This window comes from Amyelois transitella, chromosome W, assembly GCF_032362555.1.
Source record: "Amyelois transitella isolate CPQ chromosome W, ilAmyTran1.1, whole genome shotgun sequence".
NCBI classification, from domain to species: domain Eukaryota; kingdom Metazoa; phylum Arthropoda; class Insecta; order Lepidoptera; family Pyralidae; genus Amyelois; species Amyelois transitella.
The window spans coordinates 6805925-6878013 of record NC_083536.1 but is presented as its reverse complement, the minus strand read 5'-3'; the positions used below and the strand labels follow the sequence as shown (position 1 = coordinate 6878013).

At 34.9% G+C, this 72089-nt stretch overlaps 5 protein-coding genes across 5 annotated transcripts; 2 read left to right on the top strand and 3 right to left on the bottom strand.

Moving 5' to 3' along the window:
* Positions 1–18228: 18228 nt before the first annotated feature.
* On the bottom strand, positions 18229–19028 carry LOC132904120 (uncharacterized). Its single transcript, XM_060954042.1, has 3 exons — positions 18817–19028; positions 18483–18654; positions 18229–18372 (listed from the first exon to the last, which is right to left on the bottom strand). Exons 1-3 carry the CDS (start codon positions 19026–19028, stop codon positions 18229–18231), a joined length of 528 nt encoding a protein of 175 aa, XP_060810025.1.
* A 2041-nt stretch (positions 19029–21069) lies between these two features.
* LOC132904290 (uncharacterized) lies at positions 21070–22165 on the top strand. Its single transcript, XM_060954222.1, has 2 exons — positions 21070–21688; positions 22073–22165. Exons 1-2 carry the CDS (start codon positions 21121–21123, stop codon positions 22114–22116), a joined length of 612 nt encoding a protein of 203 aa, XP_060810205.1. The 5' UTR covers positions 21070–21120; the 3' UTR covers positions 22117–22165.
* A 9823-nt stretch (positions 22166–31988) lies between these two features.
* On the bottom strand, positions 31989–32788 carry LOC132904119 (uncharacterized). Its single transcript, XM_060954041.1, has 3 exons — positions 32577–32788; positions 32243–32414; positions 31989–32132 (listed from the first exon to the last, which is right to left on the bottom strand). The coding sequence occupies exons 1-3, from the start codon at positions 32786–32788 to the stop codon at positions 31989–31991; spliced, it is 528 nt and encodes a 175-aa protein (XP_060810024.1).
* A 2041-nt stretch (positions 32789–34829) lies between these two features.
* On the top strand, positions 34830–35924 carry LOC132904295 (uncharacterized). Its single transcript, XM_060954225.1, has 2 exons — positions 34830–35448; positions 35833–35924. The coding sequence occupies exons 1-2, from the start codon at positions 34881–34883 to the stop codon at positions 35874–35876; spliced, it is 612 nt and encodes a 203-aa protein (XP_060810208.1). The 5' UTR covers positions 34830–34880; the 3' UTR covers positions 35877–35924.
* An 11243-nt stretch (positions 35925–47167) lies between these two features.
* On the bottom strand, positions 47168–55418 carry LOC132904118 (uncharacterized). The gene is made up of 3 exons (XM_060954040.1): positions 54909–55418; positions 52244–52611; positions 47168–47196 (listed from the first exon to the last, which is right to left on the bottom strand). The coding sequence occupies exons 1-3, from the start codon at positions 55214–55216 to the stop codon at positions 47168–47170; spliced, it is 705 nt and encodes a 234-aa protein (XP_060810023.1). The 5' UTR covers positions 55217–55418.
* Between the last annotated feature and the right edge of the window lie 16671 nt (positions 55419–72089).

Here is a 72089-nt window from a genome sequence, read left to right as displayed (position 1 = left end):
CAATTAGTACAGTATGCATGAATGTTTTTAAACGTTGTTTGCATTTTATTCAGCAATTTCTAAACATAGCAGTTATATTTTAGCTCAACGAGATAATCTTACGGCGATAACGCAATCGGTTATGTGCAAATTAAAACCGATGGAGAATTATGTACAGTGAAAAGTCGAGTTACTCCAGAGAACAAAGTACGAAAAGAAGGTTATCGTGTTACAGCTGTAATAAATGAAGCACAAAGCTTAGTTCTGTCCTGCCAATGTGAAGATTGTGCAGCTTCTGCAGGTAAAGTATTACGATATTAATGAATAATTAAACTGTTCAAAAAGAAGATTATTGTAAATGCTATGAGGTATGGATTGTCATGACTAAAACTTTATCATATACAGGTGGGTGCAAGCATGCTGCTGCACTATTGCTATGGTTGCACAGAAGGTCTGTGCAGCCTCCAATTACGTCCGTCACATGCTATTGGAAGAAGTCGAAATTATCTACATGTGCTTCTGGAAAATCTTTCATAAAAGCCAAAGAAATGGGTCAAGTTTCAGTCAATCACAGTTTCTCTCAAGTAAGCAGCTTTTTTATTTAAAGAGATTGAAAAGAAGTTAAATGTGTGTTACAATAATAACTGCATATTTTTAGGTGGATATTTTAAAAGAATTTGTAGATGCTGTCAATAAAAAAGATTGTCGGGGAAGTATTCTCCGCTACTTTCAAGAAGACAAGCATTCATAAGGTGTGTTCAAGCTTGATTGGAAAGTTGGACTCGCCAGAATCATTTCTTGAAGCATTATCAAAGCAAATGACCACTGATAATATAAATATGGTATTTTCCACCACCAAACATCAAAGTGATTCACCAATGTGGTTTGAGTTGAGGTAAGTAGTAAGACTTCTAGCTTAGTTTTGTTTATTGTATTTATAACTAAAATACCATGAATAAAAAAAATATTTTGACTAAATAAACTCATTATCATACTCACATAACATAAACTTGATTGGCATATTAGCTGTATATAAGTTTATTTTTCTATTTTACAGGTACGGCAGAATTACTGGCTCAACTCTTTATGAAGCCGCTCACTGTAGAACTATAAATGGTTCCCTTCTGAACGCAATTATGGGAGAACATACAAAATTTACTTCCATTGCGATGAGTAGAGGGAAAATACTAGAAAAAAAAGTTATCAAAGTAGTAAGCAAGAAAGAAAAGGTAAGTTCGGTGGTTTTTGTTTGTTTGAATATTTTGAATAAAAGAAATTTGTAATGTTTGGTTCAAGGCTTTTGTAGTACATAATTAATATTTTTGTTTCTGCAATTCAGATTGAAATTGAAGAAGCTGGACTACTTCTTAATGCCGAGTATCCTATTTTTGGAGCAACACCTGACGGGCTTACTGAAAATTATACAGTAGAAGTCAAATTTCCTTCAACCGAATCTGCCATACTTTCCTATGTGAAAGAATAAAATAACACCAAAATGTTGTGTGCCATATGATAACAGCATTGTATCTGTAATGAATACTGCAAAGAAATTCTGGATAGATGCTGTATTTCCGAAATTAAAAGATATATATAATATATAAGCACATTTTTTTGTTTTTCAAATATTTCATAAATTTATTAAATAAAACTATGCTTCGAAAATATTGTTTTTTATTCAATTTTAATTAAAGGTGATTCACAAGTGGACAACAAATGATTATACTATAGTCTAATTGGGGTATTAGAAAATGATCTACACAGGCATTTGGAAACTTTGTTGAAGTAGATGGACACATGCACAAAACATGAGTCAACACGACTTTTTATTCGATTTTTTTCGGTATTATTGTGATCACTTGATGTGTATGGATATTCCATTTTAAATTATTACAAAAAACTTAGTGGAAAGCTTCGATCAACTATAAACAACTAGATAAACAGTTCCGAGCAAAATAAAACAAAATATCGTCCTCACCTCAATGCGTAATTATTATTACGCATATTACTTCGACTATTTGACAAAGTCCTATGTCCAAAAACAAGTGTATTGAAAATTGAACCTTAAATGTTTTATAATAAGGCACGCAATCCTTAATAAACGTAGTTTGGTGTGACATGGTATTAACTCAATGTTTCATTTAGAACAAAGAGGCTAGTGGAGTGGCTTTGTTATTTTAAAATGTTTACCTTCACACACTTTAACATTTTGATACGAAATGCGTTGCAATAAAAATTATCTATTGGATGTTAGAAGGAGTTTGTTTGGGTGTATGAGTGTTTGAATGTCTGTGATTATGTGTCGATTTGGATGTAAGTAGTTTATTTTTTACTTTAAATGTAGTTCTTATGTTTTTTGTCGACTTCTGTGGCCTAATGATCATCTTGCCTGACTGCCAAGTCGGAGGTCTCGGGTTCGATCCCGATTAAAAAACTCTTCACCTCGGTATCTCGCTAAAATAGAAATCCATTCATTCCTTATTATGGCGTTCTGCGGAAAACTGAAATACACGTAAATTGTGTGTTATTCTGTAAGGTTTTACTTGCGACTTCGTTGGCATGTGATTAGAATTTACTAGATAGTCGTGTAATTGATGTTGTATCACCCCCTTAACAAATTTTACTTAATCGTTTTAACAGGTACCATTTTCAGATAACATTTCATATTTCCATTCACCTCATTAAATAATTAATCAACCGAACTAGTATCAAAATAAAAAATCATAAAAAATAAAACAAAGCGACAACTTTATGTTCCTAGGCGAGCATCATGAAGCGCGGCGACAAAACTATATTTGTTTCGTTTACTCTTTTATATTTGTTGACCGCAAGAAAGAGATAGGCGCGGATAGTGCTAAATGCCGAGTACCGTTAAGTTTTAAATATTTAATAAAATGATTTGATAGAAAATCAACAGCTAACTTATACTATTAAGTGCGATTACTTTAAAACTGAATTGTACTTAAATGAAATAGGAAACGCTATCCTTTTTGAGCGCAATTCTTGGACAATTTTTACACTTTTTAACAGAGCACTTTGTTATTGTGCGACGTTGTCACTCGTGGACGGACGAAACGAGACTAGCCGAGAACTTTACTCACTTGAGCGTTGAGTAGAGTTTTGCCGCGGACACTTTTTTAGTCATTGCATTCGAATGCAATGATGACCCTCGTGACATAGTGGTTAACAAGTCTGCCCGTAACTTGAGGTCTCGGGTTCGATCACAACTGAATTAAGATATACATTTAAGTATCTGGATCTGGGATTTATATATTCTGCTTACATTAGGATTCGATTCTATCTTCAAACCAAATGTTGGAGAATTTTAAAAAATAAATTGATAGTTGACTCTAGTAGATGTTTATTGGGAATTCTGGGACACTTTTGTGTCCCAGAATTCCCAATAAACAAAATTCGATTCATTCTAAACACAAAACATTAGTCGAATGCACTCACCTGACTCCATTATAAAATTGATAAGAATCACCCGCGAGCTCGTGGAAAGATCACACACCGAACACACTTTTTACACATAACTGTTCACCGGTTGGAAGCACCGTGGTTAGTAAGTTCCTGCGAGCCCTTGGTAAGATCACGCACCGATAACACTTCCTAATTCCTAACTGATAACTGATCGGTTGAAAGCACCGTGGTAAGTAACTTTCTGCGAGCCCGTGGTAAGATCACGCACCGACCACACTTCCTAATTCCTAACTGATGATCGGTTGAAAGAACCATGGTAAGTAACTTTCTGCGAGCCCGTGGTAAGATCACGCACCGACCATACTTCCTAATTCCTAACTGATGATTGGCTGGAAGAAACCGTGGTAAGTAAACTTCCTGCGAGCCCATGGTAAGATCACGCACCAACCACACTTCCTAATTCCTAACTGATGATTGGCTGGAAGAAACCGTGGTAAGTAAACTTCCTGCGAGCCCGTGGTAAGATCACGCACCAACCATACTTCCTAATTCCTAACTGATGATTGGCTGGAAGAAACCGTGGTAAGTAAACTTCCTGCGAGCCCGTGGTAAGATCACGCACCAACCATACTTCCTAAGTTCACTTTGTTTAACAATAATAGCAGAAACTTTAAATTATAAATAAACAGACCGACATTATATTATAATCTTAATAAATTATCACACACAACACAACATCACAACTTAGTTCTTAGCAACAAAATGGTCTAATGTACGAACGAGTGAAATACGCAAAGTAAGCAGATACACAGTAATTAAGGGTGTTTACACACTTACTAAGTAAACACTTTTATATCAATTGTAATTTGTTTGAAAGACAAAACCACCTTCAGGTATGTACTCATAGGTATATGTACTAGAATTTGGGCTACATTCCAGCTTTCTTATGGTTACGTACTATTGCTATATCAAGCACCGTGTTAGTTAAGTCTACGTTATCAATATTATTATTAGAGAATAACATGAATCCCTATTGAAACTTGTAGATGTAATTGGACAACCGCTACCTACTTAAGGATTTCATAGGTATGTATGTAACACAGAATATCAATACCATACTTTGAGTTTATAAGTAAATTAAGTGTGTAGTCGTCCTAATAACAATATGCAAACATGCAAATGCAATATAATAAAAATTATGTTTAAGCATTAGCGGATGTGCTTTGTAGAATGACGATGATCGAATATCAAAGTAAGTTTTGTAACAAAATACATAATTTGTTTATACCGATCTCTCATCCGCCGTGTGGTTCCTGGCACCAATGAAAAATAGGACCTCTCCATCTCTTTCCCATGGATGTCACAAGAGGCGAGAAAGAAATAGGCTTCAGCGTGGTCTGTCAGCCTTTCAAGGTTGTTGGCTCTGTCTACCCCGTCAGGAATGTAGACGTGATTATATGGATGGATGGACTATTTCTCATTAGAGCGTGTTCCTGGTTGCATCCTCAAGGGTATGGCTTGGGAGCCCGGGGTCCGCTACATTTTGTTTATACCAATATTAAATGTTTCTCAAAGCTTTCAACGCATACATTTTACATTAAAACCTTATTCATGAATTTCTTCATTTTAATCTAATTAATATTGATTTTGAATGGGGTATGGTAATCATTATAAATCCTATGTCTCCATCGTTCTCATAAATTATATAATCTATATTTTGAAAAAATTGTGGGCTCTGTCTACCCCAAAAGAGATATGGGCGTGATTATACATAATTATGTATGTATATCCTATATAAATCGGTTGAATAGTTTATGCGATAAAAATATTTTCTATTCATAACAAACAATATTATCTTTGATGACTTGCTTTAGGAAAGAATTAGGCTAATAAGTTAGAATTCTCTTTGTATATGATGGGCTATCAACTTGCCACTATTTGAATCTCAATTCTATCATAACTTTTACAGTTAAATGTGACCTACAGTCTTTTCAAAACTGTTAGCTCTGTCTACCCCTGATTAATGGTTACTAACATAGTTTATCCATTGTCAAAGACAACGACCAGGGTTGAAGACTTTTTTATGTTCAACCCACAATGTCTCTCCTAATGGATGTCGTAAAAGGCGACTAAGGGATAGGCTTACAAACTTGGGATTCTTTTTTAGGCGATGGGCTAGCAACCTGTCACTATTTGAATCTCAATTCTATCATTAAGCCAAATAGTTGAACGTGGCCATTCAGTCTTTTCAAGACTGTTGGCTCTGTCTATCCCGCAAGGGATATAGACGTGACCATATGTATGTATGTGTATGTACCTACAATGTCTCATACAAGAAGAACAACATCCAATGACCTCCCCCTTAATCACCTCTTACAATGCCTGCAGGCAGATATTGGGTGGTGTTATTCTACTCTGTCAGCACCACACGATTCCTGATATAAAATATTATTCTTGTACAGTAAATTATGTAGTCATCATATTCGAATGCAATGATGACCCTCGTGACATAGTGGTTAACAAGTCTGACCGTAACTTTTGGTCTCGGGTTCGATCACAACTGAATTAAGATATAATTTTTTTTTTCACATTTAAGTTTCTGGATTTGGAATTTATATATTCTGCTTACATTATGATTCGATTTTATCTTCAAACCAAATGTTGGAGATAAGTATTTTAAAAAATAGATTGATAGTTGACTCTGTTATCATCTTTATTTAGTACTTGAATTATAAAAATTAAAATATTAATACATGTATCAGTTTGAACTACGTATTTTTATTTAATGTAAACCTAACTTTTTTATCAAGTATTAAAAAAATATATACCTTCACCGTTAGTTGTTAAGGTTCACATTAGTCTAAGATATTGATTATCAATAATTAAATTCAGAATCAACCTACGCTTGACCAATTTTTTTGATGAGCAAGTGATATTTTCTGTTTAAATAGTCAGGCAATGAAGAAAATTAAATTATTCATTGTGAGCGAACGATTATGACACAAAACATTTTGTGAAAGCCAAAATCGCGCTGCGCATGCATTTTTGCTTGTAATATTAGTTGTGCAGCGCGCAAACTGTATGACATTTTGTACCATCTAGCGCAAAGTCTACACCACAGGATGTTGATTCCTATAAATATAAGTATTTAAACAATGGTAAGTTGTTTTATATATTTAATTGTTTATTATAGATATAAGATTGATTTGATGTTATTCTAAACTTGTGTTTTTTTACAGACGCCGCAATACGTAGATGATGTGACTGCGAATTCAGATAATGAAACATTTATTCCAGATTCTTTTGAACATGCTCAACGTCTATCAGATGGATTGAGTGAGGAATTATTTAAAATACAAGCTTTCGAAAAATCAAAATCAAAGCAAAGCATGAACAGAAGGTACCTGAAAATTTATTTCCTTATTATTGATTTAAATAAGAAGGGATAAACCATACAGATTGAGCTAGCCCCATAGTAAGTGGTAAACTTGTGTCGCAGGATAAGTACTAACCTAACGATACTATAATTTTTAATAAATCCCACCCAGGTCAACCTGAAAAACACTATTTTTCCATGTTCCAGCCTGGTCGGGGATCAAACCCGTTTTATTAGAATTATTGTTATGTGTATTTTTATTTTTTGTTACAGACAACAGGATGCGATAGATCTTTCCAGATAGTGAAATACATTCAGTCAGAAAAGTATCGGGAATGGATTATTTATTTATGGTTCCAAATTCAAATTTTTGTTTTTTTTTGTTGTTGTTAGATTGGCACAACTGTTTTCCATTTTGGCGCGGAGTTTGAGTTGCATCTGTTGTTTACATTAAATACAGTGCTATTTTTAGTTATATCATATCTAGTGTGTATTGCTAATTTCATAATGGATAAAAACATCGAACAAAGAGTTTGTCTTAAATTTTGCAATGCCAATGGAATATCGTGTTCGGAGTCACTGAAAATGTTACAGAAGGCTTACGGTGAATCGACTTTATCAAAAACTCGTGCTTATGAGTGGTACAAAGCGTTCAAAAGCGGTCGAGATGTGATGGAAGATTTGCCTCGCTCTGGTAGGCCATCAACGTCTGCAACTGAAGTTAACATCGCAAAAGTGAAGGAAATAGTGACTGAAAATCCTCATTCAACTTTGAGAGAGATAGCCACCGAACTTTCTGTATCTCACGAGTCGATCCGTACCATTTTAACTAATAATTTGGGTATGAAACATGTTGCCGCTCGGCTAGTCCCAAAAGACCTGAATTTTTTTCAAAAACTCAATCGCATGAGAGTCGCTGAGGACATGCTAGAACGAGTCAATTCCGACCCAACATTCATGAAACGCATTGTTACTGGTGACGAGACGTGGGTTTACGAGTTTGACATGCAAACTAGTCAACAAGCTTCGGAGTGGCGCCTTCCAACTGAACCGAAACCGAAAAAACCACGCCAAAGTCGTTCAAAAGTCAAAGTCATGTTGACTGTTTTCTTTGACTATCGCGGTGTTGTGCACTCGGAATTCTTGCCGGAAGGTCAAACGGTAAATAAGGAATACCAGTGGTAAGTAAACTTCCTGCGAGCCCGTGGTAAGATCACGCACCAACCATACTTCCTAAGTTCACTTTGTTTAACAATAATAGCAGAAACTTTAAATTATAAATAAACAGACCGACATTATATTATAATTATAATAAAAATATATTTGTATCAGTATAATAATGTCTTTCACTGTGTCAATAACAGGCAGAGGAGAATTTTTAACAACTAACTGTTCCCCTACATTACAACTGAATGGAGAGTACGAATGTGGGCTTTTGTATTTTTCTACATTTAATTCTATACCTAACATAGACGCAAAAAATAACAAATTTTACTATGGAAAAGATGAAGTTATTGAAATTCCTGAAGGATCGTATGAGTTTCAAGATATTTGTGATTATCTGAAAAGTAATATAAAGAATGCAGCGTTGAAATTGAGTTGTAATAATAATACGTTAAAAACAAGAATTTTTTGTTCCAAAGATTACACTTTAATAAAAATAATTCAATCGGAAAAATATTAGGATTTAATAGAGAATCAATCAAAGCTAATATACTTAAGTGCAGAATCTCAGCATCCTGTCAGCATTTTAGCTACAACTATCGTACGCATCGAATGTGATGTTATCAGCGGATCATTTGTAAACGGAAAAGCAAGCCATATTATTTATGAATTTGTGCCTAACGTACCCCCTGGTTACAGAATTATTGAAATACCTAAGAATTTAATTTACTTTCCTGTCAATCAGAGCTCAATAAATTCACTCAATATAAGGTTGTTAGACGCAGAAAACAAGCAAATTAACTTACGCGGTGAAGAAGTACAGTTGTATTTGCACTTTAAACCAAAATGTTAAATTTTCATAAAAACACCTTCACTCCTATAAAAAGACTCAGTCCTAAAGGATCACCTCACAAAGAAACATCGCTGCGAATTAAAAAAAAACTAACAAAGAAAAATAATGACTTTTTAAGGCTACTAGGTTTGTTAATATGAACATTTTAAATATATGCCAACCAGCGTCTTACGACAATAGCATAGAAAGTTTTGAATATCATTCGTATAAGCCTTATGTATCAAGTTTTAACAAAAATGATGAAATACGGATACCGATTAATCAACAAGACTTGTATGTGTTGCCTGCACTCAGCTGTTTGTATATTGAGGGCAGAGTCGATGTGTATAAACAAAATAACGCTAGCAAAGAAAAAGTACCGAGTGTGCATTTCGTAAACAACCCTGTACTATTTCTATTTCAAGATATAAGATATGAACTAAATGGGATAGAAATAGATAAGGTTAAAAATGCAGGTATTACCACAACAATTAAATCTTATCTATCATTGAATGAAAATGAATCCAAAAGCGCAAAAGTTTGGGGTTGGTCTCCTTCAGGCATTACCACCGATGGAGGATTTTCTGTGTATATACCGTTAAATAAAATATTAGGTTTTGCAGAAGATTATGAAAAAATCATAATGAACTGTAAACATGAATTAGTACTATTGAGAAGTAATACAAATCTCAATTCCTTATTACTAAGTTCTGGAGAAATTGTCGAAGATATAATTATAAATAAAATAGTTTGGCGAGTTCCTCATGTTCGAGTGTCGGACCGTGAAAGAATCAATTTACTTAAACATTTAGAAAAAGATCGAGCGATAACCTTAGCGTTTCGTAACTGGGATTTGTATGAGTACCCATTGTTACCCAAAACCAGGAAAAATACTTGGTCCATTAAAACTTCATCACAGTTGGAGAAACCAAGATTTGTTATTATTGCTTTACAAACAAACCGTAAAAGTAATGCAACAATGTCGATGGCAGAGTTCGACCATTGTCATATTCGAGACGTAAGAGTATTTCTAAATTCTTCATATTATCCGTATGAAGGTTTAAATATTAGTTTCTCAGACAACAGATATTCATTAATATATGAACAATACGCAAGATTTCATCAGTCTTATCATAGTCGCCGAGCGGAACCGTTGATGGGATTAAAAGAATTTAGAGACATAGCTCCGTTATTTGTTATAGACTGTTCACGACAGCATGAAATGTTAAAGGGATCAATTGATGTGAGAGTTGAATTCGAATCTGACCAAGACATACCCGATCAAACGGCTGCATATTGTCTGATACTGAACGATTGCATATTTGAATACAAGCCATTGAGCAATATTGTAAAGAAGTTATCATGAATGCTAATACAATAATCATAGATTTACAAGGGTTTAAGGATTTGAAAAATAATTTTATTGTTAAGGAATTTTCGATTGCAACTATGGAATACACACAAACTTTCTTGGTTAAAGCACCTTATTCTTTTAAAACTCTTTCTGATGAAGAAAAAAAGCGAGTTCGATGGTTAGAAAATAATCGAGGACTACATTGGTATGAAGGGTTTATCGATAATCGAGAATTCCGGCGAGTTATAATTCCATATTTAAAAAGTAAAAATGTCTTAGTTAAAGGAAATGAGAAGATTGTATGGATTCAAGAGTTATGCAACGATTGTGAAATTATAGAACTGGGTGAAAAGGGTTGTCCTAAATTACTTAAATTATATGAGGATTATTGTGAGGAGAATAATCAGGTGTTAAATTGTGTTCATCATAAAAAAACGTGTGCTTTGAGAAATGCACTCTGTTTAAAAAAGTGGTGTCAAGACAATTTTGTGTTTAATTCTTTATTTCAATTATAATAACATTTTTAGAATAATAAAAATATTTACTGTAAAAAATATACTGTGTTCTTATTATTATTATTTAGGTTATGGTTCCTAATTAAACTATAAAATAAAGGCACATATCTTTTAAATTTTACGTTTATTGATACTAGGCAAATAACACAAATCTGTAAAAAAATAACACAATGACATAAAAACTGATAAAGGAAATTACATTAATTGTACAAACATTTTAATATATAATTTTTAAACCAATTAGTATAACTATAGTTACAATTTTTTTTAATATTTCTAATATTTTTTTCAGTCTGGTCCATAATTTCATCACCAACATCTTTTACCACATATTGAGAGCTCAATAAGACCCTATCGTCCTGAAGACAGTCACTTATTAATTGATTACACTCTAAGTCAAGCACTTAAATCTTGATCAGTCTAAGACCTTTGTGGGGAGCACTTTTTATCACAAACGATTGATTAGGAACATGTGATTTGACAATCTTTTTGGAAAAATCTACCTTATTGCGACCCCCCTTTAACTTCATTTTCCGTTTATGAGTACTTAATTTTGATTGTTCGGTGGGACGACTCTGTATCTTGAAAAGTTCTTCGGAGAATCCAAACGAATCTCGAAGACATTGAAATGACTCTGGTATTAATACTACTCTGTCAAGAAAGTAGCAGGAAAAGATCAATAATACACAAACTGTTTGTTATTCATCCAAATTTATTTTATCACCTTCAAAATATGCTCCTTTAGAAACGATACACTTACGCCAACGAATAATCCAATCATCAAAACATTTTTTAAACGCTGTTTCCGGAATTGAGGTCAGTTCTCGCCGCGAATTCTCTTTTATGTCTTCTACCGATTGAAAACGGGTGCCACGAAGTGGTAATTTGAGTTTAGGAAAAAGAAAAAAGTCGGCTGGAGCCATATCTGGTGAATATGGTGGTTGCTCGATGGTATTTGTTGAGTGTTTGGTTAAAAATTCGTTTACAATGATGGCCTTGTGCGAAGGTGCATTATCATGGTGCAAAATCCAAGAATTTTCTTTCCACAAATCTGGCCTTTTTCGTCGGATTTGCTCTCTTAAACGCCGCATAACACTCAAATAATATTCCTTATTTACCGTTTGACCTTCCGGCAAGAATTCCGAGTGCACAACACCGCGATAGTCAAAGAAAACAGTCAACATGACTTTGACTTTTGAACGACTTTGGCGTGGTTTTTTCGGTTTCGGTTCAGTTGGAAGGCGCCACTCCGAAGCTTGTTGACTAGTTTGCATGTCAAACTCGTAAACCCACGTCTCGTCACCAGTAACAATGCGTTTCATGAATGTTGGGTCGGAATTGACTCGTTCTAGCATGTCCTCAGCGACTCTCATGCGATTGAGTTTTTGAAAAAAATTCAGGTCTTTTGGGACTAGCCGAGCGGCAACATGTTTCATACCCAAATTATTAGTTAAAATGGTACGGATCGACTCGTGAGATACAGAAAGTTCGGTGGCTATCTCTCTCAAAGTTGAATGAGGATTTTCAGTCACTATTTCCTTCACTTTTGCGATGTTAACTTCAGTTGCAGACGTTGATGGCCTACCAGAGCGAGGCAAATCTTCCATCACATCTCGACCGCTTTTGAACGCTTTGTACCACTCATAAGCACGAGTTTTTGATAAAGTCGATTCACCGTAAGCCTTCTGTAACATTTTCAGTGACTCCGAACACGATATTCCATTGGCATTGCAAAATTTAAGACAAACTCTTTGTTCGATGTTTTTATCCATTATGAAATTAGCAATACACACTAGATATGATATAACTAAAAATAGCACTGTATTTAATGTAAACAACAGATGCAACTCAAACTCCGCGCCAAAATGGAAAACAGTTGTGCCAATCTAACAACAACAAAAAAAAACAAAAATTTGAATTTGGAACCATAAATAAATAATCCATTCCCGATACTTTTCTGACTGAATGTATTTCACTATCTGGAAAGATCTATCGCATCCTGTTGTCTGTAACAAAAAATAAAAATACACATAACAATAATTCTAATAAAACGGGTTTGATCCCCGACCAGGCTGGAACATGGAAAAATAGTGTTTTTCAGGTTGACCTGGGTGGGATTTATTAAAAATTATAGTATCGTTAGGTTAGTACTTATCCTGCGACACAAGTTTACCACTTACTATGGGGCTAGCTCAATCTGTATGGTTTATCCCTTCTTATTTAAATCAATAATAAGGAAATAAATTTTCAGGTACCTTCTGTTCATGCTTTGCTTTGATTTTGATTTTTCGAAAGCTTGTATTTTAAATAATTCCTCACTCAATCCATCTGATAGACGTTGAGCATGTTCAAAAGAATCTGGAATAAATGTTTCATTATCTGAATTCGCAGTCACATCATCTACGTATTGCGGCGTCTGTAAAAAAACACAAGTTTAGAATAACATCAAATCAATCTTATATCTATAATAAACAATTAAATATATAAAACAACTTACCATTGTTTAAATACTTATATTTATAGGAATCAACATCCTGTGGTGTAGACTTTGCGCTAGATGGTACAAAATGTCATACAGTTTGCGCGCTGCACAACTAATATTACAAGCAAAAATGCATGCGCAGCGCGATTTTGGCTTTCACAAAATGTTTTGTGTCATAATCGTTCGCTCACAATGAATAATTTAATTTTCTTCATTGCCTGACTATTTAAACAGAAAATATCACTTGCTCATCAAAAAAATTGGTCAAGCGTAGGTTGATTCTGAATTTAATTATTGATAATCAATATCTTAGACTAATGTGAACCTTAACAACTAACGGTGAAGGTATATATTTTTTTAATACTTGATAAAAAAGTTAGGTTTACATTAAATAAAAATACGTAGTTCAAACTGATACATGTATTAATATTTTAATTTTTATAATTCAAGTACTAAATAAAGATGATAACAGAGTCAACTATCAATCTATTTTTTAAAATACTTATCTCCAACATTTGGTTTGAAGATAAAATCGAATCATAATGTAAGCAGAATATATAAATTCCAAATCCAGAAACTTAAATGTGAAAAAAAAAATTATATCTTAATTCAGTTGTGATCGAACCCGAGACCAAAAGTTACGGTCAGACTTGTTAACCACTATGTCACGAGGGTCATCATTGCATTCGAATATGATGACTACATAATTTACTGTACAAGAATAATATTTTATATCAGGAATCGTGTGGTGCTGACAGAGTAGAATAACACCATCCAATATCTGCCTGCAGGCATTGTAAGAGGTGATTAAGGGGGAGGTCATTGGATGTTGTTCTTCTTGTATGAGACATTGTAGGTACATACACATACATACATATGGTCACGTCTATATCCCTTGCGGGATAGACAGAGCCAACAGTCTTGAAAAGACTGAATGGCCACGTTCAACTATTTGGCTTAATGATAGAATTGAGATTCAAATAGTGACAGGTTGCTAGCCCATCGCCTAAAAAAGAATCCCAAGTTTGTAAGCCTATCCCTTAGTCGCCTTTTACGACATCCATTAGGAGAGACATTGTGGGTTGAACATAAAAAAGTCTTCAACCCTGGTCGTTGTCTTTGACAATGGATAAACTATGTTAGTAACCATTAATCAGGGGTAGACAGAGCTAACAGTTTTGAAAAGACTGTAGGTCACATTTAACTGTAAAAGTTATGATAGAATTGAGATTCAAATAGTGGCAAGTTGATAGCCCATCATATACAAAGAGAATTCTAACTTATTAGCCTAATTCTTTCCTAAAGCAAGTCATCAAAGATAATATTGTTTGTTATGAATAGAAAATATTTTTATCGCATAAACTATTCAACCGATTTATATAGGATATACATACATAATTATGTATAATCACGCCCATATCTCTTTTGGGGTAGACAGAGCCCACAATTTTTTCAAAATATAGATTATATAATTTATGAGAACGATGGAGACATAGGATTTATAATGATTACCATACCCCATTCAAAATCAATATTAATTAGATTAAAATGAAGAAATTCATGAATAAGGTTTTAATGTAAAATGTATGCGTTGAAAGCTTTGAGAAACATTTAATATTGGTATAAACAAAATGTAGCGGACCCCGGGCTCCCAAGCCATACCCTTGAGGATGCAACCAGGAACACGCTCTAATGAGAAATAGTCCATCCATCCATATAATCACGTCTACATTCCTGACGGGGTAGACAGAGCCAACAACCTTGAAAGGCTGACAGACCACGCTGAAGCCTATTTCTTTCTCGCCTCTTGTGACATCCATGGGAAAGAGATGGAGAGGTCCTATTTTTCATTGGTGCCAGGAACCACACGGCGGATGAGAGATCGGTATAAACAAATTATGTATTTTGTTACAAAACTTACTTTGATATTCGATCATCGTCATTCTACAAAGCACATCCGCTAATGCTTAAACATAATTTTTATTATATTGCATTTGCATGTTTGCATATTGTTATTAGGACGACTACACACTTAATTTACTTATAAACTCAAAGTATGGTATTGATATTCTGTGTTACATACATACCTATGAAATCCTTAAGTAGGTAGCGGTTGTCCAATTACATCTACAAGTTTCAATAGGGATTCATGTTATTCTCTAATAATAATATTGATAACGTAGACTTAACTAACACGGTGCTTGATATAGCAATAGTACGTAACCATAAGAAAGCTGGAATGTAGCCCAAATTCTAGTACATATACCTATGAGTACATACCTGAAGGTGGTTTTGTCTTTCAAACAAATTACAATTGATATAAAAGTGTTTACTTAGTAAGTGTGTAAACACCCTTAATTACTGTGTATCTGCTTACTTTGCGTATTTCACTCGTTCGTACATTAGACCATTTTGTTGCTAAGAACTAAGTTGTGATGTTGTGTTGTGTGTGATAATTTATTAAGATTATAATATAATGTCGGTCTGTTTATTTATAATTTAAAGTTTCTGCTATTATTGTTAAACAAAGTGAACTTAGGAAGTATGGTTGGTGCGTGATCTTACCACGGGCTCGCAGGAAGTTTACTTACCACGGTTTCTTCCAGCCAATCATCAGTTAGGAATTAGGAAGTATGGTTGGTGCGTGATCTTACCACGGGCTCGCAGGAAGTTTACTTACCACGGTTTCTTCCAGCCAATCATCAGTTAGGAATTAGGAAGTGTGGTTGGTGCGTGATCTTACCATGGGCTCGCAGGAAGTTTACTTACCACGGTTTCTTCCAGCCAATCATCAGTTAGGAATTAGGAAGTATGGTCGGTGCGTGATCTTACCACGGGCTCGCAGAAAGTTACTTACCATGGTTCTTTCAACCGATCATCAGTTAGGAATTAGGAAGTGTGGTCGGTGCGTGATCTTACCACGGGCTCGCAGAAAGTTACTTACCACGGTGCTTTCAACCGATCATCAGTTAGGAATTAGGAAGTGTTATCGGTGCGTGATCTTACCAAGGGCTCGCAGGAACTTACTAACCACGGTGCTTCCAACCGGTGAACAGTTATGTGTAAAAAGTGTGTTCGGTGTGTGATCTTTCCACGAGCTCGCGGGTGATTCTTATCAATTTTATAATGGAGTCAGGTGAGTGCATTCGACTAATGTTTTGTGTTTAGAATGAATCGAATTTTGTTTATTGGGAATTCTGGGACACAAAAGTGTCCCAGAATTCCCAATAAACATCTACTAGTGTCAACTATCAATTTATTTTTTAAAATTCTCCAACATTTGGTTTGAAGATAGAATCGAATCCTAATGTAAGCAGAATATATAAATCCCAGATCCAGATACTTAAATGTATATCTTAATTCAGTTGTGATCGAACCCGAGACCTCAAGTTACGGGCAGACTTGTTAACCACTATGTCACGAGGGTCATCATTGCATTCGAATGCAATGACTAAAAAAGTGTCCGCGGCAAAACTCTACTCAACGCTCAAGTGAGTAAAGTTCTCGGCTAGTCTCGTTTCGTCCGTCCACGAGTGACAACGTCGCACAATAACAAAGTGCTCTGTTAAAAAGTGTAAAAATTGTCCAAGAATTGCGCTCAAAAAGGATAGCGTTTCCTATTTCATTTAAGTACAATTCAGTTTTAAAGTAATCGCACTTAATAGTATAAGTTAGCTGTTGATTTTCTATCAAATCATTTTATTAAATATTTAAAACTTAACGGTACTCGGCATTTAGCACTATCCGCGCCTATCTCTTTCTTGCGGTCAACAAATATAAAAGAGTAAACGAAACAAATATAGTTTTGTCGCCGCGCTTCATGATGCTCGCCTAGGAACATAAAGTTGTCGCTTTGTTTTATTTTTTATGATTTTTTATTTTGATACTAGTTCGGTTGATTAATTATTTAATGAGGTGAATGGAAATATGAAATGTTATCTGAAAATGGTACCTGTTAAAACGATTAAGTAAAATTTGTTAAGGGGGTGATACAACATCAATTACACGACTATCTAGTAAATTCTAATCACATGCCAACGAAGTCGCAAGTAAAACCTTACAGAATAACACACAATTTACGTGTATTTCAGTTTTCCGCAGAACGCCATAATAAGGAATGAATGGATTTCTATTTTAGCGAGATACCGAGGTGAAGAGTTTTTTAATCGGGATCGAACCCGAGACCTCCGACTTGGCAGTCAGGCAAGATGATCATTAGGCCACAGAAGTCGACAAAAAACATAAGAACTACATTTAAAGTAAAAAATAAACTACTTACATCCAAATCGACACATAATCACAGACATTCAAACACTCATACACCCAAACAAACTCCTTCTAACATCCAATAGATAATTTTTATTGCAACGCATTTCGTATCAAAATGTTAAAGTGTGTGAAGGTAAACATTTTAAAATAACAAAGCCACTCCACTAGCCTCTTTGTTCTAAATGAAACATTGAGTTAATACCATGTCACACCAAACTACGTTTATTAAGGATTGCGTGCCTTATTATAAAACATTTAAGGTTCAATTTTCAATACACTTGTTTTTGGACATAGGACTTTGTCAAATAGTCGAAGTAATATGCGTAATAATAATTACGCATTGAGGTGAGGACGATATTTTGTTTTATTTTGCTCGGAACTGTTTATCTAGTTGTTTATAGTTGATCGAAGCTTTCCACTAAGTTTTTTGTAATAATTTAAAATGGAATATCCATACACATCAAGTGATCACAATAATACCGAAAAAAATCGAATAAAAAGTCGTGTTGACTCATGTTTTGTGCATGTGTCCATCTACTTCAACAAAGTTTCCAAATGCCTGTGTAGATCATTTTCTAATACCCCAATTAGACTATAGTATAATCATTTGTTGTCCACTTGTGAATCACCTTTAATTAAAATTGAATAAAAAACAATATTTTCGAAGCATAGTTTTATTTAATAAATTTATGAAATATTTGAAAAACAAAAAAATGTGCTTATATATTATATATATCTTTTAATTTCGGAAATACAGCATCTATCCAGAATTTCTTTGCAGTATTCATTACAGATACAATGCTGTTATCATATGGCACACAACATTTTGGTGTTATTTTATTCTTTCACATAGGAAAGTATGGCAGATTCGGTTGAAGGAAATTTGACTTCTACTGTATAATTTTCAGTAAGCCCGTCAGGTGTTGCTCCAAAAATAGGATACTCGGCATTAAGAAGTAGTCCAGCTTCTTCAATTTCAATCTGAATTGCAGAAACAAAAATATTAATTATGTACTACAAAAGCCTTGAACCAAACATTACAAATTTCTTTTATTCAAAATATTCAAACAAACAAAAACCACCGAACTTACCTTTTCTTTCTTGCTTACTACTTTGATAACTTTTTTTTCTAGTATTTTCCCTCTACTCATCGCAATGGAAGTAAATTTTGTATGTTCTCCCATAATTGCGTTCAGAAGGGAACCATTTATAGTTCTACAGTGAGCGGCTTCATAAAGAGTTGAGCCAGTAATTCTGCCGTACCTGTAAAATAGAAAAATAAACTTATATACAGCTAATATGCCAATCAAGTTTATGTTATGTGAGTATGATAATGAGTTTATTTAGTCAAAATATTTTTTTTATTCATGGTATTTTAGTTATAAATACAATAAACAAAACTAAGCTAGAAGTCTTACTACTTACCTCAACTCAAACCACATTGGTGAATCACTTTGATGTTTGGTGGTGGAAAATACCATATTTATATTATCAGTGGTCATTTGCTTTGATAATGCTTCAAGAAATGATTCTGGCGAGTCCAACTTTCCAATCAAGCTTGAACACACCTTATGAATGCTTGTCTTCTTGAAAGTAGCGGAGAATACTTCCCCGACAATCTTTTTTATTGACAGCATCTACAAATTCTTTTAAAATATCCACCTAAAAATATGCAGTTATTATTGTAACACACATTTAACTTCTTTTCAATCTCTTTAAATAAAAAAGCTGCTTACTTGAGAGAAACTGTGATTGACTGAAACTTGACCCATTTCTTTGGCTTTTATGAAAGATTTTCCAGAAGCACATGTAGATAATTTCGACTTCTTCCAATAGCATGTGACGGACGTAATTGGAGGCTGCACAGACCTTCTGTGCAACCATAGCAATAGTGCAGCAGCATGCTTGCACCCACCTGTATATGATAAAGTTTTAGTCATGACAATCCATACCTCATAGCATTTACAATAATCTTCTTTTTGAACAGTTTAATTATTCATTAATATCGTAATACTTTACCTGCAGAAGCTGCACAATCTTCACATTGGCAGGACAGAACTAAGCTTTGTGCTTCATTTATTACAGCTGTAACACGATAACCTTCTTTTCGTACTTTGTTCTCTGGAGTAACTCGACTTTTCACTGTACATAATTCTCCATCGGTTTTAATTTGCACATAACCGATTGCGTTATCGCCGTAAGATTATCTCGTTGAGCTAAAATATAACTGCTATGTTTAGAAATTGCTGAATAAAATGCAAACAACGTTTAAAAACATTCATGCATACTGTACTAATTGAGTGCCTTTCATTTCTACACTTGAAAACTCTGGACTCACGACAAAAAATTTTTTTTGGTAAATTTTTGGAGTCTGTTTTATTAAATCTAACTTCCATTTTTATTAAAAACGTAAATAATAAGCACTGCTGCCTATTAATCGCAAAGTTAACTTCTAAAAGTTGACACAGCACGAGTGACGTCACTGAACGCTGATTGGTATTTTGAAATGCGTTTCGTTTAACGTAATTTGAATTCGTAATAATTGCTCAAAATCAACATAATTTAAAACGTTGAAGAAGTCCTTCTTTTATATTTTTTTAACATTTTATACGTAAAATTTTCATAAATATCATATTTGCATCTTCCCTATTATGTATAATCACGCCCATATCTCTTTTGGGGTAGACAGAGCCCACAATTTTTTCAAAATATAGATTATATAATTTATGAGAACGATGGAGACATTTAGATTAAAATGAAGAAATTCATGAATAAGGTTTTAATGTAAAATGTATGCGTTGAAAGCTTTGAGAAACATTTAATATTGGTATAAACAAAATGTAGCGGACCCCGGGCTCCCAAGCCATACCCTTGAGGATGCAACCAGGAACACGCTCTAATGAGAAATAGTCCATCCATCCATATAATCACGTCTACATCCCTGACGGGGTAGACAGAGCCAACAACCTTGAAAGGCTGACAGACCACGCTGAAGCCTATTTCTTACTCGCCTCTTGCGACATCCATGGGAAAGAGATGGAGAGGGCATATTTTTCATTGGTGCCAGGAACCACACGGCGGATGAGAGATCGATATAAACAAATTATGTATTTTGTTACAAAACTTACTTTGATATTCGATCATCGTCATTCTACAAAGCACATCCGCTAATGCTTAGACATAATTTTTATTATATTGCATTTACATGTCTGCATATTGTTATTAGGACGACTACACACTTAATTTACTTACAAACTCAAAGTATGGTATTGATATTCTGTGTTACATACATACCTATGAAATCCTTAAGTAGGCAGCGGTTGTCCAATTACATCTACAAGTTTCAATAGGGATTCATGTTATTCTCTAATAATAATATTGATTACATAGACTTAACTAACACTAGTACGTAACCATAAGAAAGCTGGAATATAGCCCAAATTCTAGTACATACATTCAGTCAGAAAAGTATCGGGAATGGATTATTTATTTATGGTTCCAAATTCAAATTTTTGTTTTTTTTTGTTGTTGTTAGATTGGCACAACTGTTTTCCATTTTGGCGCGGAGTTTGAGTTGCATCTGTTGTTTACATTAAATACAGTGCTATTTTAGTTATATCATATCTAGTGTGTATTGCTAATTTCATAATGGATAAAAAAAACATCGAACAAAGAGTTTGTCTTAAATTTTGCATTGCCAATGGAATATCGTGTTCGGAGTCACTGAAAATGTTACAGAAGGCTTACGGTGAATCGACTTTATCAAAAACTCGTGCTTATGAGTGGTACAAAGCGTTCAAAAGCGGTCGAGATGTGATGGAAGATTTGCCTCGCTCTGGTAGGCCATCAACGTCTGCAACTGAAGTTAACATCGCAAAAGTGAAGGAAATAGTGACTGAAAATCCTCATTCAACTTTGAGAGAGATAGCCACCGAACTTTCTGTATCTCACGAGTCGATCGGTACCATTTTAACTAATAATTTGGGTATGAAACATGTTGCCGCTCGGCTAGTCCCAAAAGACCTGAATTTTTTTCAAAAACTCAATCGCATGAGAGTCGCTGAGGACATGCTAGAACGAGTCAATTCCGACCCAACATTCATGAAACGCATTGTTACTGGTGACGAGACGTGGGTTTACGAGTTTGACATGCAAACTAGTCAACAAGCTTCGGAGTGGCGCCTTCCAACTGAACCGAAACCGAAAAAACCACGCCAAAGTCGTTCAAAAGTCAAAGTCATGTTGACTGTTTTCTTTGACTATCGCGGTGTTGTGCACTCGGAATTCTTGCCGGAAGGTCAAACGGTAAATAAGGAATATTATTTGAGTGTTATGCGGCGTTTAAGAGAGCAAATCCGACGAAAAAGGCCAGATTTGTGGAAAGAAAATTCTTGGATTTTGCACCATGATAATGCACCTTCGCACAAGGCCATCATTGTAAACGAATTTTTAACCAAACACTCAACAAATACCATCGAGCAACCACCATATTCACCAGATATGGCTCCAGCCGACTTTTTTCTTTTTCCTAAACTCAAATTACCACTTCGTGGCACCCGTTTTCAATCGGTAGAAGACATAAAAGAGAATTCGCGGCGAGAACTGACCTCAATTCCGGAAACAGCGTTTAAAAAATGTTTTGATGATTGGATTATTCGTTGGCGTAAGTGTATCGTTTCTAAAGGAGCATATTTTGAAGGTGATAAAATAAATTTGGATGAATAACAAACAGTTTGTGTATTATTGATCTTTTCCTGCTACTTTCTTGACAGAGTAGTATTAATACCAGAGTCATTTCAATGTCTTCGAGATTCGTTTGGATTCTCCGAAGAACTTTTCAAGATACAGAGTCGTCCCACCGAACAATCAAAATTAAGTACTCATAAACGGAAAATGAAGTTAAAGGGGGGTCGCAATAAGGTAGATTTTTCCAAAAAGATTGTCAAATCACATGTTCCTAATCAATCGTTTGTGATAAAAAGTGCTCCCCACAAAGGTCTTAGACTGATCAAGATTTAAGTGCTTGACTTAGAGTGTAATCAATTAATAAGTGACTGTCTTCAGGACGATAGGGTCTTATTGAGCTCTCAATATGTGGTAAAAGATGTTGGTGATGAAATTATGGACCAGACTGAAAAAAATATTAGAAATATTAAAAAAAATTGTAACTATAGTTATACTAATTGGTTTAAAAATTATATATTAAAATGTTTGTACAATTAATGTAATTTCCTTTATCAGTTTTTATGTCATTGTGTTATTTTTTTACAGATTTGTGTTATTTGCCTAGTATCAATAAACGTAAAATTTAAAAGATATGTGCCTTTATTTTATAGTTTAATTAGGAACCATAACCTAAATAATAATAATAAGAACACAGTATATTTTTTACAGTAAATATTTTTATTATTCTAAAAATGTTATTATAATTGAAATAAAGAATTAAACACAAAATTGTCTTGACACCACTTTTTTAAACAGAGTGCATTTCTCAAAGCACACGTTTTTTTATGATGAACACAATTTAACACCTGATTATTCTCCTCACAATAATCCTCATATAATTTAAGTAATTTAGGACAACCCTTTTCACCCAGTTCTATAATTTCACAATCGTTGCATAACTCTTGAATCCATACAATCTTCTCATTTCCTTTAACTAAGACATTTTTACTTTTTAAATATGGAATTATAACTCGCCGGAATTCTCGATTATCGATAAACCCTTCATACCAATGTAGTCCTCGATTATTTTCTAACCATCGAACTCGCTTTTTTTCTTCATCAGAAAGAGTTTTAAAAGAATAAGGTGCTTTAACCAAGAAAGTTTGTGTGTATTCCATAGTTGCAATCGAAAATTCCTTAACAATAAAATTATTTTTCAAATCCTTAAACCCTTGTAAATCTATGATTATTGTATTAGCATTCATGATAACTTCTTTACAATATTGCTCAATGGCTTGTATTCAAATATGCAATCGTTCAGTATCAGACAATATGCAGCCGTTTGATCGGGTATGTCTTGGTCAGATTCGAATTCAACTCTCACATTAATTGATCCCTTTAACATTTCATGCTGTCGTGAACAGTCTATAACAAATAACGGAGCTATGTCTCTAAATTCTTTTAATCCCATCAACGGTTCCGCTCGGCGACTATGATAAGACTGATGAAATCTTGCGTATTGTTCATATATTAATGAATATCTGTTGTCTGAGAAACTAATATTTAAACCTTCATACGGATAATATGAAGAATTTAGAAATACTCTTACGTCTCGAATATGACAATGGTCGAACTCTGCCATCGACATTGTTGCATTACTTTTACGGTTTGTTTGTAAAGCAATAATAACAAATCTTGGTTTCTCCAACTGTGATGAAGTTTTAATGGACCAAGTATTTTTCCTGGTTTTGGGTAACAATGGGTACTCATACAAATCCCAGTTACGAAACGCTAAGGTTATCGCTCGATCTTTTTCTAAATGTTTAAGTAAATTGATTCTTTCACGGTCCGACACTCGAACATGAGGAACTCGCCAAACTATTTTATTTATAATTATATCTTCGACAATTTCTCCAGAACTTAGTAATAAGGAATTGAGATTTGTATTACTTCTCAATAGTACTAATTCATGTTTACAGTTCATTATGATTTTTTCATAATCTTCTGCAAAACCTAATATTTTATTTAACGGTATATACACAGAAAATCCTCCATCGGTGGTAATGCCTGAAGGAGACCAACCCCAAACTTTTGCGCTTTTGGATTCATTTTCATTCAATGATAGATAAGATTTAATTGTTGTGGTAATACCTGCATTTTTAACCTTATCTATTTCTATCCCATTTAGTTCATATCTTATATCTTGAAATAGAAATAGTACAGGGTTGTTTACGAAATGCACACTCGGTACTTTTTCTTTGCTAGCGTTATTTTGTTTATACACATCGACTCTGCCCTCAATATACAAACAGCTGAGTGCAGGCAACACATACAAGTCTTGTTGATTAATCGGTATCCGTATTTCATCATTTTTGTTAAAACTTGATACATAAGGCTTATACGAATGATATTCAAAACTTTCTATGCTATTGTCGTAAGACGCTGGTTGGCATATATTTAAAATGTTCATATTAACAAACCTAGTAGCCTTAAAAAGTCATTATTTTTCTTTGTTAGTTTTTTTTTAATTCGCAGCGATGTTTCTTTGTGAGGTGATCCTTTAGGACTGAGTCTTTTTATAGGAGTGAAGGTGTTTTTATGAAAATTTAACATTTTGGTTTAAAGTGCAAATACAACTGTACTTCTTCACCGCGTAAGTTAATTTGCTTGTTTTCTGCGTCTAACAACCTTATATTGAGTGAATTTATTGAGCTCTGATTGACAGGAAAGTAAATTAAATTCTTAGGTATTTCAATAATTCTGTAACCAGGGGGTACGTTAGGCACAAATTCATAAATAATATGGCTTGCTTTTCCGTTTACAAATGATCCGCTGATAACATCACATTCGATGCGTACGATAGTTGTAGCTAAAATGCTGACAGGATGCTGAGATTCTGCACTTAAGTATATTAGCTTTGATTGATTCTCTATTAAATCCTAATATTTTTCCGATTGAATTATTTTTATTAAAGTGTAATCTTTGGAACAAAAAATTCTTGTTTTTAACGTATTATTATTACAACTCAATTTCAACGCTGCATTCTTTATATTACTTTTCAGATAATCACAAATATCTTGAAACTCATACGATCCTTCAGGAATTTCAATAACTTCATCTTTTCCATAGTAAAATTTGTTATTTTTTGCGTCTATGTTAGGTATAGAATTAAATGTAGAAAAATACAAAAGCCCACATTCGTACTCTCCATTCAGTTGTAATGTAGGGGAACAGTTAGTTGTTAAAAATTCTCCTCTGCCTGTTATTGACACAGTGAAAGACATTATTATACTGATACAAATATATTTTTATTATAATTATAATATAATGTCGGTCTGTTTATTTATAATTTAAAGTTTCTGCTATTATTGTTAAACAAAGTGAACTTAGGAAGTATGGTTGGTGCGTGATCTTACCACGGGCTCGCAGGAAGTTTACTTACCACTGGTATTCCTTATTTACCGTTTGACCTTCCGGCAAGAATTCCGAGTGCACAACACCGCGATAGTCAAAGAAAACAGTCAACATGACTTTGACTTTTGAACGACTTTGGCGTGGTTTTTTCGGTTTCGGTTCAGTTGGAAGGCGCCACTCCGAAGCTTGTTGACTAGTTTGCATGTCAAACTCGTAAACCCACGTCTCGTCACCAGTAACAATGCGTTTCATGAATGTTGGGTCGGAATTGACTCGTTCTAGCATGTCCTCAGCGACTCTCATGCGATTGAGTTTTTGAAAAAAATTCAGGTCTTTTGGGACTAGCCGAGCGGCAACATGTTTCATACCCAAATTATTAGTTAAAATGGTACGGATCGACTCGTGAGATACAGAAAGTTCGGTGGCTATCTCTCTCAAAGTTGAATGAGGATTTTCAGTCACTATTTCCTTCACTTTTGCGATGTTAACTTCAGTTGCAGACGTTGATGGCCTACCAGAGCGAGGCAAATCTTCCATCACATCTCGACCGCTTTTGAACGCTTTGTACCACTCATAAGCACGAGTTTTTGATAAAGTCGATTCACCGTAAGCCTTCTGTAACATTTTCAGTGACTCCGAACACGATATTCCATTGGCATTGCAAAATTTAAGACAAACTCTTTGTTCGATGTTTTTATCCATTATGAAATTAGCAATACACACTAGATATGATATAACTAAAAATAGCACTGTATTTAATGTAAACAACAGATGCAACTCAAACTCCGCGCCAAAATGGAAAACAGTTGTGCCAATCTAACAACAACAAAAAAAAACAAAAATTTGAATTTGGAACCATAAATAAATAATCCATTCCCGATACTTTTCTGACTGAATGTATTTCACTATCTGGAAAGATCTATCGCATCCTGTTGTCTGTAACAAAAAATAAAAATACACATAACAATAATTCTAATAAAACGGGTTTGATCCCCGACCAGGCTGGAACATGGAAAAATAGTGTTTTTCAGGTTGACCTGGGTGGGATTTATTAAAAATTATAGTATCGTTAGGTTAGTACTTATCCTGCGACACAAGTTTACCACTTACTATGGGGCTAGCTCAATCTGTATGGTTTATCCCTTCTTATTTAAATCAATAATAAGGAAATAAATTTTCAGGTACCTTCTGTTCATGCTTTGCTTTGATTTTGATTTTTCGAAAGCTTGTATTTTAAATAATTCCTCACTCAATCCATCTGATAGACGTTGAGCATGTTCAAAAGAATCTGGAATAAATGTTTCATTATCTGAATTCGCAGTCACATCATCTACGTATTGCGGCGTCTGTAAAAAAACACAAGTTTAGAATAACATCAAATCAATCTTATATCTATAATAAACAATTAAATATATAAAACAACTTACCATTGTTTAAATACTTATATTTATAGGAATCAACATCCTGTGGTGTAGACTTTGCGCTAGATGGTACAAAATGTCATACAGTTTGCGCGCTGCACAACTAATATTACAAGCAAAAATGCATGCGCAGCGCGATTTTGGCTTTCACAAAATGTTTTGTGTCATAATCGTTCGCTCACAATGAATAATTTAATTTTCTTCATTGCCTGACTATTTAAACAGAAAATATCACTTGCTCATCAAAAAAATTGGTCAAGCGTAGGTTGATTCTGAATTTAATTATTGATAATCAATATCTTAGACTAATGTGAACCTTAACAACTAACGGTGAAGGTATATATTTTTTTAATACTTGATAAAAAAGTTAGGTTTACATTAAATAAAAATACGTAGTTCAAACTGATACATGTATTAATATTTTAATTTTTATAATTCAAGTACTAAATAAAGATGATAACAGAGTCAACTATCAATCTATTTTTTAAAATACTTATCTCCAACATTTGGTTTGAAGATAAAATCGAATCATAATGTAAGCAGAATATATAAATTCCAAATCCAGAAACTTAAATGTGAAAAAAAAAATTATATCTTAATTCAGTTGTGATCGAACCCGAGACCAAAAGTTACGGTCAGACTTGTTAACCACTATGTCACGAGGGTCATCATTGCATTCGAATATGATGACTACATAATTTACTGTACAAGAATAATATTTTATATCAGGAATCGTGTGGTGCTGACAGAGTAGAATAACACCATCCAATATCTGCCTGCAGGCATTGTAAGAGGTGATTAAGGGGGAGGTCATTGGATGTTGTTCTTCTTGTATGAGACATTGTAGGTACATACACATACATACATATGGTCACGTCTATATCCCTTGCGGGATAGACAGAGCCAACAGTCTTGAAAAGACTGAATGGCCACGTTCAACTATTTGGCTTAATGATAGAATTGAGATTCAAATAGTGACAGGTTGCTAGCCCATCGCCTAAAAAAGAATCCCAAGTTTGTAAGCCTATCCCTTAGTCGCCTTTTACGACATCCATTAGGAGAGACATTGTGGGTTGAACATAAAAAAGTCTTCAACCCTGGTCGTTGTCTTTGACAATGGATAAACTATGTTAGTAACCATTAATCAGGGGTAGACAGAGCTAACAGTTTTGAAAAGACTGTAGGTCACATTTAACTGTAAAAGTTATGATAGAATTGAGATTCAAATAGTGGCAAGTTGATAGCCCATCATATACAAAGAGAATTCTAACTTATTAGCCTAATTCTTTCCTAAAGCAAGTCATCAAAGATAATATTGTTTGTTATGAATAGAAAATATTTTTATCGCATAAACTATTCAACCGATTTATATAGGATATACATACATAATTATGTATAATCACGCCCATATCTCTTTTGGGGTAGACAGAGCCCACAATTTTTTCAAAATATAGATTATATAATTTATGAGAACGATGGAGACATAGGATTTATAATGATTACCATACCCCATTCAAAATCAATATTAATTAGATTAAAATGAAGAAATTCATGAATAAGGTTTTAATGTAAAATGTATGCGTTGAAAGCTTTGAGAAACATTTAATATTGGTATAAACAAAATGTAGCGGACCCCGGGCTCCCAAGCCATACCCTTGAGGATGCAACCAGGAACACGCTCTAATGAGAAATAGTCCATCCATCCATATAATCACGTCTACATTCCTGACGGGGTAGACAGAGCCAACAACCTTGAAAGGCTGACAGACCACGCTGAAGCCTATTTCTTTCTCGCCTCTTGTGACATCCATGGGAAAGAGATGGAGAGGTCCTATTTTTCATTGGTGCCAGGAACCACACGGCGGATGAGAGATCGGTATAAACAAATTATGTATTTTGTTACAAAACTTACTTTGATATTCGATCATCGTCATTCTACAAAGCACATCCGCTAATGCTTAAACATAATTTTTATTATATTGCATTTGCATGTTTGCATATTGTTATTAGGACGACTACACACTTAATTTACTTATAAACTCAAAGTATGGTATTGATATTCTGTGTTACATACATACCTATGAAATCCTTAAGTAGGTAGCGGTTGTCCAATTACATCTACAAGTTTCAATAGGGATTCATGTTATTCTCTAATAATAATATTGATAACGTAGACTTAACTAACACGGTGCTTGATATAGCAATAGTACGTAACCATAAGAAAGCTGGAATGTAGCCCAAATTCTAGTACATATACCTATGAGTACATACCTGAAGGTGGTTTTGTCTTTCAAACAAATTACAATTGATATAAAAGTGTTTACTTAGTAAGTGTGTAAACACCCTTAATTACTGTGTATCTGCTTACTTTGCGTATTTCACTCGTTCGTACATTAGACCATTTTGTTGCTAAGAACTAAGTTGTGATGTTGTGTTGTGTGTGATAATTTATTAAGATTATAATATAATGTCGGTCTGTTTATTTATAATTTAAAGTTTCTGCTATTATTGTTAAACAAAGTGAACTTAGGAAGTATGGTTGGTGCGTGATCTTACCACGGGCTCGCAGGAAGTTTACTTACCACGGTTTCTTCCAGCCAATCATCAGTTAGGAATTAGGAAGTATGGTTGGTGCGTGATCTTACCACGGGCTCGCAGGAAGTTTACTTACCACGGTTTCTTCCAGCCAATCATCAGTTAGGAATTAGGAAGTGTGGTTGGTGCGTGATCTTACCATGGGCTCGCAGGAAGTTTACTTACCACGGTTTCTTCCAGCCAATCATCAGTTAGGAATTAGGAAGTATGGTCGGTGCGTGATCTTACCACGGGCTCGCAGAAAGTTACTTACCATGGTTCTTTCAACCGATCATCAGTTAGGAATTAGGAAGTGTGGTCGGTGCGTGATCTTACCACGGGCTCGCAGAAAGTTACTTACCACGGTGCTTTCAACCGATCATCAGTTAGGAATTAGGAAGTGTTATCGGTGCGTGATCTTACCAAGGGCTCGCAGGAACTTACTAACCACGGTGCTTCCAACCGGTGAACAGTTATGTGTAAAAAGTGTGTTCGGTGTGTGATCTTTCCACGAGCTCGCGGGTGATTCTTATCAATTTTATAATGGAGTCAGGTGAGTGCATTCGACTAATGTTTTGTGTTTAGAATGAATCGAATTTTGTTTATTGGGAATTCTGGGACACAAAAGTGTCCCAGAATTCCCAATAAACATCTACTAGTGTCAACTATCAATTTATTTTTTAAAATTCTCCAACATTTGGTTTGAAGATAGAATCGAATCCTAATGTAAGCAGAATATATAAATCCCAGATCCAGATACTTAAATGTATATCTTAATTCAGTTGTGATCGAACCCGAGACCTCAAGTTACGGGCAGACTTGTTAACCACTATGTCACGAGGGTCATCATTGCATTCGAATGCAATGACTAAAAAAGTGTCCGCGGCAAAACTCTACTCAACGCTCAAGTGAGTAAAGTTCTCGGCTAGTCTCGTTTCGTCCGTCCACGAGTGACAACGTCGCACAATAACAAAGTGCTCTGTTAAAAAGTGTAAAAATTGTCCAAGAATTGCGCTCAAAAAGGATAGCGTTTCCTATTTCATTTAAGTACAATTCAGTTTTAAAGTAATCGCACTTAATAGTATAAGTTAGCTGTTGATTTTCTATCAAATCATTTTATTAAATATTTAAAACTTAACGGTACTCGGCATTTAGCACTATCCGCGCCTATCTCTTTCTTGCGGTCAACAAATATAAAAGAGTAAACGAAACAAATATAGTTTTGTCGCCGCGCTTCATGATGCTCGCCTAGGAACATAAAGTTGTCGCTTTGTTTTATTTTTTATGATTTTTTATTTTGATACTAGTTCGGTTGATTAATTATTTAATGAGGTGAATGGAAATATGAAATGTTATCTGAAAATGGTACCTGTTAAAACGATTAAGTAAAATTTGTTAAGGGGGTGATACAACATCAATTACACGACTATCTAGTAAATTCTAATCACATGCCAACGAAGTCGCAAGTAAAACCTTACAGAATAACACACAATTTACGTGTATTTCAGTTTTCCGCAGAACGCCATAATAAGGAATGAATGGATTTCTATTTTAGCGAGATACCGAGGTGAAGAGTTTTTTAATCGGGATCGAACCCGAGACCTCCGACTTGGCAGTCAGGCAAGATGATCATTAGGCCACAGAAGTCGACAAAAAACATAAGAACTACATTTAAAGTAAAAAATAAACTACTTACATCCAAATCGACACATAATCACAGACATTCAAACACTCATACACCCAAACAAACTCCTTCTAACATCCAATAGATAATTTTTATTGCAACGCATTTCGTATCAAAATGTTAAAGTGTGTGAAGGTAAACATTTTAAAATAACAAAGCCACTCCACTAGCCTCTTTGTTCTAAATGAAACATTGAGTTAATACCATGTCACACCAAACTACGTTTATTAAGGATTGCGTGCCTTATTATAAAACATTTAAGGTTCAATTTTCAATACACTTGTTTTTGGACATAGGACTTTGTCAAATAGTCGAAGTAATATGCGTAATAATAATTACGCATTGAGGTGAGGACGATATTTTGTTTTATTTTGCTCGGAACTGTTTATCTAGTTGTTTATAGTTGATCGAAGCTTTCCACTAAGTTTTTTGTAATAATTTAAAATGGAATATCCATACACATCAAGTGATCACAATAATACCGAAAAAAATCGAATAAAAAGTCGTGTTGACTCATGTTTTGTGCATGTGTCCATCTACTTCAACAAAGTTTCCAAATGCCTGTGTAGATCATTTTCTAATACCCCAATTAGACTATAGTATAATCATTTGTTGTCCACTTGTGAATCACCTTTAATTAAAATTGAATAAAAAACAATATTTTCGAAGCATAGTTTTATTTAATAAATTTATGAAATATTTGAAAAACAAAAAAATGTGCTTATATATTATATATATCTTTTAATTTCGGAAATACAGCATCTATCCAGAATTTCTTTGCAGTATTCATTACAGATACAATGCTGTTATCATATGGCACACAACATTTTGGTGTTATTTTATTCTTTCACATAGGAAAGTATGGCAGATTCGGTTGAAGGAAATTTGACTTCTACTGTATAATTTTCAGTAAGCCCGTCAGGTGTTGCTCCAAAAATAGGATACTCGGCATTAAGAAGTAGTCCAGCTTCTTCAATTTCAATCTGAATTGCAGAAACAAAAATATTAATTATGTACTACAAAAGCCTTGAACCAAACATTACAAATTTCTTTTATTCAAAATATTCAAACAAACAAAAACCACCGAACTTACCTTTTCTTTCTTGCTTACTACTTTGATAACTTTTTTTTCTAGTATTTTCCCTCTACTCATCGCAATGGAAGTAAATTTTGTATGTTCTCCCATAATTGCGTTCAGAAGGGAACCATTTATAGTTCTACAGTGAGCGGCTTCATAAAGAGTTGAGCCAGTAATTCTGCCGTACCTGTAAAATAGAAAAATAAACTTATATACAGCTAATATGCCAATCAAGTTTATGTTATGTGAGTATGATAATGAGTTTATTTAGTCAAAATATTTTTTTTATTCATGGTATTTTAGTTATAAATACAATAAACAAAACTAAGCTAGAAGTCTTACTACTTACCTCAACTCAAACCACATTGGTGAATCACTTTGATGTTTGGTGGTGGAAAATACCATATTTATATTATCAGTGGTCATTTGCTTTGATAATGCTTCAAGAAATGATTCTGGCGAGTCCAACTTTCCAATCAAGCTTGAACACACCTTATGAATGCTTGTCTTCTTGAAAGTAGCGGAGAATACTTCCCCGACAATCTTTTTTATTGACAGCATCTACAAATTCTTTTAAAATATCCACCTAAAAATATGCAGTTATTATTGTAACACACATTTAACTTCTTTTCAATCTCTTTAAATAAAAAAGCTGCTTACTTGAGAGAAACTGTGATTGACTGAAACTTGACCCATTTCTTTGGCTTTTATGAAAGATTTTCCAGAAGCACATGTAGATAATTTCGACTTCTTCCAATAGCATGTGACGGACGTAATTGGAGGCTGCACAGACCTTCTGTGCAACCATAGCAATAGTGCAGCAGCATGCTTGCACCCACCTGTATATGATAAAGTTTTAGTCATGACAATCCATACCTCATAGCATTTACAATAATCTTCTTTTTGAACAGTTTAATTATTCATTAATATCGTAATACTTTACCTGCAGAAGCTGCACAATCTTCACATTGGCAGGACAGAACTAAGCTTTGTGCTTCATTTATTACAGCTGTAACACGATAACCTTCTTTTCGTACTTTGTTCTCTGGAGTAACTCGACTTTTCACTGTACATAATTCTCCATCGGTTTTAATTTGCACATAACCGATTGCGTTATCGCCGTAAGATTATCTCGTTGAGCTAAAATATAACTGCTATGTTTAGAAATTGCTGAATAAAATGCAAACAACGTTTAAAAACATTCATGCATACTGTACTAATTGAGTGCCTTTCATTTCTACACTTGAAAACTCTGGACTCACGACAAAAAATTTTTTTTGGTAAATTTTTGGAGTCTGTTTTATTAAATCTAACTTCCATTTTTATTAAAAACGTAAATAATAAGCACTGCTGCCTATTAATCGCAAAGTTAACTTCTAAAAGTTGACACAGCACGAGTGACGTCACTGAACGCTGATTGGTATTTTGAAATGCGTTTCGTTTAACGTAATTTGAATTCGTAATAATTGCTCAAAATCAACATAATTTAAAACGTTGAAGAAGTCCTTCTTTTATATTTTTTTAACATTTTATACGTAAAATTTTCATAAATATCATATTTGCATCTTCCCTATTATGTATAATCACGCCCATATCTCTTTTGGGGTAGACAGAGCCCACAATTTTTTCAAAATATAGATTATATAATTTATGAGAACGATGGAGACATTTAGATTAAAATGAAGAAATTCATGAATAAGGTTTTAATGTAAAATGTATGCGTTGAAAGCTTTGAGAAACATTTAATATTGGTATAAACAAAATGTAGCGGACCCCGGGCTCCCAAGCCATACCCTTGAGGATGCAACCAGGAACACGCTCTAATGAGAAATAGTCCATCCATCCATATAATCACGTCTACATCCCTGACGGGGTAGACAGAGCCAACAACCTTGAAAGGCTGACAGACCACGCTGAAGCCTATTTCTTACTCGCCTCTTGCGACATCCATGGGAAAGAGATGGAGAGGGCATATTTTTCATTGGTGCCAGGAACCACACGGCGGATGAGAGATCGATATAAACAAATTATGTATTTTGTTACAAAACTTACTTTGATATTCGATCATCGTCATTCTACAAAGCACATCCGCTAATGCTTAGACATAATTTTTATTATATTGCATTTACATGTCTGCATATTGTTATTAGGACGACTACACACTTAATTTACTTACAAACTCAAAGTATGGTATTGATATTCTGTGTTACATACATACCTATGAAATCCTTAAGTAGGCAGCGGTTGTCCAATTACATCTACAAGTTTCAATAGGGATTCATGTTATTCTCTAATAATAATATTGATTACATAGACTTAACTAACACTAGTACGTAACCATAAGAAAGCTGGAATATAGCCCAAATTCTAGTACATACATTCAGTCAGAAAAGTATCGGGAATGGATTATTTATTTATGGTTCCAAATTCAAATTTTTGTTTTTTTTTGTTGTTGTTAGATTGGCACAACTGTTTTCCATTTTGGCGCGGAGTTTGAGTTGCATCTGTTGTTTACATTAAATACAGTGCTATTTTAGTTATATCATATCTAGTGTGTATTGCTAATTTCATAATGGATAAAAAAAACATCGAACAAAGAGTTTGTCTTAAATTTTGCATTGCCAATGGAATATCGTGTTCGGAGTCACTGAAAATGTTACAGAAGGCTTACGGTGAATCGACTTTATCAAAAACTCGTGCTTATGAGTGGTACAAAGCGTTCAAAAGCGGTCGAGATGTGATGGAAGATTTGCCTCGCTCTGGTAGGCCATCAACGTCTGCAACTGAAGTTAACATCGCAAAAGTGAAGGAAATAGTGACTGAAAATCCTCATTCAACTTTGAGAGAGATAGCCACCGAACTTTCTGTATCTCACGAGTCGATCGGTACCATTTTAACTAATAATTTGGGTATGAAACATGTTGCCGCTCGGCTAGTCCCAAAAGACCTGAATTTTTTTCAAAAACTCAATCGCATGAGAGTCGCTGAGGACATGCTAGAACGAGTCAATTCCGACCCAACATTCATGAAACGCATTGTTACTGGTGACGAGACGTGGGTTTACGAGTTTGACATGCAAACTAGTCAACAAGCTTCGGAGTGGCGCCTTCCAACTGAACCGAAACCGAAAAAACCACGCCAAAGTCGTTCAAAAGTCAAAGTCATGTTGACTGTTTTCTTTGACTATCGCGGTGTTGTGCACTCGGAATTCTTGCCGGAAGGTCAAACGGTAAATAAGGAATATTATTTGAGTGTTATGCGGCGTTTAAGAGAGCAAATCCGACGAAAAAGGCCAGATTTGTGGAAAGAAAATTCTTGGATTTTGCACCATGGTAATGCACCTTCGCACAAGGCCATCATTGTGAACGAATTTTTAACCAAACACTCAACAAATACCATCGAGCAACCACCATATTCACCAGATATGGCTCCAGCTGACTTTTTTCTTTTTCCTAAACTCAAATTACCACTTCGTGGCACCCGTTTTCAATCGGTAGAAGACATAAAAGAGAATTCGCGGCGAGAACTGACCTCAATTCCGGAAACAGCGTTTAAAAAATGTTTTGATGATTGGATTATTCGCTGGCGTAAGTGTATCGTTTCTAAAGGAGCATATTTTGAAGGTGATAAAATAAATTTGGATGAATAACAAACAGTTTGTGTATTATTGATCTTTTCCTGCTACTTTCTTGACAGAATAGTATACCTATGAGTACATACCTGAAAGTGGTTTTGTCTTTCAAACAAATTACAATTGATATAAAAGTGTTTACTCAGTAAGTGTGTAAACACCCTTAATTACTGTGTATCTGCTTACTTTGCGTATTTCACTCGTTCGTACATTAGACCATTTTGTTTCTAAGAACTAAGTTGTGATGTTGTGGTGTGATAATTTATTAAGATTATAATGTCGGTCTTTTTTTTTTTTTTTTTTTTTAATAATAATAAGTTTATTTATTTCCTCTCACACATAGAATTACAGTATAACAATTACACATTAGGTGCTAAGTAATATTGTGTGAGAAGCTGGAGCCTATGGTAGGTTTCAAAGAAACCTGAAGTACAGGTCACCAGGATCTCACCTCGCAAGAAAATCAAGCAAAATACAAAATATTCATAAGAGGCTTAGATGTTATACAGTTACAGTTATTCATGAATGATATATACTGAATCTATACAAACAAAAGAGTTAAATTTTAAAATATGGAAGTTAATAGGAACAAAAATAATGTTTATGATATAAACAATTCTGCATCATCATAACCCAATGACATCAACCAGTTACAAAGAATTTGTTTTAAAGTAAACTTATTAAGCCTGCAAATAGACAATTCCTTTTCAATTTGGTTATATAAATAAGGACCTTGGTAGTAAAAATATTTTTTGGTAAATTCTTTTGATACCATAGGCAAGTTACACACATTCTGAGGACGTCTTCTTAGTTCATTATTGGGAGTTATATGTGAGACAAGTGGATGTTGTTTGAGTATAGTATAATATATAAATAGCTGTCTAACCGATAATACTTTCCAGTGATTGAACAGTTCCTCAGTGGGATGCCTGTATGGAAAATTGCCACAAACCTTTAATAACGCTCTCTGAGAGATCTCTGCCTGAATTAAGACTGTTTTTGGTGCACCACCCCAAGAGGTAATGCAGTATGTGATAATGCACTGTGCAAGGGCAAAATAAATTTGTTTGATAGCGGACTTTTCCATCACATGTCTCAACGTTTTAAAAATATATATCAACTTCCGTATTCGAGCTGATAGATTTTGAATGTGGATCTTAAAAGACATATTATTATCTATAAACACACCCAGGTACTTGATAGATTTGACTGATGCAATAGGCTCACATAAACAAGAGGTCGGGCTACTTTCCGCTAAGCATTTATGTGATATTATGGGCAAAACTGGGATGGGATTTTTGGACAGATTACGAATTGAGAAGTTGATATATTTTGTTTTATCAGAATTCAAGGTCAGAGAATTTGTACGTAACCAGTTATTAACAAGGTTAAAACCTTTTTGAGCAGCTATGTGCACATGCGCCCATGTATCAGCTGCAAACAAGAGACAAGTGTCATCAGCATACGAGATAATGCGACAGCCGTCAATCTCCAGTTCCGTCAAGCCGTTGATGTAGATCAAAAACAGTGTAGGACCTAATATGCTACCCTGGGGTACGCCATAATGTACGCATGCTTTGTCGCTGATGTAATTATCTATTATCGTACTCTGTGTCCGGCCTGTGAGATAGTTCTCAAACAACTTCAGTTGGGTACCTCTTACTCCACATACCTCCAGTTTATCGAGCAAAATTGGGACAGAGACCGCGTCAAACGCTCTAGCAAGGTCAAGAAATATTCCAGTGACCTTGTAAGATGCTTCTAATTTTTGGGCTATAAACTCTGTAAGCTCATGAACTGCTCCATCCGTAGATCTACCCTTCCTAAAACCAAACTGGTTTGGGGAGAGCAAATTGTTATTTTCTAGGTAGCGAATAAGCCGACTATTAATAATTGTTCCAAAATTTTTGAAAAAGGGGGTAGGATCGATATTGGTCTAAAGTTGTTGACGCGATCTTTCTCACCATTTTTATGCACTGGATGTATTATAGAGTGTTTAAATGCTTGAGGAAAAACCCCTGTATGTAAGGAGAGATTACAGATGTGGGTAATAGGTGGGATTAGGAATTGTTTGAATTTTTTGATGAAATTGTTTGAGATGCCGTCCCAGCCTTCTGCACATTTATTTTTAAATCCCATAATTATATCGTGAATTTCGACTTCATCTGAATCGAGCATCGCAAAAGAGGAACCGATAGATTGGTTTGACGCCGTTGATCCAGAATTGGTAGATTGATCAATGGGTACGATATTACGCGCAAGGTTTTCGCCAACCTTAGCAAAGTACGTATTTACGACATTCACCGAGTCTCGAGGGTTATCAGAGCAATTAAGTAATTGAGTTGATGGAATTTTAGTCTTTTTTGAACTAGTTACCTCCTTCACTACGTCCCATATTTTTTTAGAATCCTTTCCGGCCTTGTCAAACAGTTTTTTATGGTATAAAATTTTTGCCTTTTTAATGATTGAAGTACAATGGTTGCGGTATCTCGTGTAGGTGAGTTTTAGAATTTCGCTATTAGGTGTAGATCTGTGTTTTTTATATAAATGATCTCTATTTTTGATGCATCTCAAAATTCCAGGGGTTATCCATGGTTTAATAATTCTTTGACGATTGGAAACTTTTACAAATATAGTATTAGATACAATAAGTCGTTGAAGGAAAGTAACAAATAAATCAGCAGCTATATTTGCATCATCGGATTCAAAAATAAATTTAAAATCATTGGTTTCTAACTCAAACTTAATTTTTTCATAGTTTATTTTCCTACGTGTTGAAATAACTTTACTTTTATCGACTTCAGTTTCAAGGCAAAGAAATACTGCCTGATGGTCCGTTACTGTTGAATTTAAAACGATAGTAGTAGATGGTAGGTTTGTTCGAAGCAAGACATGGTCAAGGCATGAGCCCAGCCTAGAAGGGATATTATGTGCTGGTAAAAGCCCATGAAAGACATTTATATTTAAATATTCCGGTGAGCTATCATCGATGGAACTATCCTTTATGTCAATGTTAATATCGCCTATAACCGTTATGTTTCGTGAGTTTCCTATTGAAGTGAGTATTGTGTTTAGAGAACGAAAAAAACCACTTTTGTCACTAAAACATGGAGGGCGATATATAGCCACAATAGAAATTACTTGGAGTTTAATAATGAGGCAACTTGCATCATCAAAAGGAGGTTCTGAAATGGTTATGCCAGCAAAGAGTTCATTTTTAAAATATACCACTATACCATCATTTTGATTAATTCTTTTAGCAGAGGCATAATAAGAGTATCCACTTAATTGTGGAATGATAGGATTTTGAGATAGCCTGCACTCAGTAAAAATCATAATATCACAGTTAATTTTAGTTTGTTCCAGAAGGACAAGAAAGTTGTCAATATTACAAGAGATGCTTCGAATATTTTGTGTGACTATAGTAAGACATTTGTTTTGTTCTATATTTAGTGACGGACATTCGTGAGCATCACAGTTTATGACGTTAGACACTGCGACTCCATCGACATTTTCCATTAGTGAATTTATGTTATCGAATTATGTAAGAAGAATACAGTCGGTCAAAAAATAATCTTCTTTGGCTCTTTGAACTTTTTATCTGAAATTTAAGGTTGATATGGTGTTCAAAATAGCTGAAAATAGAGAAACAAAGAATATTTTTAAAATCAATTAGAATTTTCAAAAAATTCATAATGCAAATCAATATTACGAAATTTTGATAGATCTCAATATTTTTCAGTTGAAAGTTTTTTGCATACGAAAGGCGTGTAAAAGTATTTTTACAGGTTTTATCTATTTTTGGAGAAAACAAAGTACTAAGCTGTAAATAAATGCGGTCATTGTTGTGTTGGCTTAATTGTTCCTTAAAGTGTAAGAAAATTACTAAAACTAAGAGTAAACCAAATAAAGGTCTGTTTATTTATAATTTAAAGTTTCTGCTATTATTGTTAACCAAAGTGAATTAGGAAGTGTGGTTGGTGCGTGATCTTACCACGGGCTCGCAGGAAGTTTACTTACCACGGTTTCTTCCAGCCAATCATCAGTTAGGAATTAGGAAGTGTGGTCGGTGCGTGATCTTACCACGGGCTCGCAGAAAGTTACTTACCACGGTGCTTTCAACCGATCATCAGTTAGGAATTAGGAAGTGTGTTCGGTGTGTGATCTTTCCACGAGCTCGCGGGTGATTCTTATCAATTTTATAATGGAGTCAGGTGAGTGCATTCGACTAATGTTTTGTGTTTAGAATGAATCGAATTTTGTTTATTGGGAATTCTGGGACACTTTTTTGTCTCAGAATTCCCAATAAACATCTACTGTCAATGTCAGATGTTTCAAGTGTAAACAAGTTGGACATTACATGAGTAAATACAAGTTAAATACTAACAAGGAATCAAATGCATTTAGTGCAATCTTTCTCAGCGGTAATTTTAAACAATCGGATTGGTACATCGATAGTGGTGCCAGCTGTCATTTAACATCACACAAGGATTGGTTGCTGAACGCAACAAATCAACATCAAGTGCGAGACATTATTATTGCTGATAAGACGAAAATTCCTGTTGGAGGCTGTGGAGATGTCCAAATAACTACTCTTGTCGGAGATATCGAGCACAAGAATTCAGTTATGGGTGTGTTATATGTGCCAAACTTGGCTACGAACCTATTATCGGTTAGCCAGTTAGTGAGCAAAGGAAACAACGTGACATTTGACGAGAAGCACTGTTATATTTACAACCAAAATAAAAAACTTGTAGCAATTGCAGATATGGTTGGAGGTGTTTACAAATTGAGGATAAAGGAAGTAGATTGTTTTTTTAACTTCAGTGTCTGCGAATTTATGGCATAGAAGGTTCGGTCATCTTAACAGCAAAGACCTTAATGCAATTGATGACTGTAGTCGGATGGCATTCGTATATTTCATGAAGACCAAAGATGAAGTATTTTCAATTTTCAAAACATTCAAGACGTTAGTAGAAAATCAGACAGGCAGAAAGCTTAAAGTGTTAAGGACAGATAATGGGAGAGAATTCTGCAGTAAGGAATTTGATAATTTCTTGCGATTGGCCGGAATAGTGCATCAGAAAACTTGTCCATACACACCGGAACAGAATGGTCTCTGCGAAAGGTACAATTGTACAGTTGTAGAGCGAGATGCTTGTTATATGATGCAGGATTAGGAAAACGTTTTTGGGCAGAAGCAGTGAACACTGCAGTTTATCTGCGTAACAGATTAATCGCATCAGGATTGCAGAACAAGACGCCTATAGAGATATGGACCGGGGCTAAGCCAGATGTCAGCAATCTACGTATCTTTGGAAGTATAGTTAAGTTATCTTGCACATACCTAAAGAAAAGAGATTGAAATTAGATAAAAAAGCAACTGAGTGTATACTTGTTGGGTACTCAGACAATGTAAAGGGTTACAGAGTTTACAATCCCAAAAATAACAAAGTAACAATAGCAAGGGATATTGTTGTGATTGAGGAGGGGATTAATCAGAAGCAAGAAGTGATACACATCGATATTAGTGAGGATACTAATAATATCTTTCCAATGAAAGAAGAAAGAGAAGAATGTGCAGAAGAAGTGGGGAATACTCAGCACACAAAAACAGAGAAGTAGCAGGAGGAGGTACCGAGTCTTAAAAAAGAAAGTTACAACTCGGATGAAGACGGATTTGAGGACTCTGAAGACATAGCAACTGAACCTGCAGAATCTATGCCAGCCAGGACACAGCTTTTGCCTCAGCCAGGGCCCTCTTCTTCTATGCTGCCAGTGGAGAAGTCTGCTAAGCGTCTACGCAAGCAGCCTGATCGTTATGGTTGGGAAGCTATGTGTGTTGGTCAAAGCAGTTATACAAGTGCGGGTGAAATATCTCTGGATGAAGCATTGAATGGACCAGAAAGTGAACAGTGGAAACTAGCTATAGAAAGTGAATTTAAATCATTTGAAGACAATGAAGCTTGGGAACTAGTGGATGTTCCTCAGAGTGGCACTGTTGTTCCATGTAGATGGGTATTTAAGAGAAAAATTGATAATGATAACAATGTCAGGTATAGAGCCAGGCTAGTTGCTAAGGGCTTTAATCAAAAGCCGGGCATTGATTTTGATGAATGTTTTTCACCTGTGGTTAGGCATTCTAGTTTGAGATTGTTATTCGCTTAAGCAGTTCAGCTTAATTTAGATATTTGTCACCTGGATGTAGATACAGCTTTTTTGAATGGTTTCTTAAATGAAAGTGTATTTATGATGAAATCAAAATCAAAAAAATCCAAATCAAATATATTTATTGTGCAACACAGGTTAAAAGGCTGTTACATATTTGTGATCATCACTGTGAGCTGTCCTAATAGACGTGCAATATCGTATTAAATATTAAATTTCAGTCAAAAACATACAAGCAATTAAATTAATTAGTAAGAATTACATTAAAATTAAATAATAATTAAAAAAGCCTTATTTGGTGTCAATTAAAAATAATTATATAATTCCTGAGTCATGCATATTACTGCAATAACAGTCTTCTTTAAATTAATTTTCAGATTATTTTTACCCAACCACTCAACAATGTCATTTAAAGTTTTATTTATATCAGATTCATATCTACTGGGGTCGTTACACTTAATTATTGCTGTACTGTCATCGGCAAATAATACCATTTTTTGCTGTACGCTTTAGGGCAGGTCATTAATGTAAATTAGGAACACAAGAGGCCCTAATACACTTCCTTGAGGAACGCCAAAGTTATTAATTCTATGTTTTGATACATACTTGTTTAGTTTTGGGACAAGTTCTTGATATTTCTACGCACTGAACTCTATTGACTAAATACGATTGTAATAAACTAAGAACGTTACCTCTTATCCCATATGCATTCAGTTTGTTTATTAACTTTTTGCGATTGACATAATCGAATGCTTGCGTCATGTCCGTATACATTACACAAACAGGTTTACCATTATCTACATTTCTCATGACAACGTCCAACAAGTTATATATTGCCATATTAATAGTCTTATTTTTTTGGAATCCCATTTGTTCGTCACATAGAATTTTATATTTAGTCAAGTACAGTAAACCCCGTTTAAGACGATTTCACAGGGACTCAACCAAAAACGCGTTTTAAGCGGGAAAGCGTATTATGCGGGATATAGGGAAATAAAAAACGGACCTACTAGTATTTCTAACGGACATACGTATTTATTAATATTAGGTATTGAATTGTACATTTAAAAATTATGTACGTTATATAAAATGCCGTGTATCTATCACGTTATTTAAAATAATCACTTATTTTAGTTTGACAAAAAGATTTTGAGGCATTAGCAATTACAAGATTTTCAACGTAATTTAACTTTTGTAGTGCGTCTTCGCTTTGATTCAAAGAAGTTACATCGCGTCTTAAATCATTAACTGCTGATAATGCCTGGGCATGTGACGAAATCGGAGTTGACTCATCTTCTTGATCATTATCACTTTCAGCCTCTTCTTGTGTGTTATTCACATTCTCAATCAGTTCAGTCAGTCCGCTGGCCGCTGCCACAGAGGTAATATATGTGGCCGTTAGGGCGTATTAAACGGGATGACGAATCGTATTAAGCGTTAAAGAATGTATGAAAACATGTCTCAAGTTGCAGGGACTGATGCAAAATGGCGTATTATGCGAGAAATCGTATTAAGCGTGATCGTATTAAACGGATTCTACTGTATTTATATAAAGAGTCATGAAGATATTTTTCAAAAATTTTTGTTAATACAGATCCCAGCGCTATTTGTCTATAATTACACATAATTTGTTTATCGCCTATCTTATGGAGTGGTATTACGATTGTAGGTTTCAGTTTTTCCGGATAAATTCCACAGGATATACACATATTAATGATATGACATATATGTGGAGCGATATCTTTAGACACAAATTTAATAACCCTAGTTGCAATGTCGTCATAACCAGTACTATTTGTATTGTTTAATGACTTAATGATTTTTTCAACGTCTTCAATCAGAATGGGCAACAAAAACATCGATTGTGCTTGAAAATTAATATCAGCTGCGTTATTTAACAGCAACGAGGAATCTTTAATTTTGTCAATAAAGTAAGAGTTAAATGCATCAGATATTACTTTAGGATCTGTTATAGTTGTTCCTTCATATTGAATCTCTGTAATATACTGTTTAGTTTTATGTTTATCATTTATTACTTGCCACGTTGCTTTTGATTTACTTCTTGCGTTTAAGGTGATTTTTTTTGTTGGGATAGTGACCTTCTATGTTTCCACAGAAGTTGTCTTTTTTTTTACAACAAATTTTAATCCCCTTCGAAATCCATTTATTTTTTCTAACATTTTTATATTTTTTTAATTTAAAAGGAAATCAAAGATTATAAATCATTAGAAAGTTGTCAAAGAAGTAATTAAAAGCTGTATTTGGATCCTCTGAATCATAAATGCCTGCGAAAGAAAAATATTTTATATGTTTTTTAAATATATTCAAATTGTCATTACATAAGTCTTGGAGTGTTAAAACAAGAGTTTTAACACTCCAAGAAACCAACTTATCTACACTGGACAGCAAATAAACCGGGCCACCCGAACCCAACTTTGAACTCTAATTCGATTTTCTCAAAAAGTATGAAACTTGCAACTATCAATTAATACTTACAGAAAGTGCGTTTCATGACGATCAAAATGAGTATAAATTTAATCTTAAGTACCGTCAACTCACACTGTAATTAAGTAACAAACACAATGCTAACGATATGCTCTGTTTTGAATAAATTCGCGTTTTGGGATCTTTTTTCTACAGTGAGGTTAGTTGGAAAATTCTTTTCATTTCTTTAGTGTTTGTGTATCGTTGGCTCAGATGCGTGTATTTTTGCTACTTTTTTCGATCAATAATGGATACGACACCTCAGGAAGCAGCTCAAGCTGTAACGCTCCTTCAGGCAGGTATTGGGCAACGTGAGGTCGCTCGAAGACTTCGAATCAGCAGATCTTCGGTGCAACGAGTTTATAAACGATACCTAGAGACTGGAGCATTCAATCGCCGCCCAGGTACGGGGTACAGACCTAAGGCTACATCAGCAGCCGATGATCGTTATATCAACTTACTGTTCTACGAAATCGTCGCCTCAACGCAGTTTACGTTCAACAAAGTCTGCGTGATGAACGCCAAGTGAGCATAAGTTCAGATACTGTAAGGAGGAGACTTGCCGAACGGAACCTGACTCCAAAAAGAGCTGCTACAGGCCCAGCAATAACCGAAGCTCACCGTCGAGCACGACTTGAATTTGCTCGAGGGCATAGGATTGGACGTTAGAGCAGTGGGGTAATGTGCCCTTCACTGATGAGACCGTTACTCTGGAGATGGAGAACGTTACTCTCAGTGTTCCATCGAAGAAACTGTTGCATATGGAGGAGGATCTCTAATGGTCTGGGGCGGCATCTCGTTAACCGCACGTACTGCGTTGGTTTTCATCGAACCGACGGGCCGTACACGTGGACTAACATCGCATCGGTACATTACTGAAGTCCACGCAGACCATGTGGTACCTTACGCAGGATATATTGGCCAGGATATGCAGTTGATGCATGATAATGCACGGCCTCATGTTGCTCACGTGGTGACCCAGTATCTACGCGACGTCGGCATTCATACGATGGATTGGCCAGCTCGAAGCCCAGACTTGAATCCGATAGAACATTTATGGGATGAGCTGAAACGTCGGGTTCGAGCCCTGGTACCTGCTCCAACAAGGCTTCCAGAGCTGCGAATCGCAATTGAAGAGGAATGGAACGCAATTCCCCAAGATTTCATCGTCAGGCTCGTGAGGTCAATGAATACGAGGATGCTAGCAGTTGTCCGAGCAAGGGGAGGGAACACTGAATACTGACCAAAAACTTTTTTTCACTTTTTTCCTTGTTTCCGGATTAATTTTTGTTTTTTAATTTGTGATTACTTATCATTTGTATAACTACAAAACGACACTTCTTTGTAAACTCTTTAATAAACACTTAATTTGATTAATTGATTACAATGTGTTACCATTTATTTTAATCGTCATGAAACGCACTTTCTGTAAGTATAAATTGATGTTGCAAGTTTCATACTTTTTGAGAAAATCGAATTAGAGTTCAAAGTAAGCCGGTGGCCCGGTTTATTTGCTGTCCAGTGTATTTTATTTCTTGGTATTTCAATAATTTGAGCAGAATGGTCTGATAATGCAAAGTCAAATACATGAGTATTACATTCATGTCGCATGTTATGCGCAATATTGTCCAAACAGGTACCAGAAAATGGTCTAGTTACTTCTCTTATTTTTAATTTGAAATTATAACTCAATAGAAAGCACTCAAACCACACACAAAACCACCAGGTTTTCGGGTTAGTGATGACAATGTGAACAAGGTTTTGCGTTTGAAACGTGCTATTTATGGCTTAAAACAGGCATCTAGGGCATGGTATAAAAGAGTTGATGATTTGTTGCAATCCTTAGGTTATAACAAATGTAAACTAGAACCATGTTTGTTCACAAAAATGGATAAAAATGTAAAGATCATTATTGCGTTGTATGTTGACGATTTCTATGTTTTTTCAAATAATCAAAAAGAAAAAGATTTGTTAAAAGAAAATTTGTCATCCAAATTTAAAATTAAAGACTTGGGATGTTTAAAAAATTGTTTAGGTATGGATGTAACAATAAACAAAAAAAAATGGTACTTTAACTTTAAACCAAGAACGATATATTGATGAATTATTGTTAAAGTTTAAGATTTCTGATTGCAAGTTTGCAGATAACCAATAGAACCTAAACTGAATTTAACTAAAACTGAAAATTGTGACAAAAATTTAGAATTTCAGAATCTAATTGGTTCGCTTATGTATATAGCTGTTCTTACACGTCCTGATATTGTATTTTCTGTAAATTTTCTAAGCCAATTCAACAATTGTTATACCAAAGTGCATTGGGCCTATGCAAAGCGGATTCTAAAATACTTAAAGAAAACTAAATCTTTGTGTTTAAAGTTTTCAGCTAGTGGTAATAATCAGTTAGAAGCTTTTGTTGCTCTTGAAGATGCAGATTGGGCTAGCAATATAATTGATAGTAGGTCTTACACAGGATATTTCTTCAGGCTGTCAAATTGTGCAATCACTTGGGAAACTAAGAAGCAAGTTACTGTAGCATTGTCCAGTACGGAGGCTGAATACATGGGCATTTCAGACTGTTGTAAAGAGGCTGTGTATTTGCGAAATTTGTTATTTGAATTAACTAATGAGACTTATCCTATACCAATATTTAATGATAATCAGTCAGCCCATAGGTTGTCAGCCAATCCTGTTAACCATAAAAGGTCCAAACATATAGATGTGCGGTACCATTTTTGTAGAGAGAAAGTCGCTGATGAAATTGTAAAAATTAAATACTTGTCGACTTCAGAGATGCCCGCAGATCTACTTACTAAAGGTTTATGTAAAGCAAAACATAATAATTTTTTGGAAATGTTTGGTTTATTTGATAAGAATAATATGTAATGGTTATATTGTTTCATCTTTTACATTTTGTTAAGTGAGGATGTTGAAATATATAACAAAATGTCATAAGTAGCGCCATCTGTGTTATGTCTGATGTACCAAAGCTTGTCAAATAAAGAGTTAGTTGTCACCTATCCTTGTGCGTATCATTTTACAAAAACTCAGTGGAGTTCATGTCGAGCAAATACGACGAGCTGCTGGGTCGTTGCGACGTCCTAGAGGAAGAGCGTAGGGCGGACATACTATATAGCCTACATCAAGCAACTTGAAGGCAGAATTGAGAACCTCGATAAAACTGGTAAAATGACGTGTATAGAAATAAAAATTATACCAGCCAAAAATAAAGAAACAAGGTCAGATTTGTGTGACTTGGTTCAATCAATCTGCAACGCCATTTGTGTTCCTATGAATAAAGAGGATATAAAGAATATTTATAGACAGGGTACAATATACAAATTGTTGCCGAGTTTATAACAGTGACCAAAAAACAGGATATTTTGGCCGCGGTAAAGAAGTTTAACCGAACTGATATTGTCAAGAAACTGAATACGTCACACATCAGCATGGAAGGTCCACCATAACCAATTAATATAGTAGAATTATTAACGTTCAAAAACAAAAAGCTGTACTTACGCTATGGCAAGGGACTCAGCCAGAATGCATAAATATACATATGTTCAACAACAAACAAGTTCCGATGGTAGAGAGACGGGCCCGGCAGTCACTGTATACGATTTTATAATAGGTTGCCGGAGTCTGTTCTTGATATGCCCAACCGAAAATTCAAAGAGTATGTAAAGAAAGTACTTTGTGAGAAGGCTTATTATAGGACTGATGATTACCTTAATGATAAAAACATCTGGCTCGAGCTTGGCACAGGAACCTCGTAATTAATTGTAGTTTAATTTGAACTTATATCAAAATTTCAGTACACTCTGTACATAAATCTTTTTAAAATTGGCAATCCATAAAATATATATATATATATTAAATATATATATATATATATATATTATATATATATATATATATATATATATATATATATATATATATATATATATATATATATATATATATATATATATATATATATATATATATATATATATATTTTTCTTTTTTCAATATTAAATCTCATAAATATATAAATCTCCCGTGAGCAATGTATTCTCCCGTCCACATTCTATTCTAAGTATAATTTAATATTGTGGAGTTGACGTTGTTGAAGAAAATGCTGCAGTGCAGTTTGTTACCGCTTCTTCTGCACTGACGCCTTGGAAGCGGCAGTAAACTTAGTTTTTAAGTAATTTATTTGACGTCAACCAAGTTGTTAAACCATACGACAATTATTAAGCGATATAATAATATCCTACAATAATGAATAAAAAATTTTGAATTTTGAATTTTTTGAATTTTGACTCGCAAGCAAAAAGCTGGCTCCAGTAAGGCCCCTGTGGCCCTTAAAGCGAGCAGATTGCGTGGACGTGAGTGAATGACCGGTATTATTGTTAATGGGTTTTTCTGTGGTCCAAGGTGGCGGTACATTTATTCTTCACATTAATGTAGGTATTCTTTAATTTTCGTTTTTGCAAATCACCCTTACCTCTATCTTGAATATTAATTTTAAATAAATAAATTTACTGGTTATTGTTATAGAAATTCACTGTCACACTTCACAGTCTGTAATTGTCATGTTTTTAATCTAATTGTCATTATCATGATTGTCATTCACCTGTCACCTTGGACTAACAATTACTGTCACTGTCATTTCTGCTGTGGTGTTGTCATCAGGGTATAATTATTAATTGCTGCGTTTTGTTCCATGCCGTAATATTTGTAGCAGTTTATTTTCTTTTCTTTTTCTTTTTTATTTTTATGTATTTTTCCTTAACTTGTAATTCTTTTATATTTGTAAAATTTTGCGGAACTGTGTTTATTAGATTTTGTGAGTAGTGACCAATGGATGAGCTTGGAGGGTAATTTATTGCTTGTTAATATAGTCACATTATTTATTATTATAATATTTTTTTTTATGTTAAATTATTAATAATTTGTTAATTGTCTTTTTATGGATATTAACGAGAGTTATTTTTCTTGCTCGTCTTCTTCTTGTAGTTTTCTCAGTGCGGATACGGATTTCACACCTGGACGGCTATTATGCGATGATCTGTCTAGAATTTTTTCAGACTATCCTAGAAATTTTAACATTGTACATATAAATGCACAAAGTATCCTTGGGCATTTCCCAGATTTTGTAACCTCATTTGATTGTGCTCATTTATATGCAATACTTGTTTCGGAATCTTTCCTAAAACCCTCACTACATTCTTCTCTTGTTGATTTAAATAATTTTAACCTTAGGGCCGGCGCCCACTGCCGGCACGGCACGGCATGTCATGGCAAAGGATTTTAATACTAATTAAATTATTTTGAATCTTATTTCAATACGTTTAGAATTTATGTTACTTTATTTTGATACCACGATGCCGCGACGTGCCACAGGATGCCGCGGCATGACGCGACACGCCGCAGCATACGGCGGTATGACGTGTCTTGCCTTTTCATTCCACAGGATTCCGCGGCACGCCATTGCATCCCGTGAGACGTATGGGTCATTTTGGGGTCGAGGAATTATGATTGCTAGCTAGTTGAAATAAGGTTGAAACTTGTGCAGCATCATTTCGATGGAGCGCATTCCGGTCGGTGCGCGGGGGCAAGGGAGGGAGAAAACGCACTGGCGCGCACGATTTTTTCTCTCACACTGACTGAGCGTGGCAAGTAATTAGCACGTGCGTACGCGATACAGTAAATTACTTCACGTAAAATACGGAAAAATGGATGAAGAGAAACTGATTAATCTGGTTCGTTCGCATGAGTGTATATACGATGTCTCCTCCCGTTTCTACATGGATCAACATATGAAAAGGAACGCATGGCAGAAAATTGCAGAAGAAATGAATAAAACCCGTAAGTTATTTTTTTACTTATTTATTGTCAGAAATAGAAACTAACATCTATTAACAATTTCATTTTGCCAGTACACGTTACCAACATTAGAAAAATATTCCGTGAAACAATCTCTTACAACCATCCCTTCCAGATTATTGAAAACTGTATCATTGGTTCTATCGATTGCATTATTAGTATTAGAGCCGAGTGCTTCCATAGAATGATCATCAATGATAAAGTTATGCAAACACGTACTTGCTAGTATAATGTTGTTAATGTACTTTGGTTGAACTTTTACACCTTTTTGAAATAGTTCGAATCTTTCTTGTAACATTCCAAAAGCATTTTCTACAATACGCCGTGCTCGACTTAAGCGATAATTGAATATCCTTTTTTTTCATCATTTAAAAGATGTGAGGGGTATGGTCTCATAATATTTTTTGTTAGTGGAAAGGCTTCATCGGCAACAAATACGTGGGGTAATTTTTGAGTTGAATGTGGTAAAGCTTTTTCCGGTGGTATGCTTAAAAAACCATTACGTAGTTTCGAACCAAATTTGGAGCTTTGAAGTACTACTCTGTCAAGAAAGTAGCGGGAAAAGATCAATAATACACAAACTGTTTGTTATTCATCCAAATTTATTTTATCACCTTCAAAATATGCTCCTTTAGAAACGATACACTTACGCCAACGAATAATCCAATCATCAAAACATTTTTTAAACGCTGTTTCCGGAATTGAGGTCAGTTCTCGCCGCGAATTCTCTTTTATGTCTTCTACCGATTGAAAACGGGTGCCACGAAGTGGTAATTTGAGTTTAGGAAAAAGAAAAAAGTCGGCTGGAGCCATATCTGGTGAATATGGTGGTTGCTCGATGGTATTTGTTGAGTGTTTGGTTAAAAATTCGTTCACAATGATGGCCTTGTGCGAAGGTGCATTATCATGGTGCAAAATCCAAGAATTTTCTTTCCACAAATCTGGCCTTTTTCGTCGGATTTGCTCTCTTAAACGCCGCATAACACTCAAATAATATTCCTTATTTACCGTTTGACCTTCCGGCAAGAATTCCGAGTGCACAACACCGCGATAGTCAAAGAAAACAGTCAACATGACTTTGACTTTTGAACGACTTTGGCGTGGTTTTTCCGGTTTCGGTTCAGTTGGAAGGCGCCACTCCGAAGCTTGTTGACTAGTTTGCATGTCAAACTCGTAAACCCACGTCTCGTCACCAGTAACAATGCGTTTCATGAATGTTGGGTCGGAATTGACTCGTTCTAGCATGTCCTCAGCGACTCTCATGCGATTGAGTTTTTGAAAAAAATTCAGGTCTTTTGGGACTAGCCGAGCGGCAACATGTTTCATACCCAAATTATTAGTTAAAATGGTACGGATCGACTCGTGAGATACAGAAAGTTCGGTGGCTATCTCTCTCAAAGTTGAATGAGGATTTTCAGTCACTATTTCCTTCACTTTTGCGATGTTAACTTCAGTTGCAGACGTTGATGGCCTACCAGAGCGAGGCAAATCTTCCATCACATCTCGACCGCTTTTGAACGCTTTGTACCACTCATAAGCACGAGTTTTTGATAAAGTCGATTCACCGTAAGCCTTCTGTAACATTTTCAGTGACTCCGAACACGATATTCCATTGGCAATGCAAAATTTAAGACAAACTCTTTGTTCGATGTTTTTATCCATTATGAAATTAGCAATACACACTAGATATGATATAACTAAAAATAGCACTGTATTTAATGTAAACAACAGATGCAACTCAAACTCCGCGCCAAAATGGAAAACAGTTGTGCCAATCTAACAACAACAAAAAAAACAAAAATTTGAATTTGGAACCATCAATAAATAATCCATTCCCGATACTTTTCTGACTGAATGTATACCGCCATCGCTGTTTCGACCATATGCTCCGACATCTACAATCACAAATTTGTATTTTGCATCCACGACAGCTAATAAAACGATGCTAAAGAACTTCTTGTAGTTGATATACATACTTCCACTGTTATTAGGAGCTCTAATCTTGAAATGCTTACCATCTATGGCCCCAATGCAGTTAGGAAAATTCCAAAATTTATCAAAGTCGGTTGCAATTGACTGCCATTGTTGGCTCGTGGGTTTCGGCAATGCAGTAGATCTTAATACAGTATATATTGCTTGACAGGTTTCGTGGACTATTTTACGCACAGTAGTGAATCCCATACGATAGCTAAAAGCTAAAGACTTAAAAGAAGCTCCTGTTATTAGATACCTTTAACAAAACAAAAAAAAACATTAGTAGACGTTAAAAAAAACGTGTGTGTGACGTAAAAAGCGTGTGTTATTTAAAATACTTCATTCTTGTTACAGATGAAGAATGTCAGAAGACGTGGAGCTGCCTTCGTAACAATTATAGAAAAGCCTTAAAAAACAGTGCCGTGTGGTTCCCGGCACTATTACAAAAAAGAATAGGACCACTCCATCTCTTTCCCATGGATGTCGTAAAAGGCGACTAAGGGATAGGCTTATAAACTTAGGATTCCTCTTTTAGGCGATGGGCTAGCAACCTGTCACTATTTGAATCTTGGTTCTATCATTAAGCCAAATAGCTGAACGTGGCCATTCAGTCTTTTCAAGACTGTTGGCTCTGTCTACCCCGCAAGGGATATAGACGTGATCATATGTATGTATGTATGTTAAAAAACAGGGTGTCCAAAAGCGGTGACGCTGCCAGAAAGAGGCGACCAATTAAATTTGAAAAGGAACTTGAATTTCTGCAAAAGTTTTTTCAAGATAGACCTCAGCTTTCAAATTTAGACTCTTCTTCCGACGATACACAGCTTTCCGAAGATACGCAGAATATCGAAAATACACAACCTCCCGAAACAGCATCAACTGTTAATTTTCCTGAAGCACAATCGCCTGTATCTCAAATGTCATGTTCATCCCATGCATCAGATTCTAGACCAGCTAGACATGTTCGTCAACGATCATACATGTCATCGCAAACACAGTATACGGAAACAACAGCAGAAATATTAAAAAAATACATTGTAAACCAAAAGAAAGAACAACATCCTATGGAGATATTTTTTCAAGCAATGGCGGCAACAGCGAAGACTTTGTCACCAAAATTACAAGCTGAAATAAAACGCGATGTCTTACGTATTGTTACTGATGCAGAAATAAAGCATTTGGAAAATGTGGAGTTAAGTTCAGTTGTGCAGCGAAGTCATCCTTCAACATCAAGTTCAGGATTCGATATTTCAAATGAATTTCATTCATCTCAGCAATACGCACCAACTTCTGTTGCCAGAACCCATAATACAATAATCGAAAGAAGTAATTTTTCTTCATTTAATAAGCCCGAACAACAATATAACACCGAACAAAACTATGGTACTACTCATACAGAATACATACCTATTCCTATATCCAGACATCAAAATAATAGTGATATAATATATAACAATAATTCCAGTATTCAATTACCGGACTATGAAAACTAAATTTTTTATAATACTTTCGCTTTTTATCATACTGTACTGTAGGTACATTTGTGATCATAGATAGCTGATTATAAAAATAAACAATTACCAAATAAATCAAGACTTTTATTTTAATATTAGTAAATGCTCCGTGGTGTCACACACAGCTCAAAAATTTGTTAGGTTATTCTGCTAAACTGTTTCAACCGAAGTGGTTAAGTTTAGTATGTGTCAGGATGGCTGACCAAAATGGAATATTGAAATATAACTAAACGAATTGGGTAGTATCTATTTTATATCATTTGGTACCTTTAACACGACATCTAGTACCTATGCGGTTTCAAAGAAATCAATAGACAAAGATGGTCAGCCATACTGACGTCAGGTTGGCTGACCACTTTAATTTATTCCAAAACCAGTAGGTCCTACCAACTTTTAACTATCGAAAATATTTTGTACCTTGACATGCAAAAATAACAAAATGTTCCGTAGCTTTGTTTAATTATTATTTAAGTATGTATGAAACGCCTGGAAAAAGTTAAATCGTTTGCATACAGAAGTGTAATTGCTCAGAAAATATTTGAAGGGCTTAAATTATCATGAAATTTTCTTTATTTACTAGGTACCTACTGTAACGTTGTAAACGTTAACATTTAATTATTTTTAAATTTTTTATAAACATAGCTTAGTTTTCAAATAACATTACACACTAAATTAGCATAGCTTTGGAATATAAAATATGTATCTCCTAGCCGAAATAAAATGTACACCCGCAGTTCTAACATTAGAATGGCGGGTGTACATATATTATTATATATATATTTATCGAGAGAGGTACTCTAGATTTCGTTTTTGGTACAGTGAGGTACATCGATAGTACCATCTTTCTGAAGATAAGTTCAATTCCGTGATGTACACCCGCGGTCTCAACGTACATGCGTTAAAGGCACCAAATGGTATAAAATAGGTACTACCCAATGCGTTTAGTTATATTTAAATATTCCGTTTTGGTCAGCCATCCTGACACATACTTCGTTGCCTAATTCTATGCCTCATCGCATGTAATGTAATATGCACTAACCTTAAACATACAGACAATCTCTCTGTGACAGGTATAGGCGATCGAAAATTAGTTTTGATTTTCTTTATATGCCATTTTAGCAAATCACTTAACTTTTCAAATTTTTCATAGTCCATTCTGTAATAATCATAGAATTTTCGGATGTCGTATCTCAAATCATTAAATATGTTGCTGAATTCACCATTTGTAGATCTTGTTTTCCATAAATTATGCACCCAGAATTGTCTGTTCGTCAAATTAGCAGTTCTTATTTGTCTCTCTTCATCTTCAGCTAGAAGTGCTATTAACACTAAATCCCAGTCAACCATAACGACACAACAAAATGTTCTTTAGCGACACAACCAACTTCGAATACGCGCGGAGCAAAACTAAGCCAGAGTGGCTGGGCTTTCAGCAGGATGCGGAACGCCGCGGGATGCCGCAGCACGCAGCGGCATGCCATTGCACGCCGCGGGATGCCATTGCATGCCGCGAGATGCTCTGCCGTGCCATGCCGTGCCGTGCCGGCAGTGGGCGCCGGCCCTTATTCGCAATGACAGAGTTGGTGCAGCTTGTGGTGGTGTCGCTATTTACATCCGAAATTCCCTATAATATTCTACGCAGTTCCCCCTCCACTTATTCAGCAACTGCTGAATTTACGCACTACACACACTTCACGCTAAAATACTTCTTGCGGCATTTTATTCTCCTAGTCTCCATATTAATTATTTCAGTACATTTGATTCCCTTTTAGATGAACTTCGTCCCATCTATGAACACATTGTTATAATGGGTGATTTTAATACGTGTCTCATAAAAAACGATTCTCGTTCCCTTCAAATTCAAAACATTGTGTCTTCTTATAATTTGAATATCTTACCTCTTTCTACAACACATCATGCACCGGGCAACGTTCCATCCCTGTTAGACCTTATAATTACCTCTTCTCTTGACAATGTCGCCTGTCATGGTCAACTTACTGCTCCGTTTTCACATCACGATCTCCTTTACTTATCATACCTGATTCGTGCCCCTAAGTGTAAGTTACAGTACCGAACTGTCCGAAATTTTAAGGGTATTGACGTGGAGGCATTGACTAGGGACTCATTGACCATTGATTGGACCTTAATTTTCAATGAGAATAATATAAATAATAAAGTTGAAATTCTCAACAGCATGATTCTTACATTATTTGATAGCCATGCACCATTGCGTCGTGTCAAAGTAAAACACAAACCTGCCCCTTGGCTTACTTCGGAAATTAAGGAGTGGATGGCACGCAGGGATAAAGCGAAACGGCGATATAAGAGATGTCCGATTGAACGTAATTTGCAATTTTACAAGATGCTTCGCAACCGGTGTAGTCGTTCATGTCGTGACGCCAAGAGACGTTACTTCCACGAATCGCTTGTGAATCGAAGCCCTGCCGAGATGTGGAAATTTTTGAGGTCTGTTGGTGTGGTAAACTCCTCTTCTCCTACTTTCGCTCATTTTAACCTTAATGATCTCAATAAACATTTCTCACATCCCCCTATAAGTTTATATCTAACTATTAAATCTGCTACTCTCTCCAAATTATTAGACATACCCACCCCCACTTATCCTGCCTTTGAGTTTTCTGCAGTTCCTCAAGATGAGGTTAATAAAGCTATTCAACATATTTCTTCTGATGCAGTGGGAAACGACTTAGTATGCTCCAAGATGATCAGTTTACTTTTACCCATACTACTACCGGTACTAACTCACATCTTTAATTATTCATTTTCATCAGGTATTTTTCCTTTAGCTTGGAAGCGGGCTAATGTTATACCATTGCCAAAAACTTCTAATCCTTCGTCCTTCTCTGACCTTCGTCCTATATCTATTTTACCATACCTCTCTAAAGTTCTTGAACATCTTTCACACAACCAGTTTTCTTCATTTCTCTATAAAAATAATCTTATTAGCCCATTTCAATCTGGTTTCAGACCTGGACATAGCACAGCCACCGCTCTAATTAATGTAACGGACGACATCCGTTGGGCAATGGAAAATAAGGCACTCACTTTGATTGTGTTACTGGATTTCACTAGTGCATTTAATTCTATTGACTTTGACGTTTTGTTGGGCGTACTGCGGTCAAGTAATATCTCTCCCTCTTCCCTATCATGGTTTGATTCATATCTCCGCGGTCGATCACAGCTTGTCCGTGTTGGTGAGTCGGTTTCTGATTGGTGTAATCTTAGTGCTGGTGTTCCTCAGGGCGGTATACTCTCGCCGTTGCTATTTTCGTTATTTATAACATCAGTCTCTAAACTACTGACATGCAAATACCATCTTTTCGCTGATGATTTACAGATATATTGTCATTTTGATGAGAAGGACTCCTTGACAGCTATTGCGGAGATGAATGCAGAACTTGATCGGGTTTCTGAATGGGCGAAGTATTATGGTCTTTTGGTTAACCCTGTCAAATCTAAGGCTATGATAATTGGTAGTTATTATATGTGTAATCAAATCAACATTGATATATTGCCAAGCCTGTACTATAATGATTCTCCAATTGAATTCACCAAATCTGCAAGGAACCTTGGTCTTACTATAGATTCAAACCTAAACTGGTCGGCCCATATTAAGGAGGTTAGTCGTAAGATCTACTACTCTTTCCATACTCTAAGATGCCTTCAATATTTCTTACCTTTTCAAACAAGGGTCTCTCATGCAGAGCCTGATTCTTCCAATTTTGGACTATGCTGATGCGTGCTATCTTGATGCCACAGAGGAGCTACTAGATAAATTGGAAAGGTTACAAAACCTCTGTATCCGTTTCATTTTTGGCTTAAGAAAATACGATCATGTTTCCATTTACCGTACTTAGCTGAAATGGCTTCCCATTCGCTTTCGTAGAAATACTCGCATTCTCTGTCTTCTTTTTAATATTTTATTTAATCCCGCCTTTCCTTCCTATCTTAAAGAACGTTTCTCTTTCCGTCATTCGTCTAATTCTCCTTGCAGATCTTATTTGCGCACCATTCTTACTATTCCTACCCACAAGACTTCCTTCTACTCTTTTTCCTTCTCTGCTCATGCTGTACGACTGTGGAATTCCTTACCGCATGATATTCGCGATTCCCAAACTCTTACTTCATTCAAACGACGAGTTAAAGACTATTATCTCTCCAAATAGACTTATATTATATTATATTATATTATATTATATTATATTATATTATATTATATTATATTATATTATATTATATTATATTATATTATATTATATTATATTATATTATATTATATTATATTATATTATATTATATTATATTATATTATATTATATTATATTATATTATATTATATTATATTATATTATATTATATTATGGTTTTATTTTCTCGACCTCCGAGTCGGTTTCTTGTCGAATTCCCGTCCTGAAGCCTTCAGGAAGAGGGAGATTCGACGTCCCCTTCAATAAACATAGTGTTCCCTAAAACTTTACTTAACAAAGCGACTGTGTGTAGTGCTGCTTGTTTCTGTATTATAGTGATGTCTATGTTGGAGTCTAAGCTGTCACAGTACTGTCGCAGGTTCTTTGCTATTACTCCTGTTGCTCCGATTACTATGGGTGTTATTACTGTTTTGGTGTTCCATAATCTAGTTATCTCTGTTTTGAGTAGGTGATATTTGCTGAGTTTTTCTATTTCTTTTGCTCCTATATTATAGTCTGACGGTACTGTGATGTCTATAAGATGTGTAGTCTTATTTTGTTTGTCAGTGTATATTATGTCCGGTCTATTGTGTGTTACTGTCCTATCTGTTTGTACTGGTATCTCCCACATTAGCTTCGCCTCTTCATTTTCTATGACTCGTGGTTGTTTTAATTCCTCTTTCCACCAGAATTGAGAAACTTGGAAATTGTGTTTTATTTTTCTATCATAGTTTTTCTACAATAGTTAGATATTTATCTATCATGCTGTACTATTGCAGTTATTAGATAATCGCTTTCCTTCTCTAAATATTGTTTATATTTTATTATTTGTGTTTTATATAATGTTTCTATATTGATTAGACCTCTCCCTCCCTCATCCATAGGTATATAAAGTTTTTTACTTCTGCTTTCTGTTGATGTACTTTGTTAAGTGCTAATAATTTTCTTGTTTTAATATCTATTTTTTTTAGGTCATTATTTTTGTAATTAACTATTCCGAATGAGTATAATAGTACTGGAACTGCGTATGTGTTTATTGCACGAGTTAAATTTTTAGCGTTAAGGTGTGTGTGTGTAAGTCTTTTAACTCGCTTAAAATATTCTTTCTGTATTTGTTCTCTAAGTTTTTGATGGTCTACGCTTCCTCCTTCATTCATACCTAAATATTTGTATTTTTCACTGTCTTTTAGATGTTCAAAGACTTCTCCGCTTAACAATACATGGCCTTCTCCTTGACATCCTGTCCTTCGTCCGCCTTGTAAATGTAACACGTTGCATTTATTTAAACCGAAATTCAGGCCTATGTCCTTTGTGAAAATTTCGGTACTATCTATTAAGATTCTCAGGTTACTTTGGTTATTTGCGTATAGTTTAAGATCGTCCATGTAAAGCAAATGATTTATCCATACATTATCCTTGAGTTTGTATCCTTTTCCATTGTACTTATATAAAATTTGTGAGAGTGGGTTGATTGCTAAACGAAAGAGTAGGGGAGACAATGAGTCACCTTGGAATATTCCGCGGCGAATAAAAATCGGTTCGGTAGTTACTGAAGTTCCTACTCCTCGGGCTGTCATTATAACTTTCCATTTAGGCATGACTAAAGTAAGAAAGTTTTTAATATATTTTGGACATTTATACAGATCTAATGTGTGTAGTAACCACTCGTGAGATATGCTGTCGAATGCCTTCTGATAGTCTACCCACGCCATGCTTAGGTTCTTTTGTGCGTGGTGGGCATCTTCTAGTATAGCCTTATTAACCATCAGGTGGTCTTTACAACCACGGGCGCGTCGTCTGCATCCTCTTTGCTCAGGAGCGATTATGTTATTCCGGTCACAGTGTAGGTATAGTTCATTAGCTAAAATGGACGTAAGGAGTTTATACATATTCGGAAGACATGCTATTGGTCGCCAATTCTTTGGGTCTTCAGTGTTCTCATTTTTAGGTATCAGTATTACTTGTCCAGTTGTAAACCAGTCGTCTACTTCTTCTAGACCTTTAATAATTCAGGTGTATAATTTAGCCGTGCCGTGTGGTTTCCGGCACCAATACAAAAAAGAATAGGACCACTCCATCTCTTTCCCATGGATGTCGTAAAAGCCGACTAAGGGGTAGGCTTATAAACTTGGGATTCTCCTTTTAGGCGATGGGCTAGCAACCTGTCACTATTTGAATCTCAATCCTATCTTAAAGCCAAATAGCTGAACGTGGCCTATCAGTCTTTACAAGACTGTAGGCTCTGTCTACCCCGCAAGGGATATAGACGTGATTGTATGTATGTATGTATGTATGTATGTATAATTTAGCTAGGGGAGTGTGTGTGCTAGTTAAATATTTCAGATAATAATTTTGTATCTTGTCTATTCCCGGTGTTTTCCAATTGTGCAGCCTTCTTGTAGCATCTCTAACCTGTTCTGTTGTGATTTCTTCTGTTTCACTATCTTGTGTTACGTTTTCATGTATTTTTGTTGTTTCAGATATCCATTGGGCTTGTTTATTGTAAGATATTGGCTGCGATAATATAGGTGACCAAAAATTTTCTATTTCTTGTTTAGCTGGTATTTTATTCGGCAATTGTTGTTTCTCTGTAATGTTTCTGTAGAGTTTGTGTTCGTTATCATGAAACATTTTATTTTGTACTTGTTTGTTGTTCATATCTTCATAACGTTTAATCCTACCTGCTAGTGCTTTAATTTTCTGTTTCAGTGTTTCTATTACATTGTCGCGGTCAAAATCTGTAAAAATTCTGTATTTGTCATAAAGCTTGTTCTTTATATTGATCCTTCTACGCGTGTTAACTCCCTTTTCTATTTCAACTAAACGTCCTAATTCCTTTCTAAATACCTCTATCTTGTTGACTATTCTTCTTTTCCAGGGTGGGTCGCGTCGCGGTTTTAGTTTGGTTGTAATCGTGTATGGTTTTTGGTTATTGGCTATTACTAATGTTTTTGCTGTAGCATATATGATGTCGTTTGTATATCGGAGTGAAAGGTGTGTTTGGAAAAGATTAGGTAGATATCTATTTAATTTGTGTAGGTTCAAAAGGAACTGTTTGTTTATTTTTGGTTTAGGTAAAACTAGACGATCTATTATATTTATTTCTTTAGTTTCGGCAATATTATTTAATAAGTCTACTATGAATGGGTCTTCAAAATTTTCTGTATCTGTTGTGTGAAGAGAGTTTCCTAGCGGGATTGATGCATGTACCTGATGCGGAGAATGACCATTAAGTGATGTCTGAGTGATTTGTGTAATTGGTGTTGGTGAAGGAGTAGGACTCAACACCGAGAGTTATTTAGTTGTGAAGGTGTGTCTGTAACTGTACTAATGTTTTGTGTGTTGACGTGTGATGTTGATTGTTCGGCTTTTGCTGTAGCTCACTAAGAATTTCTAATGATAATGTGTTATGTTTAATTACTGTTCTTGCCTTATTAGATAATTGAATAGTTGTTTGAATAGTTTTTCAAGTCGATTAATATATCCAGATCCCTCTATTTTCGCTTTGTAGTAACAATACATAAGCTCTCTCAGTTCGTCTTCCGTCCATTTTTTTCTTGTGTCATGACTACTGCTGGTTGGTTCAGGTACTCTATCTATTTATTTATTTTTATTTATTTATTTATTTAAACTTCATTGCACAAAATACAAATGTATAGCACAATTGGCGGACTTAATGCTAGAAGCATTATCTACCAGTCAACCATTGGGTCTTACAGAGAACTTAATGTGGGGTTAAACTAAATAAATATATTTATACCTACACAAAATATAAAATAAAATAATTATAAATATAATATAGTATATATAGTATATATATATACATAAAAACTACAATAGATAAACAATATACATACATAAATAGGTGCAGCGATTACCGAAATGAGTGAAAAGGCGATATTAAATACCCTCGCGACTCAAGAAAAACCTGTATACCCGCGATTTGAAACTAGAACGACTTGGGGATATCCTGATGGACTCAGGAAGTGAATTCCAGAGCCTAACAGCCATAACGGCGAAAGAATTGGAGGCAATACCTGTACGGTGAAAAGGGATAGCAAGAGTTAACTTATTTGAAGAACGTAGGACTTTTTCGTGAGTAGAACTTAATAGTTGGAAGTCTTTTTTAAGATAGTCTGGGGCAAGCTGATTATTGAGAATGGTATTGAGCTGACATTAAATGTGAAGATTTCTACGGTTACGGATGGGGAGCCATTTTAGCTGAGAACGGTATTCAGAAATATGATCGTACTTCCGAAGGCAGAAAACAAACCTGATACAATTGTTTAGAAGACGTTCTAATTTGTTGAGATGCTCTTCAGTTAAATCCAGATAACACACATCAGCATAATCAATTATAGGCAGAAGAAGTGCATGGGTAAGCAAAATCTTCGTCTTTGTTGGAAGAAAATGTTTTAAGCGTTGCAGATAATGCAGAACACTGTAAACTTTCCGACTGGTTGCAACAACGTGTGAATCCCAATGTAAGTTGGTATCAATATGTAAGCCAAGGTTTTTAACAGTCGTACTAAATTCAATTATAGTTCCGTCAAAGATCAGCGGTGGCAAAGTGTTAATGTCAATATTATTAATCTGATAGAAACTGCCAACTACTATAGCCTGACACTTTTTAACATTAACAGAAATGCCAAATCGATTAGACCAGTCTAGAACTCCATTTATGTTTTGATTCAGCAAATCAATGGCCTGTTCCATGTTATCAATATTCGTCTGTACATAAAGCTGCAAGTCGTCAGCATAGAAGTGATAGAAACAGTTAATATATGATGAAAGCAAGTTTATGAAAACTGAGAACAAAATAGGAGACAAAATACCGCCTTGTGGGACGCCAGCTTTCAATTCGCACCAATCTGATTCATCCGTACCGTTACGAACCTGTTGCCGGCGTCCATGAAGATAACTGGAGAACCAAGAAATCACTGAAGAAGAGACGTTGCAACGGGAAAGGGTGGTTAAAAGGATATCAATGTCAACAGTATTAAATGCGTTACTAAAGTCTATTAATACTAAAATTGTGACTTGTTTATGTTCCATGCCCGTTCTAATGTCTTCTGTAACTCGAAGAAGTGCAGTGGTGGTACTATGCGCCGGCCTAAAACCAGATAGATATTTGTTTAAAAGGTCGTTATCAAGTAGATGTTTTGATAACTGGTTAAAGGCAGATGCTTCTAGAACCTTCGATAAGAATGAAAGTATGGAGATAGGACGTATGTCATTCAGATGAGTAGGATCTGGGATTTTTGGGAGAGGACGTACATAGGCCATGAGCCATGAAAAAGGAAAGCGATTTTCTGAGAAACTGTTATTAATAAAATGGGTGATGATAGGGAGGACATAAGAGAGGATTGGAATTAACATCACACGACTTATTTGATCTGAACCAACGGCATTAGAGGAGATGGAATAAATGATTTTGTATACGTCGTCTTCAGTGACAGCTGAGAATTCAAATGGCCTACCGTCGGGAGAAGGCGAAGCAAGAATAGAAGAGATCGAAGCTAATTTTATATTTTCATCTAAAAGAGGAACTGAGGAAAAATGATTGTTAAGCTCATTCAAAGTGAAAGGGAATTTTGAACATGATTTCTGTACTTTACCTATACCCTGAGAATTAAGAAATTTCCACATATTAGCTGGAGAAACATTTCCTATGTTATCAGAGAAATATTGGCGTTTTGCATTTCTACAAAATCTATTGCAGTGATTCCTTGCAGCCTTATATAAGCACCAATTCTCGTTAGTACGATCCCGTTTAAACTTTCTAAAGACACGATTTCGTTTTCTCATGGCGATACGTACCGCCTCCGTGATCCAAGGTGCAGGAGGGCGTTTTATTTTGATGGCACGTACGGGAGCATGTTTATCGTACAGTGTTAACACTTCATTATTAAAGCGAGAAATTTTTTCATCGACTGTATTAGCCGACAAAACCGGAGACCAATCTATCCTCGCTGCATCAGATGTAAGAGCTTCATTATTTATTTTGGAAAGGCAACGGAGTTTCATTATGGTTGGTTTTGGTCTTGGAACTTTAATTTTATAGGAAACGTAAATAAGATCGTGATGAGAGAATTCAAGAGCGGGCGCTTGACCATGATTGGCAACAAGACCAGCTGAAGAGGTAATGATCAAGTCAAGCAAAGAGGGACCATGTTCTGTGAAGTGTGTTGAACCGGATGGTAAGATTGAGAAATTGACCGACTTGACAATACCTCGCAGCTTTTTGGCCCTGGAGTCATCCTTCATCAGACACGTGTTGAAATCTCCTAGGATCAGATGGTGTGTGTAATCTGGAGAAACCGACTCAAGGAGAGATTCAAAGGCACTGAAATAATAAATATTTGAAGAGGGGCAATAGAATACTCCCAAAGCGGCTCCGACTCCCTTAAACGAAACCTCAAGAAATATATATTCGCTGCTGGCGGTGTATTCAGAAGGTGACATAGCGAGCACACGGTAATTATATCACTTCTTAAATAAATGGCAACGCCGCCACCCCGGGATCCGACACGATCGTTTCTTATTAAGATAAAGCCAGGTAGCGAATAGCTAGTCGAAGGTAAATTTGGTTTCAACCAGGTTTCGGACACAAGAATTGCGCCAAGGTGCACAGAAGAAAACGATTCAACGAAGTCTGTGTAATGCGCGGGAATGCTTTGTGCATTGATATGACACACATTAAAATTATATGGAAAATTGTGGAATGTATTATCAACAAAAGCCCCCAAGGTCATTGTAGAATCACAGGAAACGAAACTTGAGTCACCAGATCCCTCAGCAGAGCAGAAGGTTTCTGATAAAAAAATATTATCACATTGCTGCATTGTATACCTATAGATAAATGGGTTAATTTAAATATAATAAATAATAAAAGTATAAAAAAATAAATATAATATATTATGTATGTAGGGTGTAGTTTTAAGTTTGTTCCTGCACAACCTGCCGGCCGGACCTGATAACTGATACAGATACAAATTTTATTATAAGGTCTAAAATAAATTGGTACAAGCAGATAAAGAAAAATAATGAAACTCAAACATGAAACAAAAAACATTATGAACACACCAAAAGACAAGTCTCGAGTGTATGGCGGGCTTTACAACGATGGTGTGCATTCCAAAGTGTACGATGGTTAGGTACTTTAAAAAGAAAATTGACATTTGACAACTGACGCCTGTCATTAAGACAGGAAAACGACGGATGTCAGATCAAAAAAAAAAAAGAGAAAAAAAAAACAAAACTATCTACATCACTCACAAAACAGTCATCAGTAATTAAGAGGAAACTAGGAATTTACCCACTCGCAATTTAATAAAATATAGTGGACCAACCATCATCAAAATACAGAATTAATAAGCACCGCGTGAATACATACACAGGGAGATATAAGTGAAAGAGGCCAACAGACTCAATTTGTATGCGGAGGTGGTGGCAACTTAGATTTGACCGCCTGTGTCTGCCGTCGGGTCATATTCCTTTTATCGACTATAGCCGTGGTCGTTCTTTTTGGGGGTGGTCGCTTGTCTACTGCCGTCGACGAGCCCTGATCACTGCATATCTCCTCTCCTGGAAATCGCTTGATTAAAGCAGTTAGCTCACCTTCGGTTGTGATCTTAACACGCTCACCAGTTGGGATCTTAATATTGATTACTCCATCGAGGGTCCAACAGTGCTTCATACCGAAATGTCGTCGAGCCGCTAAGAATACGCTTTGCCTTGTGTGTGTGAGAAATTCGGCAATACTAATTTTAGTACCTTTTAGTGCTGTTTTCTGGTTCCATATATCAGATTTGATCTTCAGAGAGCAGAGACTCACCAATATTGGACGAGCTCGGTCTGGCCTTCTAGTTCCAATACGGTGACAGATCTTTATTTGTGCGCTTGAATCTGATAACTTAAATTTATCAGCAAGAAGATCACTCACTATTATCTTGATATTTTCATTGGGAACTTCTGTGACACCATTTAGCACCAGCACTTTCCGTCGGCCTCTCATCTCCAAGGAGTCCACTCTGCAGCCTAAATCCTTGCAAATTTTGAAAGATGGAATAAACACATTCCTTGAAGTCCCGGAACTCCCGTTGCAACTGACCTATATCTGCTGATGGTGCTGCAGTAAGCCTCTTCTCAAACTCTGCCATGCGACAAGCTAATGAAGATTCCAGTTGCCTCTGCGTCTGTTGGACTTGCTCCAGTTGTAAATTTCGCTGTGTGTCCATTTTGTTTGTGTAATAAAAGAAATTTATCCACAAGGCAGGCAGGAGCAGGTATTTCTTTTACTATATCATTAACTTAATGGTTTGTAGTATTATTTATTGTATAATAGTAATAAAAAGTATTAAAAATAAAATATTAAATAATTAAAATAGAGGATCAGCTGTTTTTTAATGTTTTGCCTGCAACTACCCACAGGAAAAAAAAAAAGAAAAAAAAAAAGACTATTTGTTCATTTTGGTTAGTGTGTTCTGTAACTGTCTGTTCTGTAGAGAAAGTGGCTATGTTTGAAGTTGCATGTTTAATTATGTAAGTATTAGCATGTATGTTTAGTTAAATATGTTAAACGTTATTTATGCACACGCCATACCGCTCCAAAATTAATCTCTCCTCTCATGGGTCTACTGGCAGAGATTTCTTTTGAAATAAGTAGCACCTTTGTACTAGTATTACTGTTATAAATGCTTCTGTATATAATTTTGTGTACATAAATAAATAAATATGTTCTGCTGGATTGCACAGGGTTCAGTCTTTATGCGCAAAATGGAGGGATCTCCGGCAATCCGCATTAACGAAGAGAGTGATTTTGGCCTCATAGAAAAGTGACTAGACAACCTAAAATCAAGCAGTATTACATATGGTTCCCTATATTTGAGCTACTTTTATAAGTTACTATTATTATTTCTGTTTTTAGAGTACATGTTTAGTAACAATGGCAAGCTGTCGACTCCCTACACACTAATACACTCACGCATCAAGACACTTCAAAACAAAATCAACAGCAAACAACAATACCCTTCTTTAAGTGCAACCCATTTCACACTCATATATATAAAATTATTCCAAACATTAATTACAAACCTACTACAACTTCAGTCTTACGAAACTTTATACTTTTACAAGCAAAATTCGCTAACCCTAATGAAGAAATTATAACGGACATATACGAAAATAATAACATTCCATGTGCAGAGGTTGGGTCTCCGTCTGAAACCTCATCAATTTTAACATTTAATTATAACACTCAAAATACTCTTTCAATTATTACTGTGAACATTAGAAGTTTCAACAAAAATTGGGACAGATTTTTAACATTTATAACTGACATAAACATTTTTATTGATATCATTGTGTTGACGGAGTGTTGGACGGATTCTGGATTTGTACCTGATTTGCTAAGCAATTACATATGTTATTACACAAAAAAAAGCTTAAATCAAAACGACGGAGTGGTTATACTACTCTGTCAAGAAAGTAGCAGGAATACAAATACAAATACAAATACAAATACTTTATTTGCTATAAATGCGGTACAATTAAAGGTGTTACAAAGAATATACATGTCGCGCATTTAACCAGTCATGGCATGCAAAAATACAGAAAATTGAAATTAAATGAAAATTAAAATTGAAATGAAAATTAAATTAAAATAATGTCATATTAAATGTTCTTGTCAGAATTTATTTTTTATCGAAATATTCGTCAACAGTATAAAACGATTTTTCGATAAGCCACAGTTTTAATTTAGTTTTAAAGGCATTCAAAGATAGCGACTTTATATCCTCATTGAGGCCGTTGTATATTTTGACAGCCATTTGATAGCTATTTCTGCTTTTTACTTTTGTGGTTGAGATGAGTAGATTTAGTCTATTAGGATGTCTACAGCTATATTTGCTAGTGTCATTTCGTTTTTTAAATAAGTTAGGGTTATTTTTGACAAATACACATAATTCGAATATATATAGGCATGGAACAGTCAATATTTTTAATTCCTTAAATAGAGGTTTGCATGATGTCAGAGGGTCTACGTTGCATATTGCTCTGATACACGCTTTTTGAGCTATAAAAGCACGTTCCATATGACAGGAATTTCCCCATATAAGAATGCCATATCGAAGAACGGATCCCACATAACCATGATATGCTTGTATTGCTACTGCTTTGCTGCTCACTTTTGTAAGTTTCCACAAAGCGTACGAAAAAGAGTTAATCTTTTTACAAATTTTGGCAACATGTCCTTCCCACGTACACTTGTCATCTAATGTAATTCCTAAGAACATAGTTTGGTTTGATTCTTTGATTAATATATTATTGTGGGAAATATTTAAATTATGTTTTTTACCATTCTTATTTATAAATTGCATATAAGTAGTCTTTGTTAAATTTATTTGTAGATTGTTATTATTAAGCCATTTTATTATTTTGTCAATTGTTTTATTAATTTCATCATTATAAGTTAGATTATTATTACATGGTATAATTACAGAAATGTCATCAGCAAATAGTGTGCAGTCATAATTTGTTATATTTGGCAAGTCATTTATATATAATAAAAATAACATTGGGCCCAGGATACTACCTTGCGGCACTCCTACTAAATTTGGTTCCTTCGTAGAGTTATATTGTTCTATTTCATTACTGTCATTCATTTTTGTAATTTCGACATATTGTGTCCTGTTACACAAATAACTCTTGACCCACTTATTTGCCAAACCTCGAACACCATACATTTCGCATTTATGTAGCAATAACGCGTGCTTTACAAAATCAAACGCCTTACTCATATCAAAAAAGACAGTCGTGACTGGTACACGTTTGTCCATCGATTCCAGAATTTTATTTATGAGATGGAAGGTGGCAAGTGTCGTGGATTTTCCTCTTTGAAATGCATTCTGTTCTGGTTTGATTATTTTAAACTTATCAAGAAATAGAGTAAGACGTGTGAGGAAAGCTTTTTCAAATATTTTAGCTATTATGGGTATAAGAGCAATCGGTCGATAATTATCGACACAATCTCGGGGACCTTTTTTGTATAAGGGCTTTACCTTTGACACCTTAAGTTTATCGGGAAATACACCGGTACTGAAGGATAGATTTATTAAATACGTCAGAACTTGTGCAATCTCATGAGCACAAGCTTTTAATATGCTAGTTTGTATATCATCATAACCACAAGAGTTAGTCAATTTTAACGACATTATTATTTTAATTATTTCGTATGTGTCTACAGGTGTCAAGAAAAGGCTAGCGTGATTTGATTTGAGATCATGATTATATGTATTATTTTTGCTATTATTATTTGGCAGATTAATAAAGTGTCTATTAAACGCATTCGAAATTTCTATTGGATTGTTCATCATGTCATTATTAATTTTTAAATTGTCAATGTTAGAAGAGTCCCGAACTGTGTTATTTTTTATTATCTCCCAAGTGGCTTTACATTTATTTTTTGATAATGTCAGATGCTTTGTGTTAATGTTTTTTTGAGACTGATGTATACATCTTTTTAGAAGTTTATTATAATTTTGGTACTTCCTTTTATTTGTACCATTGGAGTTTTTATAATAGTCAAAACGTAGATGTCGTTTTGTTATAGTCGATTTTCGTAAACCTTTGGTGAGCCAGTTTGTTACACCTCTTTTCTGTGCCCTAACCTTTATTCTAATTATTGGAAAACAAAGGTCATAGAAAAGTTTGAAAGTCTCATGAAAATAATTAAATGCAGTGTTAGTGTCATTTTCATTTAAGACATCACTCCATGTTAAACTACTCAAACATTCACGAAACTTTTCTATGTTCTCATAGCTATAGTCTCTTTTCTTGACGAACCAATGTGACGGTTTCTGTATGCTATTTTGTTCTGTAAATTTAATGAATTGAGCAGTATCATGATCGGAAAGATATAGAGCATAAGTGCCACTTTGAGTTACAGAAAAATTACTTATGATGTGGTCAATACAAGTTTTCTTGCGTGTGGGCAATTTAATGTGAAAATTGTAATTATAATTCGATATTATGTTTTGCAGTTTTCTGGATTCATTTTCACAAAGTAGGTCTATATTTAAATCACCTGTTAGAATAATTTTGTATCCTTTTTTATGTTTTAACTTATTTAGAAGACAGTTTAACTTTTCATAAAATCGAACTAGATTAGATGATTGGGGAATTCTATACAAACAGACTATAATACATTTGATTGGTTTTATTATTATGGAACAACACTCAAAGATATTGTCCTCTGCAAATTCGTTTACAAGGTCATATTTTTCAGCTTGCATATTTTGCTTACATAAAATGCAAACACCACCTCTTTTTTGATGGGTTCTTGAGTATGATGATACTAAGCGATAACCAGCGATATGAAAATTCCCTTCACTACCAGACCTTATGAACGTTTCACTGAAACAAAGTATATCAAAATTATTTCCTTCGTCTTCTAATTCCTTTAGCGTAAGTGTAATTAATTCCGATTTATTTATTAAACCTGCTATATTTTGGTGAAATATTGCATAATTATTTTGACATTTCTCATTAGTCGTAGGGTTATTGTAATATTTCTCATTTGTCGTCACGAAAAAACAAATTACTACTATTTACCCGAGGCTTGTCAATTTTAGTAAAATAGTCAGTAACACGTTTTTGCACAGTTTGCCTAGGGACTTTTAAGTAATTTAATGACTCGTTCCTTTTTTTAATTGTATTAAAGTAGTATTTAATGGTTCCTTTTTTATGTGGAACTTGCATATTTACTGTATTTTTAATATTATTAGTTTTATGATTTTTAATAGAAAGATAATTTTTATTATAGTAAATAGTGTCAATAATTATATTAATTTTGTATGTCAATTTGGATATAAAGTTTCTATTGTTGTAGTGTATGTTAAATGGATTAATAAATGAACATTTATCAAATTGCTTACAATACATAGCTATTCTGTCATTTAATGTTCTTACACTAAGATGGACATTGCTTCGAACTCCTATTACAATGACAGTTTGTTTAGAGTATCGTTTTAGAAAGTAGCCTAATTCTACACAAAGCTTAGTTGGATTTTGATCACAATCACCAACGTTAATAATTATTACATCATTGGCAGTTGATTCCAGTGTCGTTGTGGCTTTTAAAATTTCTTCACAGGTTGCTCCTGGCTTTGTTAGAGACGATACTTTATATTTTTCGTACGGAGAATTCATCCTAGCCTGCGTAATTTCGGATCCTAGACCGACGCATTGTTCCCCGCCAAATATAAATATGTTATGGTGATGTGTCTCTTTTTTGACTTGAGGTACCTTTACAATTGGAATTCGTTCATCCTTGCTTTGTTCATTATCTTCCCTCAATATATGACTAGGGTTTTCAGGTATTATGATGATTGATTCTTCAATTTGAGTTTTATTTATGTTTGATAAATTAAGTAAGCTCAATAAAAAAGATCAATAATACACAAACTGTTTGTTATTCATCCAAATTTATTTTATCACCTTCAAAATATGCTCCTTTAGAAACGATACACTTACGCCAACGAATAATCCAATCATCAAAACATTTTTTAAACGCAGTTTCCGGAATTGAGGTCAGTTCTCGCCGCGAATTCTCTTTTATGTCTTCTACCGATTGAAAACGGGTGCCACGAAGTGGTAATTTGAGTTTAGGAAAAAGAAAAAAGTCGGCTGGAGCCATATCTGGTGAATATGGTGGTTGCTCGATGGTATTTGTTGAGTGTTTGGTTAAAAATTCGTTCACAATGATGGCCTTGTGCGAAGGTGCATTACCATGGTGAAAAATCCAAGAATTTTCTTTCCACAAATCTGGCCTTTTTCGTCTGATTTGCTCTCTTAAACGCCGCATAACACTCAAATAATATTCCTTATTTACCGTTTGACCTTCCGGCAAGAATTCCGAGTGCACAACACCGCGATAGTCAAAGAAAACAGTCAACATGACTTTGACTTTTGAACGACTTTGGCGTGGTTTTTTCGGTTTCGGTTCAGTTGGAAGG

Coding starts and splice junctions, on each gene's coding strand:
- LOC132904119 (XM_060954041.1), bottom strand. CDS start 32,788: ATGCTGTCAATAAAAAAGATTGTCGGGGAAGTATTCTCCGCTACTTTC. Junction 32,415..32,576: donor CCAATGTGGTTTGAGTTGAG/GTAAGTAGTAAG, acceptor TCTATTTTACAG/GTACGGCAGAATTACTGGCT. Junction 32,133..32,242: donor TAGTAAGCAAGAAAGAAAAG/GTAAGTTCGGTG, acceptor TCTGCAATTCAG/ATTGAAATTGAAGAAGCTGG.
- LOC132904118 (XM_060954040.1), bottom strand. CDS start 55,216: ATGGTTGACTGGGATTTAGTGTTAATAGCACTTCTAGCTGAAGATGAA. Junction 52,612..54,908: donor AGATTGTCTGTATGTTTAAG/GTTAGTGCATAT, acceptor GTTTTGTTAAAG/GTATCTAATAACAGGAGCTT. Junction 47,197..52,243: donor TGGTCGAAACAGCGATGGCG/GTATACATTCAG, acceptor TATGGTTAACAG/GATTGGCTGACAACCTATGG.
- LOC132904295 (XM_060954225.1), top strand. CDS start 34,881: ATGTTACAGAAGGCTTACGGTGAATCGACTTTATCAAAAACTCGTGCT. Junction 35,449..35,832: donor CTCGGAATTCTTGCCGGAAG/GTCAAACGGTAA, acceptor GTATCGTTTCTA/AAGGAGCATATTTTGAAGGT.
- LOC132904290 (XM_060954222.1), top strand. CDS start 21,121: ATGTTACAGAAGGCTTACGGTGAATCGACTTTATCAAAAACTCGTGCT. Junction 21,689..22,072: donor CTCGGAATTCTTGCCGGAAG/GTCAAACGGTAA, acceptor GTATCGTTTCTA/AAGGAGCATATTTTGAAGGT.
- LOC132904120 (XM_060954042.1), bottom strand. CDS start 19,028: ATGCTGTCAATAAAAAAGATTGTCGGGGAAGTATTCTCCGCTACTTTC. Junction 18,655..18,816: donor CCAATGTGGTTTGAGTTGAG/GTAAGTAGTAAG, acceptor TCTATTTTACAG/GTACGGCAGAATTACTGGCT. Junction 18,373..18,482: donor TAGTAAGCAAGAAAGAAAAG/GTAAGTTCGGTG, acceptor TCTGCAATTCAG/ATTGAAATTGAAGAAGCTGG.